This window comes from Rhinolophus sinicus, chromosome 1 (assembly GCF_057876585.1).
Source record: "Rhinolophus sinicus isolate RSI-liver-muscle chromosome 1, RSI-T2T, whole genome shotgun sequence".
In the NCBI taxonomy this organism is placed as follows: Eukaryota; Metazoa; Chordata; class Mammalia; order Chiroptera; family Rhinolophidae; genus Rhinolophus; species Rhinolophus sinicus.
The window spans coordinates 169,333,768-169,400,879 of record NC_142501.1 but is presented as its reverse complement, the minus strand read 5'-3'; the positions used below and the strand labels follow the sequence as shown (position 1 = coordinate 169,400,879).

General features: G+C 38.5%; 1 protein-coding gene and 1 pseudogene across 1 annotated transcript; both read right to left on the bottom strand.

The window, feature by feature from the left end:
- Positions 1-7,318: 7,318 nt before the first annotated feature.
- PKD2 (polycystin 2, transient receptor potential cation channel) lies at positions 7,319-65,042 on the bottom strand. The gene is made up of 15 exons (XM_019719343.3): positions 64,354-65,042; positions 56,650-56,763; positions 44,024-44,157; positions 41,203-41,453; positions 36,809-37,033; positions 34,177-34,405; positions 29,447-29,614; positions 26,998-27,179; positions 25,774-25,894; positions 22,496-22,594; positions 14,618-14,739; positions 14,245-14,362; positions 13,306-13,469; positions 10,199-10,346; positions 7,319-9,849 (listed from the first exon to the last, which is right to left on the bottom strand). Exons 1-15 carry the CDS (start codon positions 64,916-64,918, stop codon positions 9,613-9,615), a joined length of 2,877 nt encoding a protein of 958 aa, XP_019574902.2. The 5' UTR covers positions 64,919-65,042; the 3' UTR covers positions 7,319-9,612.
- Positions 42,668-42,768, bottom strand: LOC141570248 (U6 spliceosomal RNA; annotated as a pseudogene).
- Positions 65,043-67,112: the final 2,070 nt, after the last annotated feature.

Here is a 67,112-nt window from a genome sequence, read left to right as displayed (position 1 = left end):
TGGATGCACACATCCCCTGGAAGTAGCGTTTTGATTTCTTCAGATAAAAACCCAGAAGTGGGATTAATTAGGTCTTTCTTCATCTCTTATAGCCTTTGTTTTAAAGTCTATTTTGTCTGGTAAAAGTTTTGCTACCCCAGCTTTTTCTTTCTTTCATTTTCCATTTTTGTCTGTGCATGTCATTCAATCTGAAGTGATTTTCCTGTAGGCAGCATAGTTTTAAGGGTTTTGTTTTATTATCCATTCAGCTCTCCTATGTCTTTTGATTAGAGCATTCAATCCATTTACATGGAAAGTAATTGTTGATATTCAGCTATTGCCATTTTATTATTCATAAATTAATTTTGATCTTGTGTGTGTGTGTGTCCACCTTAAAGGAGTCCCTCTAACATTCCTTGTAATAACTGGTTTGGTGGTGATGCACTCCTTTAGCTTTTTGTTGTTTGGGAATCTCTTTATCCGTCCTTTGATTTTAAATGATAGCCTTGCTGAGTAGAATAATCTTGGTTGTAGGTCCTTGATTTTTATCACATTGAATATTTTGTGCCACTCCCTCCTGGCCTGCAAAGTTTCTGAGAAATCAGCTAGCTGATAGTCTTACAGGGAGCTCCCTTATAGGTTAATAGTTGCCTTTCTCTTGCTGCTTTTAGAATTCTCTCTTTGTCTTTAATCTTTGCCATTTTAATTATAATGTGTCTTGGGAGTGGGCCTGTTTGGGTTTATCTTGGTTAGGACTCTGTGCTTCTTTGACTTGTATTATCTATTTCCTTCACCAGGTTAGGAAAGTTTTCAGTCATTACTTCTTCAAATAGGTTCTCAATCCCTTGCTTGCTCTCTTTTCCTTCTGGTACCCCTATGATACAAATAGTGTTGCGTTTGGTATTGTCCCAGAGACCTCTTATTTTGGATTCTTTTTTTCTTTTTGCAGTTCTGATTGGGTGTTTTCTGCTACCTTGTCTTTCAAATCTCTGTTTTGGTCCTCTGCTTCATCCAGTCTGTTGGTGTTTCCTTCTAATGTATTCTTCATTTCAGTTACTGTACACTTCTTCTCTGACTTGTTCTTTCTTATGGTTTCTATGTCCTTTTTTATACTTGCTATCTCTTTGTTGAATTTGTCACTAAGTTCCTTGTGCATCCTTAAAACTATTATTTTGAACTCTGTATCTTGTAGGTTGCTGGCTTCCATTTCGTTTAGTTCTTTTTCTGGAGTTTTCTCCTTTGATTTGGGATGTATTTCTTTGTTTCCTCATTTTGCCTGCCTCTCTGTGTTTGTTTCTATGTATTAGGTAGATTTGCTATGTCTCCCAGTCTTGGCTGGGTGGCCTTATGTAGTATGTGCGGTGTGGGGCCCTCGCATAGTCTCCCTGGTCACTTGCTTTGGGTGTCCAGGAGTGTCCCTTATGTGGGTTGTGTGTGCCCTTTTGTTATAATTGAACCTTGATTACTATGGGCATGTCAGTTGGTGGGATTGATCCTCAGTCTGTCTGTGGGGTTTGGCCACATCTACAGCTTATGGGCTGCTGTGATGGAGGCTTTCCCCACTGAGTCAGATTCACTTTAGTGGGCTTTGGTGCCTGTTGAGACCATCCTTTTGGCTTGCTGCCTCTGGGGCTAATTGGGTGGTGCTCTGCTGTGCTCTGAAGCCAAATTCCCAGTGTGTTGGTTTTGAAGTCTCTTGGGAGGGGCTCCAATGGAGGCACAGGACACACACTAGTTGTGACTGGCTGGGCACAACTTGGTAGGAGGTGCAAAGCAATCTGTGGCTATAAACGTGGAGGTGCATGGGAGAGGTCATGCTACAAACTGAGGATGGCTGCCACCAGTACCAGGTCTGGGGTAACTCCACAAAAAGCCAGCACACTCCAAGGCCTGCTGCCACCTTCTAGCCCCTGTAAGGTTCAGCTGCTGATAAAGCCTCGGGTGTTACACGAATTGGGTGAGGCAGGGTCTCAGGGAGTCACTAGAGTGGGAAGAGTTGTGGTCACCAAGTTACTGTAGATTCTGATTTGGTGACAGTGCTGGGCCTGGAGTGACTCAGCAAAAGTCTCAGAGCACACTGAAGCCAGTCACCACTCGCCCGGGGCACATGGACTCTGATAGTTTTCCAAGAAAGAGTACAATGTGACTGGCTGCTCTCTGAGAAAGTGCCTCTGACATTGCGGGAGTTGGTGGGGTGGGGTCTCAGAATCAGCAGCAGAACTCACCGTCCAATCAGATTCAGATTTGGCCGTGGTGGGGATGGGCTCAGCACAGGAAAGACGTCACCGACCTGTGTGCTGTAAAGGAGGAGGATCTCACACAGTCAGGAAAATGCCGACTGTCCTCCAGTCCTCCCACAAAAGCCACATAACTCAGTCTGCCATGCCACATTGCTCCGACACCTCCCAAGTCACCCTCCTTCCACTGGAGCCCAAGGTGAGTACCTGCGAGCCAATGCGTCTGTGTGCGGGCTGTTTAAGAAGATGGCTGGGTTTCCCGCAGCCTTCTGTACCACCCAGATGGCCAAATCCACACTGTTTTTCACAGCCACATGTTGCGGGGGCTCCTTTTCCCGGCACCAGTACTCCAGGCTGGGGAGCCTGGTGTGGGGGGCTGAGGTCCCTCCCTCCTCTGGGGGAACCTCTGTAGCCGAGATATCCCTCTGGATTCTCAACTGCCACAGGGACGTTTGGGGCCCATTCTGCGTCTCCACCCCTCCTAACAGTCTCGCTGTGGCTTCTTTAAATTTTTGGTCAGAAGACTTCTGTTAGGCTAGATTTCAGATGGTTCTCCAGGTTGATTGTTCTGTAATTTAGTTTTAATTTTAATGTGTTCATGGAACAACGCAGACACAGTATTTATTTACTCAGACATGTTGGATCGCTCTCAAAGCTTTTTTTTTTTTTTAACCTGCAAAATCCTTCTTTCACTTGGCAAACCATAGAACAGCGTATCTGGGTCTCTGATAAATGACAGTTAAAAGTTGTGCTGCTCTGATCCAAGTGAGGATATGGCCCCTCAGTTTGGCCTCCTTTCTTTCTTTTGTATAAATTTTATTGGGGAATATTGGGGGACAGTGTGTTTTCTAGGGCCCATCAGCTCCAAGTTGTTGTCTTTCAGTCTAGTTGTGGAGGGCGCAGCTCAGCTCCAAGCCCAGTCGCCGTTTTCAATCTTTAGTTGCAGTGGGCACAGCCCACCATCCCATGTGGCAATCTTGTTGAGAGCTTGCACTCTAACCAACTGAGCCATCCAGCTGCCCCTCTGGAAGCTCAGCGGCAGCTTGTTGTCTTCAATCTAGTAGTGGAGGGCGCAGCTCACTGGCCCATGTGGGAATCTGGCAACCTTGTGGTTCATAGCTCGCACTCTAATCAACTGAACCATCCGGCCACCCTGGCTTCTTTCTTTGCAAAGGAGCAAAACCTGAGGCATCATCTCAGTAATTAAGGGCTTGGCAGTATACTGTTTGAAAAACCTCAAGCTTTTCTATCTTTTTCATTTTGCAGGTGAGGTAGCTTGAATTTCAGAGACTGACCAGCCGAAAGTCACAGATTATTTCCTTGATAAGATTTGGGGTGTACTGCAGAATTACCACAGTAACTTGACAAATCACCTCTGGTGGGTCACTTTTGCAAATGTGCAGGAGCCAGGATGGGAACAGTGGGCATCACTAGAAGCTAGGGAGTTGTACTGAAAAGAAGCATTCCTGGAGCTGTGAAGAATACAGGGCCTTTTTATCACTATAGTTACTCAGGCAAATTCCCCCCATTACCCTCTTCATCATCTTCCATTCACCAGGTCTGTGAACTTGATTAACTTAGCTTAGTCTGTATTTTTCTTACCCATAAAATAGGGATTCTAGTAGTATTTACCTCTGCAGAGGTGTGAGATTAAATAAAGTAATGCATGTGAAGTGCATTGGCTTACAGACGTACCTGGCTTACAGGATACACTTAATACCTTTTGGCTATTCCTCTTACATCCTACAGGACATCCCACTAGTTATTAGCATTATGCTAGTGCTACTTCATGGATGACACACTCAGAGTGACTGGAAAGCCATCCTCTAGGATGTGTAATATGCATTAAACCAGGGGTTGGTAAACTATTTGACCTGCAGGTCAAATCCTGCTCACTGCCTGTTTTTGTAACCAAAATTTTATTGGAACCCAGCAATACTCATTTATATTTGTATTGTCTATGGCTATTTTTGCACTATGATGGTAAAGTAGTTGTGACAGAAGCCGGTATGGCTCATAAAGCCTAAAATATCTACTATTTGGCCCTTTGTGTAAAGTGTAGACCCCTGCATTAAACAAAGAGTGCCTGTTCCCAACAGTTAGAATACACAAGTCCTCTCTCAATATCATTCCTACTAATCAATCCATTTGCAGAATCTGTGCTTCCTGTTTCTGCAGCTGTAGGCGCTGGCTGGATTAGAGCTCTTGAATACTCAAGAGTGGAGGGATACTTTCACCTGGGAATATAGTAGGCTTCTACTCAACCTGAAACTGTCTGCCACTTTTTCACTTTGCGATCCCCACACTGGTTGAACAGCAGACAAAGAGAGCAATTGTCACATTGGTTATCTCTGTTAGGAAAGGCTAGCTTTACTGTTACATAACAAATGCACGGCGCTAACTGGGTTTCCATGCTCAGTGTTTACAGTAAATAGGCAATCCCAACAACCACAGCCTGAAAAAGGACAAGGGAAGCAGGACTTTGAGCCCTCAGCAAAAGTGTGGATCAATGCACACCTGGCCAGCAATGAGGGAACTCTAGAAAAGCTGGGAGAGAGGAGAGAGAGGAGAAAAAATTGTGGCCTTGTGACAAGCAACAGCAATGGGGACTAGCTTGTTCCACTAACCCTCCTGTATTGTATGATTTAGAGATCATATCTGGCCTCCCTCAAAAAGTCCGGAGTGGACTTAATGTGGGCATGAGTGAATCTGAGTGGTGAAGGCGTGGAGGAGGTAGGTGCTGTCGGTGCTCTGAGTCACGTAGCCTCTGCACCTCTGACTTCCATTGCAGCTATGTGAACAGTTCCATGTGATCTCAGATCATGTTGACAGCACCCTACCCCAAGCCTGCAACACAATCTCTTCACTTTTCTGCTGTGAGGCCTTCTCCAAAGCTGAACCTGCTCAACCTCAGGGCAAGCACAGCCTGAAAGGGCAGGTGTTAACACCCCTAGGCTCCCCTCAGCAAGTAGGGATTGGGGTTGGTAGACAGCTGCTCCCGCTTCATGTTCTTCAGACAGGGAATTATGGGAGGCATTCCGTAGTGTACTCAGACGGAACTGAGCTCCTGCTGTCTACAGGGGCAACTTCAATCACACACCTGTATATTGGCATTCTCTCCCTTTCCGGCTCACTCTCTGTTTCCTACCCTAGTTTCCTAGTATCACCTCCCAAATAAACTATCTGAACTCAAGCCTTTGGCTTTTCTTTTAGAGGAACATAAACTAAAACACACTTCATTAAGACCAAAAACAAGAAAAGCATGTCTACTGTTACTGCTACTCTCTAACACAGTACTATCCTCCTTAGTACAAGTGAGCTGGTCTTCTACATGGAAAACCCAAAGAATCAATACAGAATCTATTAGAGCTAGCAAGGGAGTTCAAGTGTGATATATGATTAATTTATATGAAATTAGTAATTTCCTTTATATCAGCGATAATCAAATAGAAAATATAATGAAAGACAAAATTTTGTTCATAGTAGCAATAAAACCATATTAAAAAATATATAAGATCTTTAAGCAATTTTAAGAAACACTTAAAGGACATTAAGGAAGTTCTGGATAAATGGAGAGTTATGTTTCTAATATTGTGAAGATGTCAGTTTTACCCAAACTAATCAATAAATTCAATACAATTCCAATTAAATTTCAGGGGGAATTTTTCTCCACCTCACCCTAGGAACTCATCAAACTTATTTGAACACATCTATATGGAAAAATAAAGGTTCACAAAAATAGCTTAGTAAATTTTACAAAAAAAAAGAAAGGGCAAAGAGCAGAACACATATAAAGAACTTACCACATAGGAAGACATACTACAAAGTCATAATAATGAAAAATATGATACTATAGGAACACTCACAAATTAGTGTAACAGGCCAAAGAGTTCAAAAACAGACACATATATACATAAACCTGAAATATATCAGTGACACCATGAACTAGTAAGGGAAAAATTTATTTAATAGCATATTGATAAAACTGGATCATTATATAAAGAAAAATACCTATGGACCTTATGAGAAGCTACTTTAAAAAAAAAAAAAATTTTTTTATAAGGGCTTGTTTGTCCCTAAATTGACAATTGCTGGAAAGCAAGATCTCAAATGCTCCTGAGAATGACAGTTTTGTAGCTTCTTTTATACATTTGAAATTCTGAAGTTACTCTTAAGATATATTAAAACTGTAAGTTTAATAAATAAAAGTTTGTGACCTTACAAAGGACTCTGTAACATCCCCAAACATAGGAAAAAGAAGAAATTGATTGATTTTACTATATTAAAAAAAAACACTAAGGAAACCTTGACAAAGTTATCAGTTAGATGAGAGATATTAACAGAGTCCACAACTGATAAGGAATTAATACTTAAACTCAGGAAATTTTGCAAATCAACATAAAAGACCTTGACCCAGTGGAAAAATAGGTAGTGAACAAAAACATACTGGTTTCCCATTGATCAGTGTATAAGATTTTCAGGGGGTTTAATAGGCAATTTACAGAAATGGAAACCCAAATGTTGATCAACTGTATGAGGGGATGATTCTCCTTATTAGGAATCAGAGAAATGCAAAATAAAATGAGACCTCACTTTAAAACCATTCCATTAACAGCGATTAGGTAGCTAGATGGTACCAGTGCTGGTGAGGGTTGGATAAAAGTGGTAATCTCATGCACGTAGTGGGATTGTAGATTGGTGCAGTCATTCTGGAGGGCAACCTGACCGCTCTGGGTAAAATTAAATATGTATTCACTTATACCTGGGACTCTGACTCCTGTTATGTACTCACGGAGGAACCCATGAAAACTCTACAAGGGAATTACTTACAAAGATTTGGAATAGTAGAACAATTCAAGCCAACCACTCACTATAGGAATACATAAGTAAAATGTGATGGTTTCACACTAGGAAATACTACACAATCGTCAGAATAACCTACTAGAGATACATACTGCAGAAGAAGTAACGTGTCAATCATGTTGTTTTGGGACATAAAAAGAGAAGATGACTATTGAAAGTTTAAGCCTTTACTATTAGGCTCATGATACAAGGCAAATTATCTAATTGCTTCTACTTAGGAAACAGACAACTCTTACATCCACTTTTATATCAAGTCTTTATTAAGAAGTAAAGTGCTCAGTATTACACATTAATGAAATTCTCAATTGTTGAGAGAAACCTGCATATATAACATCTTAATAATATTAATATAGAGGGGAAGATGACAGGGGAAGGATAAGGAGGGAATTTTCCATGACTAAAGAAAACAAAAATAGGCAACTTATGGGTAAAAAGAAAGAATTTTGCAAAATTTTACAGGTGAAGTAAAAAAAAAAAGTATAACAATAAGTATCATAAAAGACTTTCTAGTGACCATAATTGATATATGGCACGTGGTCAACACACATGGATACCACATAATGGCTGCACTTCAAATTGAAGTTTGTTTACATGTAACAACATGGTACACATACATAAATACATACACTCACTATCCCTGGAATGCAAACGTTAGTACCTAGTAATAAAGGACTTTTGCAGCATACTGCAAATAAAGATGGAGATGAAGCCATGGGAAATAACTGTTAAAGAAACCCAGTGTTTATCATTTCTGTAGAAGCCAACTTAGAAAGGTTTGTTGCTCATGTTTTCATTGAAGATTTGACTGACATGTTCTACCAATTAAATGAACCACATGTGCATTAAAACATAGCATTTAAAAACAGGCCCCTCTTCTATTGTTTTCCAAATGAGTTATTCACCAGCACTGAATGCTCTCTTGCTTATCCTATTAGCTCTCAGGTCATCTTATTCAAAACTTTCGAAAAATAAGACTTTTATTTTTTACTGAGAGACGGATTTCTTCCCCATAAATTTGCTGAGACCTCTCCTAATGACAAAAAAATTGCTGCAAACTCAAACTTTGGCTGATACTGTGTTTCCCCAAAAATAAGACTGGGTCTTATATTAAGGTTTGCTCCAAAAAACTTATTAGGCCTTATGTTCAGGGTATGTCATCCTGAAAAATCATGCTAGAGCTTATTTTCCAGTTAGGTCTTATTTTCGGGGAAACACGGTAGTTTCTGATAATGGATGAACGTTCAATATCAAAAGCTCCTTTTCATTAAATTGAGCTCATTTAGATTAGAAATTCTAGTTTTGAAATGCAGAACTAAGAGTATTTGAGATGTGTATTCTTTAAACAGTACAAAACTCAAATTTTAGTTTTACAGTATTTTTATATAAATTTAGAACACATTTAACATTTTATTTAAAATGAACAAATTTGCTGAGCGAAAACTTTCAATGTGTACTAAAAATTTTAGTTAAGTTGTCCATTCTAGATTAGTTCAACATTACAGTTACTTGCAAATAAGTTGAGTCATATGGGAAAGAGAATATATGAATGAATCTTTATACTAAACCAATTATGAGAAAAATTCCAACTTAGTGATATGGCTCCTTCCGGTTCTCCTGTTATGATTAGAGATGACATTTTAACCCATAACTGATCTTTGGTGATTTCATGCAGCTCATTTCAAATGAGAGCAAAAATAGTGTAAAAATTAAGTGAAACGGTTATTCCAACAGACGTTAGATATGATAAAATAACAAAAAAGCATGGTATTCAACATTTACCTTAACCATTCATACGAAATTTAGCATAATGACTACGTACCCATTCTATTGTTTGGAGTTCTTTTCTAGCTCATCTTTTAGAAAAGTTTACCCCAGGAAGGTAGTTGAAATAAAAGGCTCCTTTTAAAAAAGAAAGCTGTGTAGTAAGCCCATGACCTCAGCCTGAGTGAGAAGGAATGCCCCTACTTTCCCTTCACACACTGGGCAAAAATGACAATACTGATTTTTGTGATTGAAAATAAAACTCAGAAGCCTTTTGACAGTTCTCTTCTAGCTTTAAAAGGCGACTTCATTGTAAACTGAAAAGACTCAGTCATGGTAGCAAGTGGGTATACCACTCTGAATACTTTACAAAGATGTTGTTTCTGTACTCAATATTTACAACTAATTTCTTATATGAGAAAAAGTAAAAAGTCTTCTTTGATCCATGGGAAAAATTTATCTAAAATAAATTAAAGTGCAGAAGAATTAACAATTAGTCACAAAGACCAGCATTATATGGTGGTGAGGGCATATAAATAAGCAGGGCTTGGAATAACATCGTTTAGTTATAACTTTGATGCCGTAGGAACTAAACTCTTACTTATGTCAATTAGCCTATGGTAACATTGGTTTCGTTATATGCGTTTCACCACAGTTCGAAGAACCTATCAGCAATGTTAAGTGAGGACTTACTGTCGTGTCCTTGCTATGGAAACTCAGGACAGCCGCCTTCTCATCTATTAGGAACACATTTATTATACTAACAAACATCCTACACGTGGATATTGGAACTTCCGGTTCCACCTCCACCTTCTATTCCTTCCGTGGATTGAGAGGAAGAAGGGCGGGAACTTCTGGGGCGAGGCTGACCATTTAGTCCCACGGGTGTGCCTAAACCATGACTTATTTGGGAAGCTGCATCATCGCATTCCCAGCGTTCCAACTCTTCCCGCACTAGCCGTTCCATCTGTTCCCTGTGGATTTCACTGTCATGACCTAGCCTTTCATCCTAATAAACAAAAAAGAAACCAGAATGTTAAGGGTAGATTGATGCATATTCTTGAACTTAGAAATTGCCTGAGGAAATTTAGGGGCCAAATAATCTGCTTGTAATTAGGTAAGGCTGAAGATTTACAGCACATAACAGCAATTCCCAGTTACTAGAGGAAATGTTTTTGCTTAATTCTACCATCCAAGGGAAGGTAGGCGTGTGGAGTATGAAGAAAGTAACATCTTTAGACTATGAATTGATCTACAGCTATGGAGACAGAGAAACCTCTCAGATTAAGGCTTACAAAATAATGACAACCTTGATATTTGATAGAATGGGAGTGTTTGTGTTGCAGATGACCACTTACCTCGGCCACCCCGTCCAGCAGCCTTCCCAGCACCTCCCTTCTCTTCAGTTTGGCCCGCTCCATGATCTCCAGCTTCACTATGACAGCATCTATCTTGGAGACAATGCTGCCGATGGAGTGTTCCATTCGGTCCACTCTTCTCACGAGGCTGTAGGAAACCACAGTGGGGAGGGACAAAGCCACCTTGCATTGTTGTCTTTTCAGCCCAGTTGGCTTTTCAAATGGAAGTGCTAAGATTTTGTTTTAAACAGTATGATCATCAGAAACATTTTCCTTGTAGTCTCAAACTTTAGAGATAAACTCTCATACATTGCTGGTGGAAAGAAAGCCTCTGCAAGTCAACATGGTATCAGACATCTTTAAAATGTATGCCTACTTTCTATTCAGATAGTCTTTTTTTCTGAAAAGTTTCTAAAGTAAATAATTAAGCATATGTGTGATTTTTGGCTACCAGGATATTCAAGAGAGTTTTACTTATTAAGAATATGACAATGAAAAATGACTACATTAAATAATTAATACAAGATTATTTAAATGTGTTGTTGTTCATGTATACAATGGAATTCTGAGCCAACACCAGAAATTATATTGCAACAGAATATTTAATGAAGTAGAGTGATGTTGACAATATAGTAAGCAAATAAAGCAGTTAGAAATCAGTATGTTCACCTATGATCCCATTATTTTGAATAAGCAAAATGTTATATAAATACTTTAAAAATATAATAGAAGATAACTTCTGGAATGGGCTTTGTAGGCCCTCTCCCAGTGAAAGAACCATAACTGTTAATATATATATATATATATATATATATATATATATATATATATTTTTTTTTTTTTTTTTTTTTTTTTAATAGTTTTAATTTCTGGAAATTTTCTTAAGGGCATAGAGCAAATAAAGAAGCATTTATTTAATAAAATCCACTAAATTTTAGTAAGACGAGTGAGAATCTGTGACGTTTGAGCCACAATCTGTTCCCTTTCTACTGTCCCCAGCTCAGTATGACCAAAGTACCACTCTGGTGTGTGGGGCAAAGGACACAGGGCTCCCTGGCCCCTCAGCTCCAACGGAGGGCTACAGTATCTCCCAGGGAGGTGCAGGCTGCCAGCATTTCTCATCCCTACGTCTCTAGCTCAAATCCATGTGGCAGAGGCTCTAATCTGGGCAAGAGTGGGTGAATATGAGGCTCTCTTTCCCCATTCAACTTCCAAGGGTAGGGTGGAGTTTCCATGCCAGGAGAGACAGGCTGAGAAGACCACAGGCTACCATTCCAGCCCAATGCCTTATTTAGGAAGCAGGCCGTCACTTTGAGAGAGATGGGCTGCTCTCCTTGCCCCTAGCTCTGGAGCAGTGGCATAGAGGTTTTGCTTCTGTAGAGTCAGGCTATAAAACAGAGAGCTTCAAAGCTTCCCCCAAGTGTACTGGTTTTATTTGGAACAAAGCCTGGGGAAATTCAAGCCTAAGACTGCTCTTGAAAACAATGGTGATGGTGGTGATGGGCAATTAACAGTAGACTAGTCTTCATGAGATCAACAAATTAACTTGCTTACCAGCTAGTTTACCAGAGAGAACCAGGAAAGAGACAGCTAAGAAGAGACCTAAAGACTGGCCTCAAAAACTACCCCTCAAAGGGGCCTGCATTTAATTGGATGGGACTGTAGAGCAATTTATATCCCAACGCATTACTGAAAACAAAAGACCAAACAGCCAACAATTAGTGGAACTGAAGATAACGGAGATCAGGGAAGACAACAGAGTCCTGCTAAAGCCACTGTCTTCCCAGGATGACTGTGTGCATTGTCGTGGCTGTGCCCTCTGACAAGGGACACATCAGAGGCTTCAGCATGTGGAGGAAACAGACTTCATTAAAGAACAAACACACAAACAACAACAAAAACACACCCTGGGGGGAAGGGAAATTACTATTTAGAATTGCTGTAATATGTTATTTAACACCTTCAGTTTTCAATAAAAAATTATGAAAAAGAAAGAGGAAAATGTAATCTATACACAAGGGGAAAAAAGCAGGTAACAGAAACTATCTTTGAGAAGGCTCAGATAGACTTAGTAGATGAAGAGTTCAAAGTAGCTGATATAAATATAGTCAAAAGAGTAAAGGAAATCATGCTTAAATAAATAAAGGATGGTATGATGTCATTGTCTCATCAAATAGAGAATATCAATACAGAGACAGAAATTATTAAAAAGGACCAAATAGAAATTCTGGAGTTGAAAAGTACAATACATAAAATGAAAAATTCACTAGAGAGTCTCAACAATAGATTTGAGCAGGCAGAAGAATAAATTGGTAAACTTGAGATGGATGGATAGAAACTATGCAATCTGAAGAACAGAGTCAAAAAAGAATGAAGAAAAATGAACAGAGCCTAAGAGAAATATGGGATAACATTATGCACCCCAACATACACATACTGGGAGTCCCAGAAGGAAAAGAAAGGAAGGAACAGAAAAATATTTGAAGACGTATGATTAAAAATTTACTAAATTTGATGAAAATATCACACACCCAAGAAGCTTAGTGAACATCAGGTAGGATAACTGCAAAGAGATCCACACTCAGACATATCATAATAAAAATACTGAAAGGTTAAAGACAAAGAAAAAATCTTGAACGCAGCAAGAGAAAAATGACTTGTCACATACAAGGGAAACTCAGTAAGATTAACAGCTGGCTTCTCATCAGAAACAATGGAAGCCAGAAGGAAATGAAAGTAAAATAAAAGTATCCCTAGATCAACGAAAACTGAGAGAATTCATGCAAGCAGGCCTGCTTTAGAAGAGATGCTAAAGGAAGTTCTTCAGTCTGAAAGCAAGTGATTCCAGACAGTACTGTAATTAAAAGCACACGGAAAAACAAAGAGCACTGGTACAGGGAATTACGTAACTATGAAAGGCAGCATTGATGCATATTTCTTTTCCTTTATTCTCTTAACTGATTTAAAGAGGAACTGTACAAGACAATATGTACACAAAGGTGTTGTTAGGCCTATAACATATAGAAATATCATAATACATTTGACAATAACAGGACAAAGGAAGTGGGTAAGAGCAAAGTTGTGTATTGCAATTCCTTTATACTTACACTTGAAACTCTTCATAAGAAACTCCACTGGAGATGCTTCCCCTCCTTCTGGAGCTATGCCCACTGTCTTCATCATCCTCTTCCTCAGAGTCATCCAGGCTTCGTGGGAAACTTCGGCTGCTCATGGGACGAGGTAAAGAGCTGTGATCCAAGTCCAGGTCCTCCTGAAGAAAATGGCGTCATTGAGCAGGACCACCTGGACCCCACAGACATTTCATTGAGGGCTTGGGCCAATGAAAAATGGGTGCGTGCCCTTTACTTCAGGTTTCTTTGTGGTTATCACCTGACTGTGATTCCCATACTTTTCAATTTCATGGACTGGCAAATTTTCAAAAGTGATTTTAATTACCAGTAAGGTAATGAATTAAGCTTTTTATTATTTTTTTTCTGACTATAAAAGCCCATGTAAATTTACTTTTCAGTTTCATAATAATTATTCAAATGGAAGGCAGCTGTTTTATTTTAAATGTTAATATAAAGATCAACTAATTTTATATCTCTTGAGAAATATTTTTTTCGCACTCTCATGGATATTACGAAGTATATAACTACTCAGGTTTCTCTTTTCAAGTTGGTTACTAGAAAGCTTAGGGCCAAATGTGTAGCCCAATTTCAATAAGCATGTGTGTTTTTATGGAATGCATTTTCCACTTCATTCAGTCTAGTTTTATATTTCACTTTTGCTTTGTTTTGCTTCATTCTTCATTTTGTTTTGTTTTTTTTACATTTATGCTAACCGACTACATTTTTATATATTAATGTGTTACATATCCTTGTTAGAATAAGCAGGGTACTAATACATAAATTGACAGAGAGAGAGAAAGAGAGATGAGGTGGGGGGTGGGGAGAGACAGAGAGAGAAGCTCACCCACTATTTAGCATGGAGTTTGAAATATCTTGGGTGCTGAATCAAATCATATTCTCTTAAACTAAACCTACCCTCTCTTTTTCCAAGTCGTCTCTCATCTGCTGATGTTCATGTTCAGTCAGTTCTTGGTCTCCATCTTGGTCATACTTTGTGAATATTGCCTCAATTTCTGCATCAGTATGGCCCTTCCTGAAATTATTGAGAGGTTATAGATGAACGCATTCACATACGTGGACCAACCCAGAGACAACAAAATGCAAGAGGAAATGAGAAATTGCTGACTCAGGGACAGTCCTCCTCTTACAATATGTTCCAGAAAGATACCCACCTCTAAGAAAAAAAAAAAAGTGTCTCTATGAGTACTTGGGCCAGAAATATCCTTATTTCCAACAATTTATCTTTGCATAAGCAACATCCCAGGTCCTCAGAAAACATAATTCTCACCCTTTGAGATCTTGGCGAAGTTCATCAAAGTTTAACTTGCCTCCCCCTTGCCGCAGACTCTCGGAAATGTCATCCACAGTATTTTTTTTTAGTTTTAGCTTGACCAAAGCTTTATGGTAGCCCTGTTGAAAAGAAAATACTTGGTTTAGTGTATTCTCCTTTTGCATTTGCTTTACCTTCCATTTACAGTAGTAACTACTGTAAACCCAGTAACCAGAAGAGTGCTTGACATAAGTTGGCCACACATCAAGTACATGTTGAATGCATGAATAACGAAAGTATCCCGATTTTTCCACAAAACTCTTGTGGAAGAGTTATATGAAAAGAGTCAAAGACTTTCAGTAAGTCAAGAACTAAGGGCCTTTTGCTCATATATGAACTCAAGTTTAGGTTATAGAAATGAAAATCGCTATATGTTTCATAGCTGTCTGCCTCAGAATATGTACGAATGTGCAACAGTTCTTACTACTGAGAAATCTGAGTCATAGATTGTTTATTTTTTATATTATCTCATAGTAATTTCCTTATATATGTTAAGCATGTAAAAAAATTAAGTAAAATGTGAATGTGGACTTTTCATTAATAAACTACAGGCTGACCTTGCTTTGCATTTTAGTGTAGGACTGTAAAAGTGCAAGCTCAAACTGTACAAAGTGATGTTAATAATCAACAGGAAAAATTATGATTGCTCCATGACCTTTAAAACTGTTTGTCAAACATTAAAACCTCCCTTTGTGTTGGTTAGAAAGTCATAGGGAAATTTAAAAAAAAAAATAGTAAAATGAATATTTAGTACATTCAAATTTAAAACATTAGAAACATTGAAAATTAAAGTATTTTATTTCTTTGTAAAAACTTTTCCTAAGTTTTATCGTAAACTTATCCTAAGACCTTCTAAATCACAACATCATGCAACCACCTCTACCAATTGGACCTAAATGTTGGGATTTCAATGACACCTTCCAAAGGGGCCACCTTTCTGACTGCAAGATTCTTTTGAGATGATATGGTGCAATTTTTATGAGACTTTGGGGCTGCGTGGCAGCTCCATAGACTATGACGGTGAATATTCCCCCAAACCAAACATGGTGAGTGGGTATCCCCCAGACCACTTTTACTAAATATTTTGGCAGCCAGGCCAGTGGCTATCAAGATAAGAGTTGAGCACTGCAAAGTCAGAGATGTTACAAATAACACAAATGGAAATTTCACGCTTTCCAAACAGCAAAGAAAAGAGCCAACCACCCTGAACCACCCATATCTTAGAAGAAAATTATGATTTACACTGTGACTTCTTTCTATAACAGCACTCTGGGATCCAAAATACTGAATCACCTATGCTGAGAAGCATCTCAATTACTCACTTTGAGCAGTTCATATTAAGTTATTGAAAGGAGAAGGCACTAGAATTGCCTTTCTACTTTCCTATCCAAATAAAACAAGTTCCTTTTGCCATGTATAGAGTCTTTTGAATGTGCTAAAGGCATGAACTTGTAGCCAGATAGACCTGGGTCCAAGTCCTGGCCCAGCCAAGTGCTATGGATCAGCCCAGTGTGTGCCGTATGTGACCTTGGACATGCTTCCCTTCATGCCTCAGTTACGTCATACCTAGAGTGTGCAGAACAGCAATCAATTCACATAGCTGTCATCAGAAAGAAATGAGATAATATACATGTATTTAGCATTGTGTTATGGGGATTCGTAATGAGTCACTCCAAGATATGCCTCCGTGGTATGCAGATTGTTTTGAGCTGAAGACACCTTTAGCCTCAGGTTCAAAAGAAACTTTGCCCTTCCCTTAATTACCTAGAACAACTTGAATTAGGGGCCTTGCCATAATAAGAGATTATTAGAGATAACCTCTTTTGACCTATCTATAGGGCAGGACAAACTTTCATTTACTAACATCTGTTCTTATCATGTTGCAATGACTTTTCAAGCCCTTAAGGCACCTTGCCTCATCCTTAGCTCAGGATGTCTTCTATCCCCATGTTCCCTTTCTATCTCCAAACCTCTCGTTCATGTGTCATCTCTGACTTGCTCATGTATGTGGGGTTCCCATACATATATGTGTATGTATTAAATTTGGTTATTTTTCTCTTGCTATTCTGTCTCATGTCTATGATGATTAGACGAGGCAGAAGAACCTTGAAGGTAGAGGAAAGTCTGTTCCTTGCCCCCAGCTAATGCAAGGAGTAGGGTAAACTCACTGCTGGAACCCCGTGCTTCCCCACGAGGCTGCTGCAGATGAGGAGATCTTGGGGCATTTTACACATGCTGGCAGAAGGTAAGGTGCTTACCAAGGCAGCACACCCCCAGATCTCTGTCTGCAGGGTCTGGTGGAAGCGAAGGTGGTGAGAGTCTTTTCCTCTCTTCTAAATTTAGATTGGCAGGAGAAAATGTTTGTGAAAATAGTTTCTTGGGCTAGCAACTCATTTCCTTGATATGAGTACCCACAGGTTTTGTTTGTCTCTGTCTCTGTCTGGTTTCTCTCCTTTCTTCATGTTGTATGTCCTGAGAGCTGGGCCTTATGACCAGTGAGAATATTTTCTCTCTGGCCTCCACCATCCAGAGGGTGTACTTGCTAAGGTGCATCTTGCTGTCTATCCGGCCATGACTAGTTCTCTACAGAATTTTCTGTGTCTACCTGGTTCCTCCTAGAGATGGTCTATTATCTCCACCAAGTGGAGGATGCTTATGTAAATGGTGGGCAGCCAAATAGGCTGTGGATCCAAGCTTAGGGAATCTTAAACCTTACTCTGCTCAAATGGGGAAAGCATGTGATTCCCTGTGTTCTGGAACAGCTGTTTAACGACAGAACCCACCCCATATTTCTTAGGCTAACTCTGGGAATAAACATTCTTGCATCTTTTTGCAGTCTCTTCTGAGGATGCCTCTTACATCCATAGTATTGGTTTGAGTCACTATAGATCCTAATGTCAAGGCCAGACAATGGATCCTTTTAATTGGAAAAACTTCTAAATCGAAAAGAAAGAAATTTTTTTTCTTAGCTCTCATATTGTTATAAAAGCTAGTCATTAAGATTCCCTTAATATGATGGAAGGACAGGAATTAAAACAAAAATCGAAGTCTACTCAGACAGACCCCTTCCTATTTATCTTCAGACATTTACAGATACTGTAAAAAAAAAAAAAAAAATACATCGGAAGTACAATTGTCCTGTACCTAAAAAAGAAAAATGAAAGAAAAAGAGTGGCAAAATCTTACTAAAAGACAACCTAAAATTTTATGTCTTAAGAACTCAGCTTGGTAACTGTCAGGTTGGAAGCTCCAAAATGTGGCCAGACAGAAACATGGGCTCAACTCCATTTATGAGTAGGGTCCTACCACATTGCTGTCATCCCTTAACGAAATTATAATCTAAAATTCCAAAGGCTATTATAAGGAATGTGCTAATTAGAAAGAAAAAAAGTGGAATAAATAAAACAGATATTCACGGGGTTAAAACAGGTTTTAGTACAGCACTACCAAAGGCTGAATGGGCCAAATTGACCTTCTGTTACTCCCCACAAATAAGTCTGCTCTATTTACCCCTGTGTGGAGACATTTAAAAGACTGTAGGGAAATGAATACAACGAAAAATCTGACCAGCAATCAGTCACTTGCGGCAATAGTCACTCTGGTTAAATCAAGTTAAAGATTGATAACAGGTCCCCTGGTTTAACCTCTTGCTGGGAACCCAAAGCCGTTTTACTCAAGAGTGGATAAAATGGTCAGGAGATAGAAAAAAGAAATTTCCAGCACTCCATGAACTGTGGTACCAAAATCCGTTGGTGAAGCCCTGACTCAAGCTACAATTAGATTAAAAGAATATAGAAAAGTAAAGATTCATAAGAGTATGAAAATTGGAATGTTTGAACAGCCTTTATGTTTAAAAAAGTTATGTCAATTTTAATTGATTGCATCTCTTTTACCTGAGTGTATTATGGAAAAGACATTGTGTCTCACTGCGGGGCTGGTACATGAGGGCTGTCAGTTCTTTCTTTTGGCTGTCAGAGGAAAAGACTCTAGAAGGTAGTAAACTTTTTGCAGCCTCTTAGGTCTATGGAATTGTTTAATAATGCCGGAAATATTTACTGTTTGTCCCAGCGGAAACCCGACAAGATATTTCAAAGGATTTAATAACTTTTTGATGAGAAATTTGGTCAAATTGAAACTAATGACAGAGCCTGACAGGAATTTTTTTTTTCTTTTGGGCTACCTCCCTCAGGTAAAATAAAACTTTATACCCAAGGGGAAGGAGGCAAATTAGAGATTCTGTAGTTCGACAGGTAGGTCAATTTGCCACTTAAGTTACAGCCCAGATTTTTAGAGCAGCTGTTCTCATCTTAAAAATTTTTGTGAAACCGGAAATGTAGCTCCAGAAGCAGTTCAAAGCCCAGCTATCTTTATTGTCCACAATTCTTAAGACTGAAGGAAAAAAAGGGACACTGAGGTGTTTTGGAAAGCACGCACTGCTTCTATGGCTCCAAGACTCCCTTGCGAAGGACAAATACAAATCTTAAGTGCTTTTTCCACAAATATTAGTAAGAAAAAGCTTTAGCCATCTATACAGGTAACCTTAATTTTTTCTGCCAGAAACAGAGTTTGGATCCAACTGTTCTTTTACATTATCTTATCCATCCTATGGCAGTAATTTTAAAATGAAGGCTAGGAGATTTCTGTTCATGTCTGTTTCAGGTGTACAGCACAGAGGTTAGGCATTTATATAATTTATGCAGTGATCCCCCCCAGAAGTCTAGTATTTTCTACCTCTGGATGGTATTGTTAATTTATTAAAAAAAGAAGCTCTATTAAGTTGGCTTAAACGAATAAGCACTTATATGAGAATTCTCAAAAATATAACAGAAACTAATCCCAAAACTTTTTAGAATCACATAATCTGGAAAAATATTTGACATTAAAGCTGGTTTGAGTTTGGTTTGGTTAAATAGGCATATCTTTAGAATAATCAGCATTAAATAGTACTTTTACTCTACCTGGGTTTATTAGTCAAACGAGTTCTCTGTTGCAAAATTTGTCAGCAAGAAAAGTAACTTGGTATGATTATATTTTCATAAGTAATCTATAAACTTTATTTTTAGGAGCAAGTAAATTAAATAAATGTAAGTAGGATCAAAGGTTTCTTTTTAGGTGAACTCTTTAGCAATAAGTATATTGTTAAAAAGGGTTTCCTAAATCTCTTGGGTAACTTGAAATTTTAATGTTTTGCTAGTTAAATTAAATGATGGATAGTCACAGCATGTCCAAATAAGATAAAATAATGAAACATTAATTACTGAACATATGTATATCACCTTTTTGCTTTTTATAATAGAGGAACTAAAGATGTTTGGGTCTATTAGTAAACATGCCTTATGCCACATTAAAAAAATTTGTGCTGTGAGGAAATAACATATATACCTAGAAATTAATATGTGTTCATAAATATATCACTCTAAATAAAATACTGGTGTAACAGACAGTTCACAGTTGCTTACTTCCTAGTTTTCACCAGGCGAGGCAAACTTCTATTTACTAAAGGTCTGCTCTTATCATCCTGCAATGACCTTTTGAAACCTCCAAGGCACCTTACCTCATCCCTAGTTCAGGATGCCTTATATAACAAGTTCTCTGTCTCTGAATCTCTCATGCATGTGGAGTCTCTGAGTCTCTTATGTATGTGAGGTTCTCATACACATGTATGTAATAAATTTGGTTATTTTCTCTTGCTAACCTGTCTCATGTCTATTTGATTGTTAGGCTAGCCGGAAGAACCTTGAGGAAAGTCTGTTCTTACCCCACAGTTTTCATTATAAGGATGCAACAGTATTAGCTATTATTTTTATTGCTATTGTTATTAGCACGATAGTAGTTTTCACTAGTGAAGAGGATCCCAGTTTGTCTAATGATTTGTGAGCTTGATTTGTGAGATGAAGCTCGTCTCAACCCACTCACTGCTTCAATTTCCACTGGGACCAAGCCCATGATTTAGTATAAAATCTGAAATATGTGATGTTCTAGCCTGAATTCAAGAATGTGGTTAATGGATAGTTAAGCCTTCCTGAGGTAAACTCAGAAATTACTGGATCCATTCATTATCTCCTTGGCAATATAAGTAGTACCGCGCTTTTCCCTAAGGGGAGAAAACAAACAAACCCAAAACAAGAAAACTTATCCAGAGTATTTTGAACACTGCTTGCCTTAGTCTTGTGTAACTTATGGTACGGAGTGAGCATCTTTCCTATGTCTTGGTGTATTACCATAATCACAATCCTTTCTTAATATGGGCCAGCTCCCAAAATTTTATTCTTTGTACTTTTAGTGTTGTGAAATATTGCCAAGAATTCCTTTCATTTGAAATTTTTTGCCAGTGTCATTTCCTCTGTGACATTTTCATTCATTCTGTCACAATCGTCTCATTCATATTGATAAATTTGCCTTATTGTCCTGTTAGCTGTATATCTAGATCTCTTGAATGGTGGCAGTGACATTCCCGTGGCCAGCTACTTCTTTCTTCTATAAATCCAATACGTTTGTTTGATTTTCTCTTCCAGTGTTGTGATTCTTTTTTCTTTGCTATACTTTCATCTTTGCTCGTCCACTCTCCCTTCCAATTCCTTTTTGTAAAATGTCACATGATTTATCACTGGGATACAAGGAAGTAGCACAACTACATGTTTTGTGCGTGAACTGAACAGCAGATCCTCACTGACAATCCGAGACTTTGCAAGAAGTGACATTATAGGTCACCGATTTTGATGCACATCTGTTACTTTGGTCACGATTTGTAGGGAAGTATGAACTTTATCACTCAGTTAATAAACTGTGGTAACTGAAAGTGAAGTTTGTACTTTATACTGTTATTCACAGTCAACACACTGTGATAATTGAAGTTCCAACTGTATTGACAGGCTGGTATGATTTAACTGAAATGTGTGCCTATTAGAACAAAAGTGCAAAGTGAGGACCGCTTGCTTACACCATGAAGATTTGCTGCAATGTAATCAACTGTTATGCAAAATTCAGGATAATGTAAATCTTAGGTCCCATCCAAAGGACTTTGTTTTAAGAAGTATAAGTTCTCTATTACAACAGGATTCACAGACAACATAGTCCTTTGGTTTGAACTAACAGAAAAGGGCCACTATATCTTAGAAAATGACGTTAGGAAACAAGCTGTGTGCTTTTAGATGTAGATATTTGTTGTTGCTTAAGTTTTGTATTTTAAACCAAATAAAGAAGTCACATTGAGAAGAGCAAAGCTGTCCAACTTCCCAGTCCTGCCCTTCCATTTAACATTAAACATAAACATATCCTGAGAAGGTGCATAGGTGAAAGTTCTCATTCCCTTAGGCTGTGTCCTTACTCCATGGACCTTTGCCTTTGACTACGTTAAAACTTCCCTGGAAAGTTAAGGATAAAGGGTGAACTACAAAGTATTTGCCGCAGAAACTTTTTCTTTTCTTTTCCTTTCCTTTTTTTTAAAACTGTAATTGAAATAGAAAAGGTGGAAATGTCTTTATATTTTTCCCTTCTAGTTTATTCTGAACTTTGGATGTGCAAATGAGAGCCCGCTAGAAAAGGTGTCAAAATAAATAAAGGGGATGAAACCAGCAGCCCAGAAACCAGCAGCTCAGAAACCAGCAGCTCAGCTCCAAGAATCCAAAGAGTTTATTGAGAATTTAATCCAGGGCATTAAAGGAGTTCAGCTAGCTGTAGATCCATCTCTCTAAAAAGACTTAGATTATTCCTACAATATAGCAATCTACTTTTTATTTTAAACAATGACAATCAATTAATGTTGATTTGGAAATCTGGCTGAAACAATGCTCATTTTATGTTCAAAACAATTCTGAGAATTAGGGCTTGTCATACCTTTCTGATAAGATCTGAGAGTTCCATTTCAGCTTTCTGCTGGGCCAAATCAGATTTAACTTCAGAGTAAGTATCATTGATGATGGCCAAAAACATATTCTGTTTGTAAATCAAAGGAAAGGTGAGGTTAAAGAAGAAACCTAAATATATTTTGTAAACATCAGTCTAATCTTTGACACACGCCTTTTTTGTTCCTTTTTTCTTTTTTTACAATTTGATATCTTAAGAAGTCATAAATTAATAGTTTTGCTACCATATTGTTTGGGAAAATTATTTTTTCAAAGAAGTTATGCCAAAGGAAAATGCAACATATTTTTTTACTTACAAAACCACATATTGTAATATATTTTGCAAAAAGAGACAATAATGAAATACAACAAAATATTAATGTATTTAACTATGAATGGATTATTTTATTATTTTTGCTTATCTACGTTCTCTGCATTTTTCATTTGACATAAATTATTTGGAGTGTAGAACTCTAAACAGCTTTTCAAATTTCAACAAACAAATGGAATTCTATGCTTATTCCGAATACTGTTATATAATATTTGAGGTTTATGGAACAAATTTTTAAGAGTTAAAATGATCTTTGCAAATAGGAATATGGTAGGCTGAGCAGGAAGATAGTCAAGAAAAGCTTAGTCGACAAGACATACACTTTGGAGTCAAGCAAACTTGGGTTTCAGTCTTGGCACTGCCACGACTAAATTGTTTAAATTTTCTAATCTTCATTTAAAAATGTATTTATTTGTTTTTGCATTTATAAAATGGAAGAAATAATAGTATCTCCCCCCCCCACACACACACACAGATTTGTTGTAAGAATGACTGACGTAATCTATCTAAAGTGCTTAAAGACAGGCCTAATGTATGGTACATGCTACATAATTTATAGCCAATATTACTCAGTAATGGTTAGTTCATTTTCCTGACTTTTTCCTTCCCCAATATAATGGTTTATATTTCCAACACCTGTTTCTAAAAGATTTTCTGGAAGCACTGTACCCAGTTGATCAGGTCCTTCTTTAACATGCTCTTCCTTTGGCTTTCCTTTTTAGCACTATGATTTGTAAATATAAAGTTGTGTATCTGATTATATCTGTTTTCCCTGCAAGTTCACAGAATCTTCATAAGGGCAGAGTTGGTCTCTATTTTCCTTACCCTGCATTCCTTGTATCTAGCACATTGCCTGGAATACAGCAGCTCAATAAATATTTATTGAATGATTGATGAACAAGTGATAGATCTATTATTTTGCTGGGCTATTGAATTGCTATGAATTAAGGAGAAATATTGAAGATTCTGCAGCAGATATGAGAATAGAATATAGAATACACAGTTCCTGGCTTAATGTTCATTTCCAAGGGCAGACAGCTACAGTCAGAGTAACATCTCCCACCTTCTCCTTTTCAACCCAGGCATCTGTTTTATTTTTGTTTCCAAACAGCTGTTACCTAATGCCTGCAAATATCTTAGTTGAAATGTATTAAAGTGTGCATCCTCTGAAGAGATTTCAAAAAACAGAAAGTGGCTGAGAAAGGCTCTTGAAGGTCTGGGGAGAGGAAGTTTACTTTTCTTCTCTCCGTTAATTGTAGGATGAACATCTGCAATCAGTGGTCTTTCCCTGTTGATGATGGGCCTTTTGCTTCCTGCCTCAGCTGGGCCACCTCACACCACTGTGGCTTCTTATTAAGTAGGTGCAATAAATTAACACTTGGCAGTCATCTCAGAAGGGTGGCAAACCCTACAGTTGGCTTGTCATGTCCGTAAAAGAAAGGTTTAAATTGATAGTAGCCTCCCCTTTCTCTCTGGGAGGTTCAGGGAGAGCAATTCCTTTTTGTGCGGTAGTAGAAAAAATCATTTTAGTGTAAAGACAAAAACTAAGCGCTTCTTTTCATGTTCTAGTGATTGATCTGACATAGTGACTGAATAATTTAGAAGGTGCTACGTACTAGAGGACACCATTCAAACAAGTTCACATTTTAGCATTTCCAATTGCCACAATTATATACATATGAAACTGGTGGCCTGAAGTCAACTAAAGGGTTGTTGCAGAACTCTCGATTTCTGGTTTTGTTTTTTTATTAGAGATTCAGGGATTCAGACGCTACAGAATCCAAAGTATTCCCAATGTTAGAGAGTAATAAAAGCTTACTTCTTCCTCTATTTTTTTTTGTTTTTGTCCTTAATATATGATAGGAAGAAGAAACTTAAGAGGCTTAAGTTTAAAAGTAATCATGATACTTGGGAACAGCAAGATACAAATGACTTGCAAGATATTCCTGACTCTTTTAGTCCTATTAAAGTACATCTAATTTTCACTCAGTAAATACTATATACTTCACAACTAAATACCTGTACCAACTCTGGAGATATTATACTAAAATACTGAATCTTATACAAAGAATCTTTATAAAACTTACTGAAAATGGAAACAGTTTTGTTTTCTTATGATGATGGTTGATGTAAGGAAATCTTAAGTGTTAGTATTTAAATGAAACAATAGCCACTGCTTAGGTTAAGCTAACTTAATTTAATTCTTTCTTAGTAGAGTGGACAAATGTATAAACGTTAAGATGAAGAAAAAAATGCCTTTAAAAAATCATAACTGAAGGCCAAATATTAAAAAAACAAATATTAATTTGTACCAAAGCAAGAGAATAAAAAAAATATTTTTGAAAATAATTTTTCAAGCAATTTCCATTCATTGTTAGATTTAGTTTCAAATTTAAAATATAAATATTATTTGCAGGCAGTCTCTAGATGTGCTAAATATGAGGAAGTGAAAACATAATATCTTAACCTTGACAAGTGATAATTCACTCAAGTATTACTCTTGACACCCTGGATCTATCTTGCTTTGTCAGTTCCTCTTTTTTAAACAGAAAAGAAGAAAGAGAGAAATGCAAAGTCATGCTAGCAAGTGACCATGGAAGTGCTGATGTTTGTATTAAAAAAGCATGTAAGCATATTCTACTTTTTAGGCAAAGCACTATTTTAGGCAACTATAAGGTTGCACTTGATCTATTTTTTTTGCAATAAATAGACATGTATATTTACATATATATGGATAAATGAAAGTCCATGGAAAAGATATTTAGTGAAGACTTAAAAATGTAAATCAATGAGACGTAAAATAAAATATGATTTCTAATATCTACATTTTTCTACTTCCGGGTTCTTTTTAAAAATGATAGGGAACAGAATGTAGAGAAAAGAAAAGTTGGTGATTTATGAAATTTAAATCACCTCACTCTAAATAAAAGAGTACATACCAAAAGAATGAAGAACATAAAGAACACAAACGTAGTGAAATAAATTGGTCCCAAAACTCGATTAGCTTCCTCAATCTCTGCGAAGTTGATATCACCCAAAATGATACGGAATTGAGTGAAGCTATAAAAACAAAACAAAACACAACACAACACCACAATACAAAAACAAAGAATGTCCAGCATTGATGAAACATTTTTTGAAAAGGTGATTTCACACTTTCAGATTTTTTTTCAGTGTAGCTAGCTGCCGAATAATAGAAAATTGTGAATCCCTTTGGAAAACTCTTGCTACTTCTATGAGCAATTGAAGCCTTCTGGAAGAAAAATAATATGCTTTCATGCTTAAATATGTTATCTCGTTTGGTTGAGAAGAAAATATAATAATAATTATTGGATGACTTATAAAACGATAGGCTAAAATAATTTAATATGTAATCTGTGTAAAATATGGTAACTCGAAGCCTTCACAATGGTCATCATGGGTCTGAACTTAAAATCTCTTTAAAAAAAATATTTTTGAAGGACAGACAAAATTGTGTTTCAAGGATCTCACATGCACTCACAGTAGAGTCAAGAGTTGCCACGTGTTGCCAATGCAGGACCTTAATTAGCAAAATCATTTTCATTCCTGATTTTATCAAACAGCAACATTAATTAGGAATACCCATACACAAAGCCCTATTAACTTCCATTATCATGGTCACCTCTTTTCCTAAGTCCTTTCCAAATGGCATGGAAATCTGATACTGGCTACTTTTCCTGTTTTTAATACCATAGTTGAGAACTTTGAAAAAAAGTCTGAAAATTCCTGTACTGGTTTGAGTTTCTTTGAGAATATTAGACTATTTTTCTTAGAAAATAACTTGAAGTTTAAAACACTGCAACAATAGTGAATAGGAATAAAAATATAGGCAAATGATCTCTTAAAAGCTACCATTTGCATTTGATGCTAAGAAGACCCTGATGTTTGAAACCGTGTTGTTTTACTACGACTAATTTACGGTGTCTGACTACTTTAGGTCTGTTGTTATCTTAAGCATCAGCATTTCAGAGTGTGCGGTCATCTCTGCATTGGTGGGTTAGTATTCTGGGAAGGAATTAATTCTCAATTTTAAACAACTACTTTTAAACATTTGGTGGTTAAATAGCAACCGTGAAGACTTATCATTGAGAAGGCAGTGACATTTTTGATTAAATTTTTCTCCTAATTTCATGTATACTTACATACACTCTTGGAAAGTACTAAAATCATCAATCTGAGTGCCAAAGACAAGGTATGCCAATTGAGCATATGCCAAGAAAATAATGAAAAACATAATTGCAAAGCCAAACAGGTCTTTGGCACACCGCGACATGGTTGTGGAGAGCTGACTCATGGTCCGGTTAAAGTTGATGAATTTGAAGAGCTGTAAAAAAGAGGGAAGATATCAACAGATGAATGGGTAAATAAAATGTGGTATATACATACAATGGAATGTTATTCAGCCTTACAAAGGAATGAAGTATTGATACATGCTACAACATGGATGAACCCTGAAAATATTATACTAAGTGAAATATGACAAATATTTCCACGTACACGTATAAGATACCTAAAATAGGGAACTTCATAGAGACAGAAAGTAGAATAGCAGTTACCAGGGGCTGAGGGAAGGGGAAGTGGAGAGCTAGTGTTTAATAGAAACAGAGTTTCAGTTGGGATGATGAGAAAGTTCTGGAAATGCATACTTGCATGACATTGTGAATGTATTTAACGCTACTGAATTGTACTTAAAAATGGTAAAATGGTACATTTTATGTTATGTATATTTTACAAAAATTTAAAAAAGAGGCGAAAAATGACTTATTTTTTTCAAATCTAGAAACTTTTATTTTCACATTCAAAAAACATGTGTTGAGTTTCTGCCATGAGCCAGACACATTTTTGGAGTTGGGAACATAGCAGTGAACAAAACAAAAGTCCTGTTCTCATGCTGCTTACATTTACATGATGGATAAAATACAGTGAAAACATGTTTAATTATAATTAAAATGACTAGTGATATATTTCCCTCAAGAAAGATTAAAAGAGAAAACCCCCCACAAATGAAAACTAGTTAAAAAAAAGAAACTCCAGGAAATACTTATTGCATATTATTAACTTTCATTTATTGTGCATCAATTATGTGCCAGGCACTGTGGGAGAAGCCTTACGTAGCCTGCCTCGAGCCTTTGCAGTGAACAGAATATTGGTATTCAGTCTCAGGAGTCAGCTGGGTCTCGGGGTGAGGACTTGACCCCAACTCTGTCTGATTGCAAAGCCATGATGAGTGAGCATTTTTGTAGACAGGACACTGAAGATGGCCCCCCAGGTTGGGCAATTCACAGCCCACAGGGCACGACAACCTGCACATTTCTAGCTAGAAGCCTTGGTGGGAGAACACTGGGAGATACAAAGAAGTCAAGTTATGACCCTGCCTTAAAGAACGTAAAGGTTCTTTAAGTTTTGGGGGCAAAATATTCACAAGTGAAACACTAAATAAACCACCCAGCCTGAGGCACACATTGAAAGGAAACCTGTAGAATTTTACTGAAAGGCTTCTTATAAAATGTTTCCGGCCACACCAAAATTTTTTTCAGGGTTGTTGTAATCACATTACTTAATACAATTCCTATCATAAGAGTTTGATTACTATTTTACGATAAAGGTTTGGTACACTAGTGATGGTTTCTCCTGAACAAGCATGTGATTGAATAAATAGCATGAGAGATACAGGATGAGGTCTGATAAATCTTAGGCCTTCCAGGTGTGAATACCAATTCAGGAAAATAAATAACTGTTGGTAAGTATCTTTTAGAACAGTGCTGTTCAATAGACCCTTCTGTGATAATGGGAATGTTCTATATTTCCACTGTCCAATATAGTAGCTGCTGGCCACACACAGACATTGTGCACTTAAAATGGGGCTAGAGTGACTGAGAAACTGAATGTTTACTTGTATATAATTTTCATTAACTTAAATTTATATTTGGATAGACACTTGTGGCTAGTAGCTACTGTCTGGATGGTATAATTATAGAACTTGACTAACGACAGGCTGGCAGCTGCCTCCAAATTACTGAAATTTCCTGCCTTTCCAGAATGAAGGCTCATTGTACATGAAATGACCTAACTTTTCACATATATGGAACTGCACATTATGTCTTGGGAAAAAAAGGAAATGAGTGATTAAGGAACTATTTGGAAGAGGTGCCTGTCCCAACCCCAGTTCTAGGTAGAGCTTCCCTATGACCTCTACTTGGAACAGACAATCCTTCTAGAGAACATTTCCAATGTTCCTTCTTCCCAGCCTTTCCTCCTATTTCACTTAGTTTCTTTTCCTCCACCTGGTCACCCCATGTCAGGTGATACTCAGACCTTTCCCTGTGTTAGAGCAGCCTGGGATTCCAGGCCCAGCTGACATAAGAGGCCTCTTACTGTACTGCATTTGTTCAACTAAACCTAGACAGGCATAGGTCTTGCAGGAGTGCAAGCAGCAGGGAGCTAGTTTACTTGTGCAATACGGAGCAGATTTGGCTGGCTACTTGAATTTGGCCATAAAATCAAATTCCTCCAACATTTTGTATGATTTGTGTTAATAAAAAGAAGGGAGATGTATTGTTAAAAATCCAGAATATGAAATTTATAAATTACCTTAATCCAGACAAAAAATACTATGACAGCAGCTATATTGTTGAACTGTATTTGCCAATATGCCAGATGCTCGAAGTTGGGGAAAGTATTTTGATCTTCCAGGAAATGTAGTAGCACATCCACATTTGATGTCCTGTGTATGTTAATTCCTATAGCTACCACTGATAGCTGGAAAACAAGATTCACATATTATTACAGTGTTTTAGAAATATATAACTTAACCTAAAATGACTAGTTTTTCTTCACCATTGTTTTAATTCTAGGACTCAACTTTCTATTTACCCAATGGCATTCATAAAAGTTACTCACACAAATGGAAAGTGTTGAGCACTGCTGGAAAACAAGTAAAACATATATTGCTTGCACTTCCTTAGTTAGGAAGAGAAATCCAATGAGTGTATGTATGCGTATATGTGCATGGACACACACATGCACACACACAAGAGATGTCACTATGTTTCAAAATCAAACTCAAACAGGAATGCATTCTGTTTTTTCTGCCACCATTTAAATCACTTCTCACCCTACTACTTTCTCTACCTCATCTTGCTTTCTCTTGATTTATTTATTTATTTTCAATTTCCTGCCATCCATTCTTTCATCATTCAACAAATACACAGTGGATGTTTATCTACATAGCACTGTGCTAGAGGCCAAGAGGAACCAACAAAGTAAAATGCACAAACTCTGTCCTCAGGAAACGAATACTCTGGTTCAAGATCAGATAAACTCATAAAGATAAATAATACAAAAAACCTAGTAAGTAACTAGCTCCTAAGTAACTTAAGGTGAAGGGTGAAACAAAACATATTAAAAGAAGTGCTCTTAAGAGGAAGGAACGAGCTTGGTCTTAAAGATGGAGGGAATGATGGGCAGAGAGGGCTTGAGAAGGCTTATATTAGAACTACATGGGCCAACGGTTTCCCTCTTGCTTGTTTCTGTCCCTTAACTCATGACCATATAACTTTTTTTCCTTCCTTCCTTCCTTCCTTCCTTCCTTCCTTCCTTCCTTCCTTCCTTCCTTCCTTTCTTTTCCTTCCTCCCTCCCTCCCTCCCTCCCTCCCTCCCTCCCTCCCTTTTTTAAAGACTTTTATTAAAAATATAGCTAACATTACAACATTACAGTGGTACTTTGGTTTTCAAACGTAATCCATTCCGGAAGACCGTTCGAGTTCTGAAACGTTTGAAAACCGAGGCACGGTTTCCCCATAGAAAGTAATGCAAAATGGATGAATCCATTCCAGACCTTTAAAATCAACCCCCAAAACTGCAAATTTAGCATGAATTTTACCATAGATCTATAAACCGAAATGTTCGTCAACGGAGATGTTTGAAAGCTGAGGTACTATTGTATATGAGTTCAGGGGTACACCATAGTTGTTCAACACTTATATACCTAAAGAAGTGATCAACATGATTAAGCCCAGTAACCATCTATGTTATCCAGTGTGTACTATGTTATCACAATATTAGTGACTATATTCCCCATGCTGTACATCATATCCCCAGACTTATTTGATTCACACCTGGTGATTTGAACCTCTTATTCCCTTCCCCCCCCCTTTTAAAAAAATTTCAATTACAGTTAACATTAAATATTATTTTATATTCATTTCAGGTGTACAGCATAATGGTTAGACATTTGTATAATTTAAGAAGTGATCCCCCTGACCAGTCTAATACCCACCTGGCACTATACATAGTTATTACCATATTATTGGCTATACTCCCTATGCTTTACTTTACATCCCCATGACTACTTTGTAACAACCAATTTGTACTTCTTAATCCCTTCCCCTTTTTCACCCTGTCCTCCAACTCCCCTCCCATCTATCACCCCGATAAATCTAGCACCCATCTGACACCATACGTAGTTATTACAATATTATTGACTATATTCCTTGTACTATGACCATACAACTTTTCACATCTGCTTTGGTTCTGGGATATAAAACCATATCTGATGGGACACTTGCATATACTTGCATCTGTCACCACTGGATTAACATGTATATGTGGAAAGTGCTAGGGGTTAACCATTACAACCTTGCTCTCACATGCAATCTGAATCCATGTCAGGTGGGCTGTGACAAGTGCTGTGACCATTGCTGCCCATTCTTTCTCTCTTCTCATGGAGGATAGTAAAAGAATACTTCCTTAGCCCTTCTTGAGAAGCCATATAGATCATGGCCCCAGGTGATTATCAAATCAAAGACCCACCTGGCTGCCCATCACAGCTGAAAAAGCCAACCTCACCACCTTCCTTTTTCTTCTCTATAAAAGATGTCTGGAGCCAATATTGTATTTCTGTGCTGGTTGGAGGAATATTGTCTTTGAACTCTCTGGAATACACTGAAAAGGCTTTTCTCTATGGACGTAGCTGACAGGGATGGAGAAGAAGCTGAGGGAAGTGCTGACTGACTGAATCCAACAATAATCCTACCCAATGCGCTCTAGGTACAATTTATTCTCCATTCCATTTTTTTTTACTCTGCACAGGACCAATGTTTATAAAAATATGGAATATGCGGTCTTTTACACAATATCATTTTAAACACTAAATTTCCTCAAAACTTTCCCTTTAAAAAAGGGATAGAGAGAAAAGACATAAAGAGATTTTGAGAGCATTTAGGTTGTTATGTCACTCCTGGGTATTCTTAGGGATTCTCACCCCTGTCTATGAAAGATCATTCTTTCCTTACTATAACATAAGACTCATAAGGGTAGGGGTTTGGATGCTTTGTTCATTCTTATAGCCACAATGCCTAGAACAGTACCAGACACATTGTGAGTGCTCAGAAAACATCTGTTCGATAAATGAATTAATCATTTTCACCCTGTGAAACCTATGATTCAACAAAATTATTTGAATTTAGACTCTTAATAGTCTGCTTCTTTCAGTAATTCTTCTAGTTTTAAAAGACTATTCTTAGGACAAATGGTTGATTGAAGTAAACCTGTAGACTTCAGAGTGTTTTTTAAAAAAAGGAAAATAGAGGAAATAATTTCAAAGTGTTTCCAATATGTTATATTTATAGTCAGGATACCATTTCTTTTCAAGTTTCAGGAGGACTTGAGCAAATTTGGGCCAGATAAAACAAAAAACTTTTGGCTTTTTTCAAAGGTTTTAATGTCTAGTAGAGCATAGGGCACCTTTTGGGGATGAGCAGAAAGCTTTCTCTGATGTCAGCTAGGTCAGGAAAGGTTTGGAAGGAGAAGTGAGATTTCAGTAGCTCTTCCTTGTTCTTTTTAAAAGCACACTGTTTGAATTGTTGTCTTGGCAGTACTAAGCATTAAGAAAAATAAGAACACTAGCACAGTGAAGCAAGTTTTCAAATAAATACTTGCAAAATTCTGTGGTTCCTGAATCAAAGAAACTATCTTTAATTTCCATATCATCAACTATTTTTTTCCAGTGGCCTCCAAAGTGGGTACAAAGCAATACACTGGGGTGTGGGAAGAAAGTATTAAAACTTCTAGGCAGGTGATAAGAAAGCGTTGGAATTCTATTTCTACTTATTTTTATCCCAATCTTTAAAATTCTATGTTGTGTATATTTTTTCAAATGTACCTGTTATACCAGTATACACACACACACACACACACACACTCACTTTGTAAATAAATATAACACATTAGGGTGTGTTGTTAAAGTTTTCACTGACAGGTGTTCTTAATTTAAAAAGCTGAATACCATTGACTAGCTTTTTGTTGCTATTGAAGTAATTTAGTTAAAAAGAAGACTGTTATTAATTAGCGTATTGCACTTACCTTTTTACCATTATCCTCATTGACCCAAATATAAATATATCCATATAAATCAAAACAGCAGGTTTTGCATCCTTAGAGTTTCAAATAATAATTGTTTTCTAGAATAATTTTCAGTGTGTATGGACTGCACTCTGCCATCACACAGCACACAAATATTTTGAAAACTTTTCAGTATCTTCACCTATCCAGCCTCCTTAGTTACTAAAATTCTTCTGTAACTCTGTTCGTTATTAATACATTGAGAATTTGGGGTTCAAGAGTTTACCTACAGGAACTGCATGATGTTACACGACCATCGTGAAAGAAGAGATGCACTTCTACCTGCAACAGGGTCAGATAGGTTCCATACTGTGTTCCGTAGGAATTTTTACTTTAAGTGAAAGCTCTTTCTGAAGTACACGTGTACATGACTCGTGAGGCAGTGACAGAGTGGTTAAGAGGGTTATTGTGAGGATTACACAAACTTCTGTATATGAAAAGCACTTGGAACTGTGCCTAGCACAGACAGCTGCTAAAGTGTTAGCAATTATTATTGCTATCATGTTTCCCCGAAAATACGACCTAATTGGAAAATAAACCCTAGCATGATTTTTCAGGATCCTCGTAATATAAAATAAGCCCTACCGTAATATAAAATAAGCCCTACCGTAATATAAAATAAGCAAAAAACAGAATAAACAAAACAACACTGTTTTCTCCCCCACATCTCATATGGCATGCCAAGGGCAAATATGAATTACTGTTATTTTTGGCTGAGAGTTTACTCTAAATGCCTCTCCACTTCCATATTCAGAACGGTTACTTGTGCAAAATGAGAAAACATAGTAACTGAAGTTGATGTAATGGAGGAGAAGTTTTAGATTCTCCTTCAGGCATATCAAGGCTCAAAATGCTGAGGAGACAGACTCTAACGTGTTTTCATAACAAAGTAGGTAGTTTGGTGGTGTTCTTGAACCTACCACAATGATCACAACATCCAGACAATTCCAGAAACTCCTGAAATAGTGTAGCTTGTGAATGCGAATTTCCAGTATCTCTTCCACCACATAGTAAAGGATAAAGAAACAAAAGATAATCTCACAGGCAGCCAGGAAGAAATCAAAAGTTGTGACATATCGGATCAGCTTTACAGGCTGAAATTGCCAAGATGGAATCACACCGCCTGTTGCTGGGAATTCAACCAATAACCTGCATTAGAATAAGAACAATTAAAACAGTAACAACAACGACATCAACAACAACAACACATGGATGCATCCAGGAAAGGACATCCATCTAGTCTGTCTCTACATTACAAGGTAATAAAACTGCAACCACATGTCACCTCAAACTAATGGCAAAATATTTTTATCAAAGCTGGTGACTCTATTCTTACAGAATTTTGTGTCACAAAAGGAACAAGACTTCCCAAGTTCTCCCAGACCAAACAGATTATTCCTGTTCACTTTCCCCTTTACTTCCCTGGTATTTAAATTTTGTTTGTTTGTTTGTTTTGTAGTGTAGCAGGTAATCAATAAGCCAGCCTTTCTAGGACTTCTATTAAATGCAGTCATTCTACTAGGCAATGAAGAACATAAAAAATAATAAGTCATGCATTCAAAACATGAACGATCTGTTTGAGAATTGTATATTTTGTAGTAAGGATAGGGGCTGAGTTTCTCATTCATTCATTTGGTAACACAAAATTAGCATCAAATAGCTTGCCCTGGGGGGTTGGTACTTTTTGCTACCCTTCCTAGAGCCTCAGAGTTAATAGGCCCTAAATAAATCACATATATTTTTGCACTCATACTGATGGCACTGATCTTTAGTACTTTACAATAATTGAAGTGAGGACATTTTTTGGCCAAATTGCCATTTTGTAGGTGTCATACTGAGAAAGTTAAATGATTCACTTAATGCTGCAGTCTCCCTATCGAACTAGAACCTTTAGCTTCTTAATTTGAAGACCGTTAGTCAGCTACTAGGCATAACCAACTCTCCCATTACAGGGTCACTAGCCACACAAGACCTTGAGTATTTAGGACTCATGCATGAGCAATCATCAAATACATGCATGGACTATGGAAAATTAGAATTGGTCAAAGAAATGTGAAAATTTTTGCTTCCTCTTCACTGTCAGTCTCCTGTTTTTTCTTTCCTATTTTTATATACTGGAGAGAATGAGTAGAAACCAAAATCTAAGGAGGACAATATTGAAACAAAGCCTTGAGACAACCTCACTACAAACTCACGAGGGCAGGAAGTGGCCTCTGTGCCAAGTCATCTCTCTGCTGTGCATTCTGACCCTGCATCTGTCAACCCCTTGCGGAAATTTACACAACACTGCAGAGAAATGAAGTAATTGCCTTGATAATAGTCACTCTTAAAGTAGGAGGAAGTGGGAGACATACTCAAGACCTTCTATAAATAGATATTTGTTTAAGTCAGTCAAGCTTGCCTGCCTGTTTCTATCCTCTTCTTCTCCTCGCTGGAATCATCAGGAAAAGTTCAATAATAACTGCAGTAGATTTCCATTTATTTCTAGTAATAGCTATTGTTTTAATGTGATATTATTAATACTTTCTGCAAAAGTTGTTAAATATAAGGACCGGGAAAATCCAAACTGGCCATGCAAAACAGAGTTGAGTTTAGCTTCAAAAATGATCACAAAATAAGGATATTATGAGAATTTATCCTTCTTATTTGGTGGGTAAACATACGTGCAAGTAATTCACGCTGGCGATGTTTGGATGTCGGGGACATGTTCCCCAGGAGGATTAAAGTGGGTGAAATTCAGACCCTCCTTGCTTTGTTTTACTTTTTCTTTTTTTATAGCATGTATTACCTTCTAACATATTATAATATTGAATTAATTTGTTTCTTTTGTTTATTTTTTTATTATCTATCTTGTCCTGATTGAATGCAAGCTCTGTAAGGGTAGGGATCTTTACCATGTTCACTAATGGGTCAAGAACCTAGAACAGTGCCTGACATATTTTAAGTATCTAATAAATGTTTGATGAGTGAATGAATGAGTGAACAAGAGGTGCCAGACAAGCTAGTCGGATCTTTGTCAGTTTCCTCACTGTCACCCGAATGGTCATGAGTGCAATGTGATAGGATCTATAGAAGGAACTTAATATGCCTTTGGTGAATCTCGAGCACAAGCAGGTACCTAGGTTTCCTACTGAACACAGAAATAGCCCCTGACTGCTGTGCTTGTGTTCTAGTAGCAAGGGCATCATCTGAGACTGGGAAACTCAGGGAAATGAGTCAAAATTTGATGGGTGGGGGCCTTGGCAATGGAGCATGTAGCACTGATCAGCCTTAGACTGGGTAAGGACCGTTGTTAGCCAAACAGTGCTTTAGGGATGAACCTGGATCAGGCTTTAGGTTCTTCTTCCCAACTCGTAATATTCAAGGATCCTAACTCCCTTTCCCAAATGCCCGTACGCCAATAACCCTCCAGTTTTTGCCCCTCCTTGCTAACAGCTCTGATCCTTGGCACTCTCCGTTAGCCAACTGCAGACAAGTTTTCTGGTCTATCAACAGACTAGGATGTACACAGAAATACACAGAATAGGAGGGCTCCGTGCCCTCAGTACACACCTGATCACACAGAAAAGGTTAATGTTGGCGTTGTATACTGAGAAGTCAATAAAAATGGCCCTGGTTCCTCGGTCCAGCCAGACGTTCTTCTTGAGGCTAGCAATCTGAGCGGCCGTTTCCTCTCTTCTTCTTGACAAATCCAGGTAATAGCCAGCTCCACTGTAAGTGGCAATCATTCCCCAGTGGCTACTTCCATTCAAGTCCTTCTCACTTGTATAGATCCAACTGATTAAAACACAAAATGCAAACAAAACAAACAGGTGAAAATCAGTGCAAGACTTGTGGCAATTACAAAGACGGTTCTTGGTGTGAACCGGTAATAAATGTAAGTCTTATCAAGCTGGGTCATGTGCATGGTGCTTCGTAAGTGTTTCCTCATTTAATTCTCATAGAGTTGTTAATCCCACTTTAGGAATGAGGGCCTGAGGCTTATTGAGGTCAACTTAGTCTCAAAGCTTTTGAGGGTAGAGTCAGGGGTCTAGATCAGAACTGTCTCCAGAGCCCTGTATCAGCCCTTAGTTTAATATGGCTGCCTTCCCTGGGTAACTACTCAAGGCCTAGATGACTCTAGGCCCTCAAAGAAAACTGCAGCCAAATGAAGGATAAGTTCACTGAGTGACACTTTTGGCAACTGAACTAAATATGGTTCCACACAGCATTTGGGAATTTAACCCACAAATGTTTACATAAGCTCACTTAAGAATCAGATGCTTCTTTGGCATTAATGGAGATAAAAAGATGAACCAGGATCCTTTCCCAACCAAATTTGTAATAAGTAGTGAGAGAAAAGTTGTAATGAAACAATTAAAACACAAGGTAGTAGATGATGAGAATCAAAAGAGAAGTATAGAGAAATTGCTCAAGCAGCTCAGAAGAAAGCTATACTTGCTTAGAGGTCCAGAGATAGGAAAGGTGGATCAGACAAGGCTTTGGGAAGAAGCTGTAGCGGACCTGGGCTGTGAAAGGTAAGTAGCATTCGGACTTGCACAGGGTGGTGGGAAAGGCATTGCCAAGCGTGAGCCAGGCAGGGCCAGAGAAGTAAAAAGCTCTCAGCTAGTAGTTCGGTTTGGCTTCCATATGATGAAAAACAGAAGGTCGAAAGGTAGACTGTGGTCAGACTATGAAGGGTAGCATGGAGTCTCAGAAGGGAAGGTTTCTGAGAGGCACAGAGCAGGGTTACTCTGGAGGGAATGGGAAAGACTATAGTGGTGAGGAACAGAGGGCTCATGAGCAGAAAAGAGTTAACATAACAGGTCTGAGATGACCTTTCCTTAGGAAGGCATGCTTGCAAAGTTGGACCTTGGCTGCCATCTGGAACTTGATGGATAATCAGCGACCTACACTGATATAAACCATTCCTAACTGGCAAGAGTGCTTCGCTGTGCCTAAGCTGGGGCTTAGGCTGACTACTTGCTTTCCTTCTGGGAGTCTGGGATTTTGTACGTGCCAGGTAGAGGGTGCCTATGTGACCAGCACCCAGGAAACACCTTGGGCACTAGTCTCTAATGAGCTTCACTGACAGACATTTCACACATGTTGTTACAAATTGTCACTGGAAGAATTAAGCACCTCCTGTGTGAGGTCACTGGGAGCTTTTGGAAGCCTGCGCTGTGTTTTTCTGCCCTTTGACCCATGTGCCTGCACGTTTCATGCTTTTGCTTTATATCCTTTCACTGCAATAAACCTTAGCCACAAATACGAGTATATGCTGAGTGCTGTGAATCCTTCCAGTGAATTTGAACCTGGGAATGGTCTTGGGAACCCTGACACAGCTCAGTGAGCCATCCCTGCAATAAACAAGAGCTGATGAGGACTGAACTACAGCAGAGACGGTGGGAAGGAGAAGGCAGGACTGAGAGTGCAGCCACTGCAGTGATTTTCAACAGAACTTGGCAACTGATTTGGAAGTTGGTGGCGAGGGGGAAGGGACATCTCCAAAATGACTCTTTTGGGGTAATGTGAAGAGGGTGGTGCCATCAATAGGAGGAAGAGCAAATCTAATAAGAAAGTGATAAGTTCAGTTTGTGGCCTACTGAATTATAGGAGCTGGTGGGACATACAGGCAGAATATTTGTCGTCTGTCACTAGAATGTAAGCTTTGTGATTCTGCTTTGTTTCCTGCTGCTCTGTTACCCCAGCCAGCACCAAGGGCATTTGCAAGAAAAGACAGACCTCATTTGGAACATACCTGGCACATGCACATACTCAGTATATTTGTTGAAAAGATGATGAATCATTAAATAGAGATGAGAGTGGAAGCTTATCTGTAAGGTAAAGAGTATAAAGAAAGAAAAGACAAAGATCTGAATATAGAACACGGGAGTAAGAGAGGAGAGGTGAGAAAAGAAAGAGGTTACAGAATTCAGAACCCAAGTTCAGTGTCACTCGCAGAAGTCAAAAGAATGAGGTATCAACACTACCACATTCTTCAAAGAGATTGAATAGGATGAAGACTGAGAATTGTTCAGTGGGTTTGCTAACCAGAGGTCACTGGGAGCTTCCATGAGAGATGTCAAAGTAAGGGCTTAAGTGTTAAGGGGTGAACCAATGGTAAGGAGATCTAGGTGTCAAGTGAAAACTATTCTTTCAAGAAGTCTGGAGTTGAAGGGCAGGAGAAATGGGAGTAACTTGAGAATATGGTGGATCCAAGGGTAGCTTAGAGACACACAAGAAAGATGCCCTTCAGTAGTCCACCCTGTAGTGGAAATCACTTATTCATCCATTCATCCAACAGGTATTTACTGAGCATCTTTACAGACCAGGCACTGTTCAAGGCTTTGAGAATACAGCAGTGGACGAAATAGAGTCCGTGCCCTCATGCTGGAATACTGATGGGGGGCTCAGGATAGCAAGAAGCTACCTTAATAACACAATTAATATGGAAGAAGAAAACACGGTTTGGGAGTCAGGCTGGCTAAATCCCAGCTTAGTTACATTTAGGATAGTCAGGAACTCTTTGGCGCTTTGGGCAAGTGAGCCTCTGTTTTTCAGCTATAAAATGGAGATGATACCTAGTTCAGAGTTGTTTTGTGAAGAGTAGATGAGATAATGCATGAAATCACTTCTTAAGTAGTGTCTGGCATGGAGTAGTGGCTGCATAAATTTCTCACATTTATGATATGAGATAAAGTAAGATATTGGGCAAGGTGCCACAGTTTAAGGGCATGCTTATGCTTGGCAGGAATTAGAAAATGGATCATCAAAAAGAAAAATCACTATGATAACCTGAAAAAAAAGTCTTTTGAGATTATTTAGTCCCTTTACTCTAAATTTTCTGGTTTTTTACTAAATTTCTATGGACCCTGGAACTAAATAGGGTGTATACTAGATGACAGACAAAGAATCTGATCAAGGAAAAGGTGTTTATCCCACTCTATACGAACAAATCTAGATGCTGGGTGTCTCAGTCTCCAGGATCTAGATGAACTGACAGAATTAACTCAGTAAAGCTTAGAAGACAATTTTCACCACAGTGACTCACCTGGGGCAGTGACCCCAAAAGGTCCATCTTGGGATAGCCTGAGAGTTCTTCTCATTTCTTCATAATAACTACACTAATTCTAAAAAGACTGTACTCCCTTAATATTTGAGATGTTTTAATGTAAGCGGGCATTTTCCCGCCAAATTGCGTAGTAACGCGGGGCTTTTTTGACATTTTCTCGCCAAAATTAGACTTTCCGTAAAATATTCATATCTTTCGATCTATTTGATAATTTTCTATGAAACTTTCAGTGTTTTAGTTTAAAAAGAGGTCTCTATTTATTTACTTTGCAAAATTTTTGCCGGTTCCAACTAGAGGCGATATGACGAGTTTACTCGTTTCCCGCAAAAAATGTGTTATTAAGTATGGTTACCAAAGAACACACACACAAAAAAAACCTATAAATGTGCACATTATAAATACATACTCAAAATCATAAACACACATTTAAGAAGGATGGGCTTTAAACCAGACAGAAAAACTGCCTCACAAGCTTATTATACACTTTAAATTATTGCACTCTGAACAAAAATGTATTTGTAAGAGCTAATAATAAAATAATTTCCCAGAAAATTTTCCAGTAATAACCTAGTGAATGATATCACTAGCTCTATAAAAATAGTATCCAGTCACCTTAAAAGAAACATCTGAAGGACCATGTAGCTTCTTTCTTGTGGACCATATGGTCAATGATTTAGCCTTTTGAAAAATACGTATGTATAATAGAAGCTGAAAGGGGGTAAAAGGTAGGGAAAATTTGAGAAACCAAAGGTCAGTTTGGCCATGGCCTTAAATATAAGTATTGAAGACTCACTTAAGGCTACTTGTCCTTGGTGAAGGAGCCAGAGAATGAATGAATGAATGAATGTCAGTGAGAGGCCAGGACACGTGGCCATGAGCCACAGACACTTACGCGGTTCCATTTCTGGGACCAAACGGAGCTCTGTCTTCACTACTGACAGAGTAGACATCATAGCACTCTTTAATTTCATCTCGCAAGTCCTGGGGGATGGAACACGATCCATTTCTCACTTTGAGTTGCCGAATCCGTGGTACTCCTAACAGGAGGTTCTCATAGTAGATGAAGCTTCGGTTGTCAGTCTCAGTTCTGTTGTTGGGCTGTGTCTTCCAGTACAGCCCATCCAATAAGGCGCCTTCTGTGAACTGAAAGCAAAGGAAACATTTCTGAAAAGCTCCAAACTCAGTGGCTGCCTTGCTCTTGACTGGAATGTTTGCATGGCCAACAGGGTAGCACTCTGTGAACACAGTAGAGTAACAAGGGTGGCTTTTGCTGTCAGAGAGATTTAAATTGGAGCGTACACCATCATTGGCTAGTTGCAAAGCCTGGAGCAGGATCCTCCTTTGAGCCTGGGTTCCCGCACCTGTAAGGTCCATCTTTTGCATGGTTACTACATCGATTTGAAAAGGGATGGAGTGGATCTAAACAATCACATAGAGTTCTCACGTCTCAACTAGGCTCAACCCACTGGGATCATTCTGCAGTTTTCACTTCACAGTATGAACGGAAATCAAGAAATCCAATCTTTTGATGTTCTCAGGTCTTGTTTTGAGTTTTGCTGAAAAGCGAACACTAACATGCTCTAAATCTTTCAGAAGCTTGTTTTTACTCCACTGATGATTATGAAAGATTATCCAGGATGGCAAATTCATGAAACCATTCCATTTTATGATTATAATTTTCCTTACAGCAGCACTTTCCACTGGCTTTAGTTGGGATCTGCCTTCTATTATGACTGCTAGCCATTCTCACTTCATTCTTGTGAGACTCATTTTGGTTATAGTTAATATTTAACATTTAGACTGTTTTACAGAACAGACTTTATAAAGGAGGTATCTGCAAGGCACTTAAGTGTTGCAAATGTTTTAACTTAAAAAAATATTTAAGTTTTATTGGGTTAAGACTTTTTTTGTGTACCATATATTTTGTATTTTCAGAAAAAGATAAAACAATGGTGTTGACCAATTTTCTGAAGTTTTATGTATACTGCACAACAGTCCTCAAATATACAAAAATTACATAAAGTAGTATTTTTTTCAGTCTTCTTACTATGCAGTTACGTTGGATAAAATATATACAGATGTCTTATGTGTTACAGAATAAATATATAAATAAGAATTTCCTATGTAAAACTAAATTTGGGAGTTGGTATAGAAATATTTTGAAAATTAATTTACTTTTAAAGATTCAAGATAGGACTTTGTGCAATTTATTTTTGTAAATGTTTCTCAAAACATTTGTCTTTGGCAATGTTTCGTTTGCCACCAAATTGATAAGATGCTATTGAAATGCTTAAATAATTTTAATTTTTAAAAGTTACATATGATATTTCAAATGAATAAACAGGATATTTCTTTTAAAAAAGGTAGAATGCTTCATGAATTTCATTTCATCCTTGTGTAGGGGCCATGCTAATCTTCTCTGTATGGTTCCACAGAACAATAGGCACAGAGTGGATGCTTATTAAATGGAAACTCTGATTTATGCTCTAGGACTGAAGGAGGGGATGGGGAGGTTTTATGGCTTTATGGTTTGCATAAAGCCATAGCCACGATCAACTTCATTTTCCCTTATTAAAATAGTTAATAATTAATAATCATGATTTTAAACTTATTTGGAAAGGAAAAGACTATAGTTTTGATTATCAGTCTGCTATCTGATGAATCTTTTAATTGTTTGGACTATTCTGCCATATGGTGAACTCTCCAACCCCACCCAGCCCTGCTTTTAGAGCTTGGCATTTATTATCATGGAATTCTGTGTATGTGAGAAGTCTCTTGTTAGTTTGCCTGTAGGGAAGACAGATTTAGCCATTCTCAGCGTCTTATCAGATGATCAATACCGATGGACTGATTTGCCCCATTGAGGGAGGGAAATATTCATATTATGCAAGTGTGGTTTTGGATGCCAAATATTTTTACTCATTAGAATGAACAGGTTCCTGTGATCTGGTTTCCTCTATCTTTAAAATCAACAGCACTGACTGCCAGGGTTTTATAAGAATTTAAGAAAGTATTTCCTAAGGAAGAAATAATCATTTCCTTTCCAATTTCCCTCCCAATTTTCATAGATTCTGAGCACCATGTCATCCAGAGCAGTTTAATATTTTTCCCATTGTATCATTCACTGCTTACTTTCCACTACCATGTTGGAATTGGTGGCAATTTGGGAAGGGGCTGGGTTGAATTTTAGATAGAGATCTTTGAAAGAATGTGTTTGTCTTGTATTAAGAATTGTTCTAGGATACCTGCCACCATCAATAAAGACAAAATGCAAAAAGCAAAAAGCAAAGCAAAACAAAAATAACCACATTTTGTCTATGGGCCTTACATCCTAGGAGATACTCAATAGATATTTATTGAGTTGAATGACTGCATGAATTATAATCTAGGTGAAGAAGTATTTGCAGGCTAGAATAAAGTCATTTTTTCTTACTCCCTGGCACTCTGAATCTCGGTTTCTTCATTTACAACATGGGGAATATTAATATTATACTTATCTTGTATGGTTACTATGGGGATTAAATAAGGTAGCGTATGAAACACTCAGCATGGTGCAAAGCACATACATACTTCTAACAACTCACCATAACTTTCACATCTTACACAGTGTTAAGCGCATAGCAGGCCCTGCAGATACTATCAAATTGAGCATATGAAGCCAAATGAACAATTTTCCGTGATAAAGAGGTACTTTCAAAGTCATTTGCAAATACCTTCCAGAAGTCTTCCATTGAAGAAAGAGTTTTAAAGTTAGTTTTCTCCGTTTTGGACACCGGGGTGTCTAGGAAGAGTTGTGACATTATGCGAGTGTAGTAGTACACACTGGAGCTCATCATCCCATAGGTCACTGGAACAGAGAGAGCCAAATGAACTCTGTGAGGGAACCTGCACACTCACTCCCACAGTCCAGTGGATGGGCAGATATCCACATTCAGTCTGCTCTCACCCTCACCTTCCGTCCCCTTCTCATGCTTCTAGGGTATCTCCCTAGCTCTCTGGCTTACAAAAGAAATAATTTAACATTGGCTTAAAACAAAATAGCTTACTACTGAGTGTCAGATTAGAATCAGGCCCCTTTACTTGACATTAGGACTTCTAGCATGCCTCTTCAACTTCATCCACCGCCTTCAGATCAGACCCTCTGCACTGGCGAGGCCGGTCTGCGCAGGCGCCAACAGAGTCCATGTCGAGCTCCTCAGCCTACAACTGTGCACATGCTGCTTACTGTCTCTACAGTGACATGGGCAGGCCATTCTCCATTTGTTCCCAGATCAATTCTCCGTTCTTCTTGCCCTGAGGTTGATCTCTATAGATTGTATCACATGGGGTCCCTTGCCAACAGGCAGCTGAACAGGAGACGTGGGGGCACGAGAGGAGAGAGAGGTTGGGTTTGTTCCCGCCACTCTACTCTCCATTCCTTCATTGCCTGGATGCAGTTTGGCAGGGAAATCTCTAACCTTGACCACAGTTGCTGGGGGAATCTCTTCTCCCACAGCCACACTGGGTTCATGCCATGCTATTCTCTCCCTTTGGCCCTCAAGCCTGAAGGTGATCACCTTTCCTGAGGCTTCACTTCTCTTTGTTGGTGTCCATAACCCTGACATCCTCTGTAAATAATCCCTTCATTAAATTTTCTTTAATTAGCACTTTGAGTTTTCCATCTCTTTCCCTCCAGGATGCTGACAGATGCAGACACATCTGTCTCCCACCTATCAAATCTTTCATGAAACCCTCTAAACGCAAGCTCCATCTCTGCCATGAAGACTTGCTGATTATACCAGTCCATTCTGAATGGTCCTACAGGGAGTGGGAAAATAATTTATAAGCATAGTAGGTCACAGGAGATCAGGGTTTGAATCTTGGTCATGCCTCCTACTTGCTATGTGACCTGTGCAAGTTGCTTAAACTTTCTAAGTTCTAGTTTATTCATCTATAAGATGGAGATAATAAGCTATCCCATAGGATATTTTTTTCTGCTTAAATAAAAATAACAAAAATAATACAGTGGCTGACACTTAAATGTCCAGTAATGGTGGTTCTTCCTCCTTAATCAGATTGCTATAACATATCTATTAAAAGTGCACTTTAATGAGTACAATCTTATGCTGAACTCCATTGACTACAGTGTAATGCACTAGCGTTCCTATAATTAGCTGACAAAAAGCTTCTAGGGGAGGCACATTTTATATTTCTTTTTACCACAGTTCTCAACACCTAGCAGGTGACTAATACGTAGCTGATTCTATAGTAATCTCAGGCATCATAAAATGCATTTTAAAACCTTGTATTAAATGATTTGGGGGGATTAAATGCTACTTAGTAAAGTCTCTCCGTCATATAGTTCCCCTTCCCCACCTGAACATAATAGAAAACTAAGCTTATTAAAAGAAAGGAGTAGATAATAATGATCTAAACACAAGTGTGTCTAAGAGTCTCTCTCGAGCAGTCAATGGAGCAATAAAAACACGTAATCCACACAGGGTGCATAATGCTGTATCTCGAGGGGGAGGAACAGTTTCTAGTTGCCTCAGTTAGGTTTCCTTACCTGTCATCCTATGACCCGCTAATTTAGACAAGAATACTCTTCTTCAGGTGTTACATCACCTGCCATCTCTGAAAACTACTGGAGCAGTTAAGGGTTTAGACTTTTAGTCCACTCACATTTATGAAACAAGGTGTTGGACATGAAGATGAGCAGGATGTAATCTCTGCCCTCAAGAAGAGGAGCTTGTAGAGTGCCCAGGGAGAGCACCACCTACCCAGCCCCACAGAGGCAGGGACAAGTGTCCTCTACAAAGGCCTTCTATGGATCAGAGTCAGTCGAGGGAACAAAACCCATACGATGCTCCCCAAGGTTGACTAAATGATGAAGTTTAGTTTTTTCATTAACTTGAAATTAGAATTTATGTTGGCTTGATTGATATAGATCATTCTGGAATTTTCACCTGTGGGTTTTCTTGGTGTTGCTAAGAAGGAATTTTGACAAATTATTTAAATTTTTTGATATATAAATATGGTAGTTATGTATGTATGTAAATTTTAGCCAACGATTAAAAAATATATCTCCTTTATTTTCCTATATTTTCAATTTTGGTTTTGCTTTTGAAATTCTCAGGACCTGTATGGAATTTAATGGCTTCCCTAAAAGGGAAGTGAAAGATCCCCTTGATTATGTAGTGCCACCTGCTGGATATCCAGAGAAACAAAGCCATCTAGCTTTGAAGGATGATTGATTATACTAACACCTTCATTCCATCAGCAAACATTAACTCAGTCCTCCCTTGTGCCAGGCCATGGGCTGGTCAGTGGGATATTTTTGAGTGGTATCTCCACACATTCAAAAGTCAACTGCACCTTGAGTCTATCTAAGCTGTAGCTAAAAGACCCCTGGATTTAGATTCAGAATGATCTGGGTTTGAGTTTCCACTTTGCTTCATCTTGAATGTGTGCCTCTGTGCTGTGGGTCTCAGCCTCTTGGGATCTCGGACAACTACTTAACTTCTCTGGGCTTCAGTTTCATTATCTAGAAAATGGGAATAATAACATCTAGGGCTTTCGTGTAGTTCAACTGGAGAAAAGTATGTGAAGACATATTGCATAATGTTAAATATAATAGAAATATATAAGACTGTGATGTCATTTCTCCTTTCAGTCCCTGATGGAAACAGGCCACTTGGAAGGTAGCATTCACTCTTTAAATGCTATTTAATCTTTGTCTTAACTCCCAATTTCCATTTTCCATAAAATAAGCCAGAATAAAAATATTACCACAGCATCATCAACTAATCAACATATAAAATAACCAAAGTTGTGTCTTAATTTCAAAATAGGCAACAGACACTACATTATTCTTAATATCATGAAAAATATAAGTTCAAATACTAAAAATAAATAAAGGAAATTGTACTGAATGAACTCCAAATTATTAGAATAAAAAGCAAAGAAAAATTTTCTAATGTAACAAAATAAAAATAATGGAAAATAACAGAAAAGCATAAGAGAGGAAACAAAAAGGTGACAAATCTGACAAAAGCATGAAATGTGAAGAGGTTAAACTTACTAGATGATAAAGTCTTAAATATTGGTTAAAAATGTGGATAAGTATACTAAAATAAATTTCAGCTTGAATAATATAAAAAATAATAAAAAAATAAATAAATTAAAACTGCACTCTAAAATTTTTATGAGACCCACTCAAAATGAAACTAAAAATAAAGGAATGAGAAATATATACTATATATGGTAGGGTTAAAATATTTTGAAAAATATGTTAAGTAGTATAATCATCTGACAAAGGAGATTATAAAGTGAGTATGAGTTAAACAAAAAGGTTATTTTAACTGATAACACCATATACAATGATTTAACTATAATGAACTCTTATGCATTGAATAACAACATCAAGATGTATAAAGCAATATCCTAGTGATATAAGGAGAATTACCAGAACCACAATTGTAGTTGGAAACTTAAATTTATATTCTCTTAATCTTTGACATAGTAGATAAAAATTATCTAGGGATATTATGGTTTTTAATTGAATATGTGACTTTATGTACAAGGTGTGATCGAACAATAAAAAAAAAATATCACAGTAAAAGACACATTCCGTTACCCCCCCTCAAAATACTCTCCCTTGCTTTGAGCACACTTATCCCATCGTTCTTGCCACTTTCTGAAGCAGTTCTGGATGTCTTCTTTTGTGAGTGTCTTCAGTTGCACTATCATGGCTGCCTCAATGACCTGAATCATTTTGATGTTGGAGAAGAGCGAGAAGTCGCACAGTGCCAGATCCAGTGAATAAGGTAGATGAGGACACACTGTAGTATTTTTATTTGACAGAAATTGCCAGACCAGAAGCGATGTATGACATGGAACGTTGTCATGATGGAGGATGATTTACAGCACACTTTAAAACACACCTTCTCTCAACTGTAGCTCACAGCTGACTGACTGCACCGAACAAGTTGAAATTTGTCAGGCACTGTTACTAAGGTTCATTCAATATGTACTTCCCGTATTGTTGAAGATCCCTGCCTTTCCGTTGATGAACTTGGCAGCAGCATTCACCGTATTTTGTGATCACAACGGAAAGGTACTGTGTCACACATAACTTCTGATATGGCAATTTCTGTGAAATAAAAACATTACAGTGTGTCTTCATCCACCTTATTCACCAGATCTGGCACCATTTGACTTCTGGCTCGTCTCCAAAGTCAAAATGACCATGAAAGGGAAATGTTTTGAATCGATTCAGGACATCAAGGCAGCCATGACAGCACAGCTAAAGATAAGAAAGAAGACTTCCAGAACTGCTTCAGAAAGTGGCAAGAATGATAGGATAAGTGTTCGAAGTCACGGAGAGTGTTTTGAGGCAATGTGTCTCTTATTGTAATAATTTTTTTTTTAATTTAAACATTCACTGTATTTTTTGATCATGGCTCATATATACATCAAATTTTATACTGTACCAAAAGAAATCACTCACATTCTTTCTCAAATATCCATGGAAAATTTATGAAAATTAGTAATATATGAGGCCACAAAGGGGACACCAGTAAATCTCTAAAGTTAAAAATGAACAAGTAGGTATCCTTATAAGGAGATGGCCATGTGAAGAAAGAGACACAGGGAGAATGGCCTGTGAAGACGGAGGATTAGAGTGATGCAGCTATATATCAAGGATGCCAAAGATTGCCAGCAAACTACCACACGCTACGAAGAAGCACAGAAGGATTCGCCTACAGGTCTCAGAGAGAGCAGGGCCCTGCAGACACCTTGAGTTTGGATTTCTCGCCTGTAGAACTTTGAGACAATAAATATCTCCTGCTGTAAGCAAAAAAACCCAAACAAAAATTCCCCCAACAAACAAAAAACCCCTCACAAAACCCCAGATACCAACCAGGCAATATTTTTTAAACCATAAGTGCAGAAAATTAATATAACAAGGAAAAACAAATATCCAGATAAAACCCAGCCATTTAGAAATTAAAGATTCTTTTCTCTTAATAACTCTTGGGCCAAAGATGAAATCAAAACTATCACACAAATATAAATGTAGCAATTATAAAGCCAGTAGAACCAAGGTGCCTTGGTCGCAGGATTCCAGGCCATCTACCACAATGTGAAGCCACCATCTTCAACAGGAAACCCCACTTCTTTGCTAGCTCTGTGTTAAACACGGTGTAGATAAAATAGGAACAGGTATTTGAAGGAACTCTACCAACTAAAAGTGTTATATGTAAATGCAAAGTGCCACACATAAATCGAGGAATGATTAGGCTTCAACTATTTTAGTTGTTGTATTAGGAAAAGTTCTGTGATAGTGAGTGAGAAATGCTAGTGTAAAATAGAGAATGAAAATGGGCAAACTGTCAACCTTTAGAGAGAACATCTGTGTGCTACTTCTGAGATGTGTCTAACAGCGTCCCTTTCTCCCTCCCCGCACTGAGGAAACAGATGCATGAACTAGTCTGATAATCCGCTGTGAGGTGTGCCGTGACAGAGGTGGACCCAGAACAGCAGCACAGACTGGAGGAAGGGCTAGTTGATAAAGGCTTCTCCGTGGATCTGGCTTTTGAGCTGATCTTGAAGGACGAGGAAGAATTAAACAGACCAACAGGAAGAGGACAGCATAGAGCCGAAGCCTTTTTGGGACTCATAGGAGGTTTGCAATGGTTGCAGTACCAGATGTTCACAGGGAATGGTAGGTCGGAAGAAGTAAGCAGAGACCGTGTAGTGACATGCTAATCTATTATGTAGAGATTTAAAACTTTATCTTGAAGTGAGGTCATAATAGCATATTAAATGGAAGTGTGACCTAGTTTAGTCTGGCTTCAGAGACAGCAGTCTGGAGGTAGTGTCTGGGAGTCCTAAAAGTCCAGATAGTGGATCTCATCCAATCTGTGGTCCAATGGCATTCTGAGTCATCTCCTTAAAATTTAAATAAACCTTTTTTTTTTATTAGTTTCAGGTGTACAAAACAATGTAATAGTTAGACATTTACACCCCTCACAGAGTGATAATCCTCATTCCCCAATCTACTACCCCTCTGACGTCGTATACAGCTGTTACAGTTCTCTTGACTCTATTCCCCATGCTGTACTCCATATCCCGTGACTATATATGTATTTAATTATAGTTGACATTCAATATTCGACTTCAGCTTCAGGTGTACAGTGCAGTCAGTGGTCAGGCATCTACACCGCCCATGAAGTGGTCTCCCTAATAAGACAAGTGCCCATCTCACACCCTACGAAAATCTTTACAACATTATTGATTATATTCCCCAAACTTTCTTTCATATATCCATCACACAAAAAAAGTACAACTTGGTAGTTACAAAATAGTCACGGGGATGTAAATTAAAGCATAGGGAATATAGTCAATAATATGGTAATAACTGCATAGTGCCAGGTGGGTACAAGACTAAGGAGGGGGATCACTTTTTAAATTATATAAACGTCTAACTATTATGCTGTACACCTAAAATTAATATAAAATAATATTGTATGTCAAAAACAAAAAAAAAATTAAATGATTAAAAAAAGAGAGAACTGTTAAATGTTTTTTTTTTTTAATTTAAATAAATCTCGTCACTCCTCCACTTAAAATCCTAGCTTCCCCCTTACAAAAGCATACCAGATCTGCAGGGTCTCGCTCCTGACCACCTTCCCATCCTCATCTCATGGCGCTCTCTCCAATAACTGCCTTTACTCAGCTTCCAGAATGTTTTGAGTACTTTCCTGTGTCAGAACCTTTATTCATGCAGTTCTCTCTTTATCAGACTGGCTCCCAATCTTGCTTCAGGCTTCAAAAAGGCGCTCCCTTAGGGTAATCCTCTTCCCTAATTGTCTTCTTTCATATCACTTATCACATTTAAGGACAGGGCCTATATCTGTTTTTAATTCATTTACTGAATTGACAAATGAATGAATAAATGAACAACAATGCAGGATAGGGATGATAAAGGTTAAAATAGGGACAATGGCAATATATGAAAGAAGACAGATATATGAAAGAAGAAGAATTAGGTGGAATGATCAGCTAAGAAGAGTGAGGGATGATGCCCTGGTTTTGGATGAAGCATTCATGTAGGTGACATTAACGTTAATCCAGGTAGAGAACATGAGTGAAGCAAGTTTGGATGGGCAGAAGGATGCGTTCAGCTTTAGGAATGTTAAGGATGAAATGTCTGTGAGATACACCACTGGAGATGTCCAGTAAAAGTTGGCAAAAGGTGTGTAGTTCATGAGAGGTCTAGAGGGACTTGGGAGTCACCAGCATACAAGGACCAGTGGAAGCTGTGGAAAAGATCACTGTCTAAACATATTCCGAAAAGAAGAAAACTAAAAAAGTGAACAGAACAAGAAGGAACACAGGAAGAGAAGGACTCATAGAAGGAAGTTTCTAGAAGGCTAAATGCCATGGGACCCAATAGCAGAGAAAAGGCTGAGGAGAGACCATGAAATTTGGCAATTAAGAAGACCATAGTGACCTTGGTGAGGGCCTTTCAGGAAGCCGAAGTGAGACTGCAGAATAAGCAAGAGAGGTGAATTAAAATTATTAAAACCCGCAAATACAGAGGGTGCCCAAAAATGTATACACACTTCGAGTAAGGAAAACTATATAAAAATTGTATTACTATATATATACCAATAACAAAAGATGAATACAAGTCACATTTGACTTCTGCAATTATAAGGTGCTCAAAGTGGCTACCATCAGCGTCCAGACACTTCTGATTACAGCAAACTACTGCTTGAGCAATGTTGACCAAAATGTCCACTTGTATACGTCTTTTTTGGCACCCCCGGTATTTTAATCCAGTTTTGGTTAAAATTCAAAGAAAACTGTAAGTAACAAGTTGTGATGGAAATCTTTAAGGTACAGAGGTTGTTGACACAAGTGCTTTTGCAAATGCCTGTATTGAGCTAGTACACTTTTTCTTTTAAAACAAAAGAGAAGATATGTAATATACATATATGTTATTAAGACTACATAAAGGAGAAAAAGCTATGCATGTGGAGAAAAGTAATATTTGTGCTTGAATATATATTCTTGTCATTGTAGTTTTTTGTTGTTCAGTTTATTGAAAAGGACAAAGACCTTTCCAGCCATAGTCAGTCTTTAACAGTTACTTCCCCAAAGACCTTCCTTCGCCTTTTTCAAAGATCTATTATAATATTTATTCCTTTCTTTAACTTCAGCATCTAACTCACACATAGAAATACCATTATTATTTACAATAGTAACCCACAATATAAGTAAGTACTTTGATGGTCAATTCACAGCCACCTTAAAATTCAAGTAAAAATAAATCCTAAATTACAGAGAAAGTGGGATTACTTAGTTCCCATGTTTTTCTGTCCTCTTGCTTAAGTAGACTGATTTTAAAGACATAGGAGCTAAAACTAACACTGGTAACATAGAAAATAAGCTCTTGAGGGACACTTAGTTGCTCCAAATGAATGCCTAATTACTACCTATAGTTCTTAGAACCCCCGATGAGATAATTCAGCCATTATTAACAACCTTGGGAAGATTTTTGCTCTTACTACTATTGTATGACAGATAGCACCCTAGGATCTTTTCATGTATTATTCCTAATCTTCACAAAATAAATATTCTACAGACCAGGAAACAAAGGCTTAAAAAGGTTAAATAACTTGTTCAAGCTCACCTAGTGTGTAAGTAGTAGAGTTGGGATTTGAACCCAGATCTCTGTGATGAAAAAAAAAGAAATCTGTATTTTTCCTACTATGTCAAGCTGCTTTCCAGAACCATATCAAGAACTTCCAATATGCAAACATAAAGCTAGGTACATTATCTCATTTACTCACAGAGTAATGGGTTTGATATTACTGGTCATTTGATATCGATATTGCTGGCAAGATTTTAAAACTAGTAATTAAAAAGATGACTTTTGAGCAATAGGGAAAGGACTCAAGCACTAGGAGCCAGTAAGGCTTTGCTAGGAGTAAATCAGGCCTGCTTATCCTCACTTCCTTTTTAACTTGGTCGATAGCTGACAGACATGGTGCATTTATTCAGACAGGCATTTGAAAGTCTTTCTTATTATACTACTTCATGAACAGTCTGAGCTAGATGACAATAATTCGTGAACTCTACCGACAGAGCTTTGACTAATGGACTGGTGCTCTCGGACCAATCTCCTCTGATTTGTTAATTTACCAAGATAAGAACAGGGAGATATCAACACTGCTCATACTGTGAAGCTGATACATGAGATGAATGAATCTAGATTTAAGACAATTTCAGCAGATTGGAGTGATGAGCAGATCCTAACGTGATAAAATTTAACACAGCTGACAGAGAAGTCTTCCACCTTGTTCCTTCTCCTGGAACAAGCTGCAGGACACAGTGCTTTATTGTTTTTGGTGAAGAGACTAAGGAATCATATGAATTATACAGAGAATCAAGTGATGGTAGGATGCATGAACCACAGTAGAGTATCAGGGTGAGGATGCTCATGGCCCCACTTTCCACTCTTTCATGGTGAGGCTCCTGTAGTGCTTTCAAAGGGACTCTGATCAACAGAACATGTGCGGGAGGGAGTTTCTATAATGTGGAGAGTTACTCAAAAGCATGTCTCCAATCACATGACCAGCAGTTAAAGGAGCTGGAAAAGTTTAACCTAGAAGAGACTTAGGGGAGATTTGATGTCTGTCTCCAAACTTCTGATGGGTTAAATTGAAGAGATGTGAAAAAGATACTTGGTATAAGTAGTCTTGGAGAGTGGAACTAAGAGAGGAAGTTAAATGGGAATAGACTTTGGCTTCATATAAGGAAGAACTATCCAACATAGCCCTGGAAAAATGTAATGAACTATTTCAAAAAAGTAATTCCCTTACCCTGGAACTCTTGCTCAATCGGAGGCAGGATGACTGACCATTTGACAGGGATGTTGTAGGGGGAATTTTAGCGTTCAGTGGAGGTTTGATCATGACTACTACGATCCCTTCTTAACCAGAGATTCTACAATATTCTGAAAACAAAACTTTGCTGTGTAAAATATGTAGCTACTGACATAAGAAAACAATGTGATTAGTGTGAAAAAGAGCAAAAAGCATAAAAATTCTAAAATAAACAAGAAAATACCAATTAGTTATATGACTTAAGGTATGTTTCCCCAAAACTCTAGCTTTTCAGTTTATTTATCTGGCCTGGTTCCAAAACTCATCAGTGTATCTGAAAACCTACTTCCCTGGGTCACATACGGAAGGCTCTGATTTAGTACATCTGGGCAAACTGTAATTTTTAAAAAAGTTCTCTTGGTGATTCTCATGCTCAGGCAGTTTTGGGGACCAATAAAATTCTAGACTAACTTATAGGAGGATTTATATTTGCATAAGAAACATGTATGTATGTATGTGTCATGCTCGAAAAAAATTTAATAATACTTCTAATCAACTTGTTAATTTAAGGCCACTGTAGTTAAATATTTAAGTACCATTTCTATGCAGGGAGCAAACTCAACTTCAGTATTCTAAGGTCTAACAGCTTAGAATATAAAAGTTAAAAATATCATATCTCTTGCTTAATAACTTTGAATGTAACAAACAGATCACTTCTAGCTTTTCAGCATTTCTGTCTTGGATGTTTTAAAATGTAATGAGACATTCCTTTCTATACAAATGAGAAAAAATTTCAGAAAATTAGTGAAAAAAACCAAGAATGTAGATGTTATTCATACAGATAAACTTTTTGGCTTGAATAACTTTTTTTTCCTTAAGTTCTCACTGGGCTAGGCAAATTCTCAGAAAATGTGAAAAAAAGTCATGCCCTGCTAAAAAAAGTCAAGCTCTTAGTAAGCTCACTAAGAGCTTACTAGTATTAGTAAAAACCAGTGCAGGGATATTAAATAAATCAAGAGCCAATTTCTTAATATTACAAATATTGACACTTAAATGTTTCTTTACACTCTTATGTTCAAATCTCTTAATTTTTTAAAAATAAATCTAGTAAATAAAAATTGTTTTTTAGGAAGCTTTTAGCACTTAGTCAATTAAATTCAAGGTGGTCAATTTTAATGTAATAAAAATGGCATTATTAAAGTATTGGTTAAATTTTGTTTATCTTCATATACAAAGAAGGGGATGCTTTCCAAGGTTAGTGTGAATCTTTAAGCATTTCTACGTGTACAACATAAGAATGAATTCCTTTCCCAAAGGAGTGTGGTAAGAGGTCCTGGTGGTCTCAAACATGCTTCCTTGTATATTCTCATAAAGGGCTTTAGAGGGGACACAACAGAATGGCATCATCCAACACCCTTTGATTCAGAGGTTAAATCCATTGCCTGGGGTTTTCTGGATTTTGAGGCAAATGGCTTCTATATTTTTTCTAGCATGCTCTGAATGTCATCGCGAAATTGTTTTAGAAGACTTGTTTCTGGCTAAGGCTTCCCTATCCAAAGGATGCATGGCCTTATTGAAAGAAAAGAAGAAAAAAAAAGAGATGAGTCTACAATAAGTTTCCTATAGAGTAAAAATCTGGTGATTATTGAAGAATGAAGGCATCCACATAACACATCCAAATCCAAAAGAAGGAGATTTTTAAGTACATATAATATACATATATACACACACACACACACACACACACACACACACTCACACACACACACTCACACACACACACACACACAGAGGGTGCCAAATATATATAATTTTAAGAAAGGAAAAAACTGTATTAAAATTGTAATACTCAATATATACTGATAACCAAAAATGAATACAAGTCATATTTGACTTCTGCAATTATAAGAGGTGCTCAAAGTGGTTACCATCAGCGTAATTTTAATACAGTTTTTTCCTTTCTTAAAATGTATATACATTTTTTAGCACCCTTTGTGTGTGTGTGTGTGTGTGTGTGTGTGTGTGTGTGTATGCAATATTAGCTGACATTATTTGTATTTCCAGAAAGTTAAACTTGGAAAGTCATTCCGCTGAAAATAATTCTTATATGGACTTTGCATTACATGATGTAACAATAGTGACACAGTAGGAGTAATTATTGTTAAGAAATCTAATACAAAAATTATTTTACTTAGTTTCTTGGTAAATGGCAGGTTGCCACATGCCTCTCAGAGTGAACATGATCACAAACGACAATGAACTGGCTAATCAGATAATGGTGAATTTTAATTAATGTGTACAAGAGAAGAAAGCTTTACCAAATTCTAAATTGGAATTGAAAACAGAGAAGAGAACTTCTGAATTAACCCTTCTGGTGCATAAACAATTCCTTTTAGTTATGATTTTGACAAGTCAAATAATTTCAAAACTTTTCCTTTAATGGAAGGAAATGTTTTACTTACAGATGCACAAGACTATGAGAAAAAGGAGGTATGTGGCCAGTTCCCGTAAGACACTTTTAAGGTATTTCTCTCGGTTAGTGTTGCTTTCCTCCATGAGTCTTGTTCCCCAGAGACCTTTAAAATAATAATAAAAAAGATGTCATTTTATTGTTAAAAATCTCGTGAATGGCAAAGGGAAAACATAAAATAAATAGTATAGCCCTTAAGGGAGATTCCTATATTTTTTCTAGCATGCTCTGAATGTCATCGGGAAATTGTTTTAGAAGGAGTACCTTAGTAAACACTTAGAAAGAGAACAGGAAATGAGGGCAGTCTAAAAGAGAAAATTAAATAACTGTGCATACACAACAGCTCTTCCTATATGGGGGAGGATGCAACCTGGTAATTATCCTATTAACTAAACTTAGCACATGCTGAAAATACATTGCAAATAACTTTTAGGGCGCCCCTGATGAAAAGAAGTCCCAGTGGGAACATCATTTCCCTGTGGGAACATCTATCAAGCTTCTCACATAGTGGTGTAAAAGCTCTGCTCTGTGCCCAGCTTGACACTCAGTGCTGACTGACTACACTAAACACACACAGCTTCACAGATTTTTGCAGTGCCAATTAACATCTAATCTTTAAATTAAATGCAACAACTCATCCGACTGCTCTCTTTGGAGAAAGGGTAAAATCAGCAATCATGTTCTATATTTTCACAGATGGAAAAAGTGTTGGTCCAGTTGAGCAAAGATGACATAACCCTCCACGAGCTTGCTGGAGAGAGTTACCACAGTTTTGGACTCGTAGACAGACGTGGTGGCCGTCCAAACCCCCATTAATGAACAGTGTGGTCAAGTTACATTGCTGGTTACTTGGAAGAAGAGCCTTAATATGTTCCAAAAAAGACAAACTTCTCAACCCTTTTAGTTAGATTAGGTCTGCTAGTAATGGCAATCAACCTGGTCCCTGCATCTTGCCTCACTTTTACTCCACAGACTTTAACCCCTTCAATCACTGAAACTCACAGAACCACGTAAGCCACACAGAGACCAGGGAAAAAATGGTATACGGCTTTTCACGGTGAAGAAGTGACTTCATCACTAGTGTTTATGTATTCTTAAGTCTTATAATAATACATTAGTTCGACTCCTAAGTTTGGGCATTTCATTTCCTCTTCTTTTTTCTCCCAAATTTCCTTTAGGAAAATCAGTATCTGAGTTCAAAGAGACTGTGTTACGCATCATAGGTTTCACCACACTGAAAGTGGAGCATAACTTATGACCAGGTTTGCTTCTGCCAAGATCTGGTAGTTGTCAGGGAATTACTCACTCCGAAGAAATGCAGCAAGCAGAATGTTTGTTCACTGAAACTCCATCATATTAAAGAATTATTACAAATTTAGATGACATGGAAAATTACAACTCAGAATAACACAGCGGCAGCCAAATATTAGGCTCAGTAGCTCTGCACACAAACACACCACTTCTTTGAATATATTTCTTTCAGAGGCCAGGCCTAAAATACACACATCAGTAGAGATTGCTAGTCTCTTTCCCATCAGGAAAGATTGTTGCCTTGCCTAAGTCAGTGACTTCACTCTTTCCCGTGGTTTATAAACAATTATGCACTAAGGAACAGTCATGGTTCTTAATATTTACAAATGGTACCACTTGACCTATAAATAGAAAAACCAAGTTCTTTTCAAATTTTATTCAAGCTAAACTTGCAATGGTCTATGCAATTTAATTCTAGCTTTTGAATAAGACATTTCAAATGAAAAGAAACAAGTCCCCTTATTTATACTTCTATATACTGCACGTTTATGCATTTACTTGCTATAAATTACTCTATCTACCTCCTCAAACATTTAGTGCTTTAAAAATTTCATCCGATTTCCCAACTGGGTCTGTATGTTGGATCTGTCTCAGGATACAGGGACCTCTTTACATTCTGATGGGTGAGAAATGGCTGCATCCACAAATGGAAAAAACAGCTGTCCTGTAGCTACCTACTTTCCATGTTTAGCAGAACTGATAGAACAAGAATCATTACGGATAGAGTTCATGTCCAAAATGGCAGCATTCTTCAAAATCAACTGTTGTCTTTTTTCCACAGTTGTCCCACATGTGGAGGGAGTACCTTCCCAACATTCCAGGCACGCATGTTCAGTATATAAGGTGTCTCCAGCTGTCAGGGAGAACATGATATGAGGGGGATACTGGACAATATCCAGCTTCCTCGGTGTTTAAGAGAAGCTTAGTTAATGCCAGGACCCGAAGTTGGAGCATATTATCTAAACAGTGTCTATTCCCCCATGCGGTGTTACTTATTAATATGAACATAGGGGAACTCGGAGGTGAATAATCCCAAACACAAAAGATGTCCCAAATATAAATAGCTGACTTTGAAAAAAATGCCATCTTTGTAACTATTTTAACCAAATGCTTCTAAAGCCTTTTTATTGTGCAATATATATATTTTTAAAAATCACAGAAAGAGAATGATATAATGAACTCCTATTTATCTCTCGCCCAGCTTCAACAATTATCAACTCAACACCAACCCTGATTCATCTAAATCCTCACCCATCCCTCCCAATTATTTTGAAACGGATCCCAGCTATCGTATCATTTCATCTGTAAATATTTCAGTTCCATGGTAAAAAGATTCAGTGTGGATCTTTTGCCTCATATGAACCCTGCCCCATCTGAAATACACTAAACCCCTGTGACTTACCGATCATGACAAAGTACAATGCAGGGACTTGGAGTCAGAGTTGTGTTCAAGTGAGAGCTCAGCCCCTTATGGGATGAGACCTTCCCCACCATCATGAGCCTACATTTCCTCATCTGAAAATGGGAGAAGAGTACCTCTTTGTCGGGTTGCTCTGGGAATTAGAAATATTATGTATAAAGCACATACAGGGGTTGGGAGAGGCCTGTCTGTAGCTTCAGAAACGGGTCCAAATCTAAAGCCTAGATGTTAGAAGGGCATAGAGACCCAAATCCATATGGACTTTGAGTTTGCTGTGAATAACCTGACCAAATGCTCATTGCATACATAAAAGAATCCTGTTTTTGTGCTCAGACACATGTGGGGCTTGTTTACAAAGACAGATAACAATTCTTCCTGACATCTATTTGAATTACAAGGACATCTTTAGAAAGGCAAGTGACTTTTTACTACTGTTGGTCCATTTTCTATAGAATAGACATTTGCTACCTTATATGATTTGACTCTTGAATCTCAACTTCTCAGCCCCTCCTGATCAGTATATGCCACAGCTAACTGCCAGTTCCACCTGCATATTCCACAGACAGCTCACACTCACATACCTGAAATAGATTTCTCATTTTCTTTCTCTAGAAACCTATTTGCCCTGATTGAGTTACTGATATCAGGCCAGAAACATTGATTTCATCCTAGAATAAGCACTTTTCTTAACCCTCACAATTAGTTGGTCCACAATTGTGATAGTTTCTGTATTTTTAACCTAGTTTCCCTCCATCCCAAGTCATGTGCCCTTGTTGCACCCTTTATCACCCCTCTTTCTCGGTCAGATCTCTCCTGACCTATCTCTCAGCAGCCAGTGCTATCCACCTCACCCCATTCTCTACATTCTTGCCAGGATTATCTTCAGATTGATATGTGATCCTATCAGCCCCTTGCTTGAAGCCTCCACTGGCTCTGTCTACAGGAAAAAGTATCAATGAGCTACAGACTTGGTCTTACTTCTGCTACTTTTCCCTCCTCCAATCCTCACCCTTCTTTTTAAAACATAACTCAAGTTTCACTACGTCTGGCCTCCCCCAGGAAGAAATGGTCCTCTCCTCTTTGGGTTTCTCCCATACCTGGGACCAGGCTTTGCAATTTTTTTACTAACACCCGTTTCCCCTACTAAACTGAGCTCCTTGAGAGTTGGGAACTTGTATCATTTATCTCTGTATACCTACTACCTACCACAAAGGAGACTCTCCATAAATGTTTGTTGACTGCACAAATTCTGTTACTTGTATAACCATATCACAAACCCCAGAATAATGTCATTTGTCCAAAATTACAGTTCAAACAAAAAGGGAAAAGAATGAAGTGATGGAGCAAGGTTTGGGTTAAAATAAAGGGAATGTCACAATAGTCAAAAGGTAAAAACAACTGAAGTATTCACTAACTGATAAATGGATAAACAAAATGTGGTACATACATATAATGGAATATTATTCAGTTATCAAAAGGAATGAAGTTTGGATACATGCTATAACATGGATAAATCTTGAAAGCATTATGCTAAGTGAAATAAGCCAGACACAGAAGGACAAATATTGTTATGATTTTACTAATACTGAGGTACCTAGAATAGGGAAATTCATAGAGACAGAAAACAGAATAGAGGCAATCAGGGGTCGGTAGGAGCGGGAATTGGGAGTTGTCATTTAATGGGTAGAGTTTCTGTTTGGGATGATGAAAACGTTCTGGAAATGGACAGTGATGAAGTATCTATTTGTTATAGCAGCTTCGCCTACCCAGACCAATGCAGCTAGTACTTTATGATTTCTACAGGGAAAAAACCCCCACGAAAACAAAACAAGCATATATGTCTAAAATAACAGGAAATGACTCTAACAAGTTGCTAGGTCCATAAGACACATTTAATTATGGAAATTCAGAAAATTTGGTAACTCATGTAGAGTATCAGATTTTCTCTTTGCTCTAAAAAGAGTTTGGTAAGAAAAAAAATTAAACAAGATTATTGGGGATACCTTTAAGTTTGGGGCAGCCTTTCAGCGCTTCTTCACTTCCTTTGGTCCAGGCCTTCATCACCTCTTCCCTGGCTGCCTCCTACCTCCCTGTCTCCCTCTGCAAGTTCTCCGGCACAGCACTGCCTGACTCATCATATTGCCTCTCAGCATGTTCTGCTCCTGCTCAAAAACTTTCAACCGCTTCCTAATCGTGAGGAATAAATTCTTAATTCCTTGGTTAGACCCAATGCTTCCCACAACCAGGCCTCAAACATTTCTCCTTTACTACCTTACTTCTGCTAAGAAGATAGATCTACTCTTCAAGGAACAAAAATGACCGTTTGCTATTCATCTTGGGTTCACGTAACAGTAACACAAGAGTACGTTGAAACTAGAAGGGACCTGGGTGGTTCAACTCTTCCATTTTATAAATGAGAATCTGAGGCCCAGGAAGTTTGAGTGAGTTGTGTAAAGTCACAAAGGCAGGAGACCCCCAGGGAAGCTCCTGACCACTCCAAATTTGAGTTATCTCCCCTAACTTTAGAAATTGCAAGCTAATTTCTGGTCTGATCCTAGGGCACTACTTACAGTATTTCCCCGAAAATAAGACCTCACTGGAAAATAAGCCCTAGCATGATTTTTCAGGGTGACATCCACTGAACATAAGCCCTAATGCATCTTTTGGAGCAAAAATTAATGTAAGACCCGGTCTTATTTTCGGGGAAACATGGTATACAATGCATGTAAGATTTCTGTCATTGGTATCCCAAGAGGGGGAAAAAAAAATCACAACTCATTTATGGTTATTTATTTCACACTTCTGGGTTTCTGTCTATAGGAAAATGGTGTTGTGCTATTTTAGTTTATTTCTTTCTGTAGCGCCTAGCACAGTGTTATTTTCATAGTAGGTGCTAAGTATTTAACAAATGTCACTTATTTAACAAGTGACAAGGATGTCAATTATATTTCTTCATAAAAGAAAGTAATAAAATGGAAGTTATTGCAAAATTTTCTATAATTAAGATTTTCCTGAGTCTGCTCTCCTAAACAGACCATTGATAAAGTATGACTTTACGTTTTAATATTCATTGTAAATTTCCTGAAATCTTTATTTAAAAGAAATAAACTGGTACATATACTCTTATAAAAATGTTATTTTGTTTCATTATATTCCATTATTGAGTTTATTCAAAGGTTAAATGTGTTATCAAATGGTTAAATTGAGTTAAAAGGAGCATGACTTACTATGACTTATTAATTTAGAAACTTCTCTTACTTTAGAGAACATTTCATAAAGCACATTTAAAACAATGTAAAATAATACAGTCAACCATTGGACAACATGGGTTTGAACTGCACAGGTCCATTTATATGGGTATTTTTTTCAACTGACCTGTGGCAGTTCAAAGCCATTGTTCAAAGGTCAACTCTGCAGTTGGGAACCTGCATATGTGGACGGCCAACTGGAATTATATGGCAAAGTCAGTGCCCCTAACCTCCAGGTTATTCAAGAGTCAACCGTATATAATTTGGTTGAATACAGTTTCGAACCTTAAAAAGTACATATCTAATCTACTCACACAGGTTATTCAAAAAGGATCTTTTGTTTCCCCACCATGCTCTGAATCAAATTAACTAGCATAAGCACTTATGTAAAAGAAGTACCAAAATGTATACTTTTAGAATTTATGATTTAATTTATATTTATGAAGTACCTACAACATGGGAGAGACTTGTTGTACACATTTTACACATCTCATCTCATTTAATTCTCCAAAGTCAAGAGCTCAGTATTGTGATTAACCCTTAAAAAAATAAATGTAAAAATTGGGAATCAGGGAGGTTAAGCAATTTGCTCAAGGTCACAGAGACAATGTGATAGAACTGGGATTTGGGTGTAGGCCTTAACTTGATCTTAATCACGTGGTTATTATAAAAACACCTGGGTCGTTTTTTGTGCAAGATTTTCAAAACCGACAGTAAGAGAAGGGAAGGGAAATTTTCAAAAGAACTGAGAATGGAAACACTTAAAAGTAGAGATTAAAATAATATGGATGGTAAGGGCAAATGCAACGCTTTTCTAAGTATGCCTCTGACAAAACTTTGCAGAAACAGGATCCCCATCTGCTCTTGGAAAATTTGTGTCCTTTTCATAGACACTGGCAAATTTGAAAATTCCTTTCCTGCCTTTGGAGAGTCGGGTACACTGAACTCTGACACATTTACACACAGCTGGTATCTGGTGACTTCACTGTTTTGTTGGAATTTCAAAGAACATTAATTTTGTTATTTAAAAACATACTTTCAAGTTTTTAAAACAATGTAATCTTTCTTTGCAACTGTTTCAGGAAAATGCCTAGAATTAGAAATGGCCAAATAACTGTTTTCAAAGATTTTATTCTATTCGAGGTTCTGAACAACACCTCCTCCCAGAAACAACCACACACATCACCAAAACAACATCAATGACAACCCACAACCCGGCAACTTGGATAAAGGGTACTGTTACCCTTTTGAGAACGGGATGAGGGGCAATGAGGGATCGAGACCCGTGGAAGAGCATGGGTACTAATACAGAATTTTCATTTTGGTTTAGTAAAACTAGCAAATATACAGTGTAACCACTATTAGTTGTACCATAATATTTTTTCCCTCCTACAATAAAAAAAAAAATCCCCAGATATACCCTATCACTTTAATACGGCTTTCACTTATTTCCAGAAGTAAAAATATGCTGACTTTTCTTCTTCTAGAAGAAGGAGGTCTCCAATAAATTTGCACCAACAAGGGCGCAGTGAAATTGGGCGCTGGGTACCGGAAATAGAGCAGAATTAGCAGAGGTGGGGAATGCGCTTCCAAGGGAGGCGGGGACGCAAGGGGGATGCAAGGTGGAGCCCCGGAAAGCTGCCCGCAGCGAGCGATGGCTCTGGCCGATGCCCGCAGGTCTGGTTTGAGCATCAGCCGGTGCCGGTCTCGCGCTTACCTCGCAGCCCGCGAACCAGCCTCTCGGCCCAGGCCACTCGCGGCGGCTGCCCGTCCAGAGGGAGGTGGCGATGCAGCGGGTCCCCGCCGCCCGCAGGGCTGGGGCTCGGCGGGCCCTGGTCCTCTCGCCGGCGCCGCCTCCCGCTTGGATGACCGGCGCCGTGGTAGCCCCCCAGCCCCCGGCCCCGCGCGCCCGCGGAGCTCACTGCTGAGGAGGCGGCCGACCTCCGGCTGCCCGGGCGCCACTCCACGTCCATCTCCACTACCATTCCCCCTTCTTCCCCTTCCACCTCCTCGTCCTCCTCTTCCTCCTCGGCCTCGAAGCCTGGGTTGTCGCGGCTCCAGGCCTGCCGCGAGCACGACGAGTGCGGAGGGGACGGGGAGGCCGAGGCTCCGGCCGGGGGGTCCCGAGCGGCCGCCTGCCTGATGCGCTCCATCTCGATCTCCAGGCCCGTCTGCTCGCGGAGGCCGCCCGCCATCAGCCGGCTCGGGCCCGCCGCTCGGGGCGCGGGCGGCTGCTTCGCGTCCCCGGGCTGCTGCGGCTGCACGCGGCTCGAGTTGACCATCGCGGTCACTGGCGGCCGGCGTGCCTTCGCCCCGCGCCGCGCTCGGCGCTGCCTGCCGCAGGAGCCATGTTCTTTTCTTCCCAGCCCGCCGCCTGCTGCTCCCCGCCCCCGATCTCCCCGCAGTCCCGCGTCCCTCGCCCGCCCCCTCGGCCCGCCTCCCCCTCGCCTCGCCTCGCCTCGCCCAGCGGCCGCGGCGCGCTTCTGGGGGAGGCGAGAGGAAGCCGCCCCCGCGGCCCGCGCGTTGGGCGAGCGGCGTCCCGGCCCGCGTTCCAAGTGCAGCCGGAGTCCAGGGCGCGCGCCCACATTCCATTCGGGTGAAAGGGCTCGGGCGGGGACAGAGTCGCTGACCCGCCGGCTCGCCCGCCAGCCCGCCTGCGGGAAAGGGCTAGTGCAGCTGTCATTGCCTGCGCGACCCTGAGGTGTTGCTGGGTGCCCGTTAACCGCCAGCCACTTCTGCCTCGATGTACCGACGTGCCGAGAGAATGAGAGAGAGAAAGAGAGAGAGAAAAGCGTTATGTGGGATGGCGTGAACTAGCGAAATGTAGCCTGAGTTAGTCTGCAGCAGGGGCAAAGAAATCTTCCCTTCTTTTGAAAACTACCGACAAACTACTAATACTGACTTCCTTGGCTTTTGGTGGCTCTCCTCTCCCTGATTCTGCGTTTTGGATGGTTTCTTCAATCTTTGGTTGACTCCTCACTCCACACACACTGTGAGACCCCAAGGATTCGGCCTTGGGACTCTCAGATCGCTGATGCTCTCAGCGTGAGCTCATGCCCAAGTCCCCCCACCCACTACCCTTCTGCAGGGACCAGCACTGGCCTTTGAGTAACAGAATCTTATATCAGCCCCCAGGTCCAGAACTTTGTTCTTACCCCACCAAGCTCATACAGCTCCATGCTCTGCAATTGTCTTAAACTTAACCTATCCGCAACTAAAGTTACCTTTCCCCTCCTCTATTAAGCCTGCTTCACCTCCTGTATCCCCAGCTGAGATTTGAGGCATCGCTGTCCTCACTTCCCAAGCTACGCTTCATGATATCCTCATCTCTTCTCATCCTCCTCTTCTGCCCTACAAATGTATCTCTGATATGACCTTTGTTTTCTCGTTCTCGTTGTCAACGGTTTAGTATAGAGCCCGTACCTTATGTCTTGTTTTCTTCCACACTGAAACAATGCATCTGTCAAATCCACCTCCATTCACCACTTCAGGGGCTCCATTGTTTCTAAATTATATTCCAGGACCAAAGCTGCTCATGGCACGTTGATACTTAGACACCTCTGGGGGCTTCTGACACCTTAAAGGATAAAATTTAATTTCCATAATTTGGCTTAGTAAATTTTCATAATCGGCTCCTGTATTTGTTTGCTAGGGTTACCATAACAAAAGCACACACTGGGTGGCTTACACAACAGAAACGTATTTTCTCACAATTCTCGAAGCTGGAAGTCTGAGAGCAAGGTGTTGGCAGGGTTGGTTTCCTCTGCGGCCTCTCTCTTTGGCTTGTACGTGGTGATTATCCTCCATTGTCTTCACGTGGTCTTTCCTTTGTGTGTCGGTGTTGTAATCTCCTCTTCATATAAAGATACCAGTCAGATTGATTTAGGGCCTATCCTAATGACTTCATTTTAACTTAATTTCTTTTTAAAAACCCTATCTCCAAATGTAGTCTCATTCTGAGATACTGGGGGTTAGGACTTCAACATATGAATTCTTGATGGAGATGCAATTTAGCCCATGACAACTTCCCATCTACTTTTCTAACACAATTTGCCTTCCTGTACATCCGAGTGCAGCATTCTTTGTTGGTTGCCTGTGTGCTCATAACATGCAGCTTGTATGTAGGTAACCATGGCTACCTATCACCGGATCCTGAAGTTTATCTATTTTAAGTGTCCATCTTTCATTTAACTGTGAGTTTCTCAAAGGCAGGGCTGCTGGGTCTGGAGCACAGGCATGTGAAAGGAATTCTGAAAAGAACTCAGATTGATTGAAAATGTGTCCACACATACATAATTCAGAATTAGATGTGTGCCGACCCAAAATTTTAATCACAAACCATTGCAAGAAATGCGATTTAAAAAATCCACAGCGATTTGTGTAATATGACTTGGATAGTATTTGGTCTATTTTGTTCTAAACCTTATGTTCCAAGTTTCACTACTAATTTCAATCTTAGTCTTTATAAACCCTCCA

Coding starts and splice junctions, on each gene's coding strand:
- PKD2 (XM_019719343.3), bottom strand. CDS start 64,918: ATGGTCAACTCGAGCCGCGTGCAGCCGCAGCAGCCCGGGGACGCGAAG. Junction 14,363..14,617: donor CTTCGCCAAGATCTCAAAGG/GTGAGAATTATG, acceptor CAATAATTTCAG/GAAGGGCCATACTGATGCAG. Junction 10,347..13,305: donor TCTTATGAAGAGTTTCAAGT/GTAAGTATAAAG, acceptor GGTTTCCTACAG/CCTCGTGAGAAGAGTGGACC.